We start from the raw sequence: 72,089 nt of genomic DNA, 5'->3' as shown, positions 1-72,089 counted from the left end.
CAGTGGAGAGAAGCAAGAGTTCATTGTATTTCCAGTTTATCCTGAACATTCAGGTCTAATTTATTCTACACATTAATTTTGATTGTATATTGAATTTTCATGTTTTTTAAATGCCTTGGAAATTCCCTAGCTCCCATGTTACTAGATAGGTTGCATCCAAATAGATGGATCAAAATAGACTGTATTCCTCGTAAATTTATCTGTAAAAGAAATTTCTCCTGCAGATACACTTTGTACATAAACCTAGTAAGATGAACACATTCTTTTCCATATAGTCAAAGAATTTGTTCCCTTCACCAATATTTGTTACTTATTGATTATTTTCATATACCATGAACAATAAAAAAATGTGATAATTGATTTTCTATTAAATTAATAAAAATAGAAAATTTACAAACAAAAGGTAAGTTTCATGGTTAAATAATATTCTAAATTCTATCCTCCATACAAATGTTATATAAGTTAACCAATTATTATAATAATGAAATTAGCATAGTGCAAATGCAAAATATATCTACAAATGTGAGAACACATGTAGTCTACAATTGGATATCAAAATAGTTGAAAACACCATAAGGTTTTAAAAAAGAGCCAAGATATTAATGGTTTTGAAAATGAGTAATTTTTTTTTTTTTTGAATTTTTCTCTTTAATTAGAATAAAGGAAAGCTTGTCACTGATATGATTTAAATTGCATTTTAAAATATATAAATAAATTTAACTTAAACAAAAATAAAAAAATATTGTACACAATTAACCATTTAAAACTATTTTTTTCTTTCTAATTTCTATTTGAAAAAACAAAAAGAAAAAAGAAAAAACCTAATTAGACTGTTTTTTTTTAACAAATCAGACTGGAAAAAACCACCTAGTTACATCGGGCTTGTTTAACAAACCAAACCGAAAAATACACCAAGTTAGATTGGGCTTGTTTAAGACGCCGTAATGCAATGGATAAAACACCTTTTGCAATAATGTGGGGAAATGGATAAGGTGCCTTTTGTAATAGTGTAGGGAACAAAGTGCATAGAAATCTTTTTTGAAAATTTATATTTAGGGTTTTTAATAAAAATAATAATACATGGGAAGAAAAATTTAGGAAAATTTAGAGTGAGCGGGACAAGGGACCAAACCACAAAAGGAAAATGAACAGTTCACAAGATCACATAAATAAATTTTATGATACTCTGGATAAAAATTGTAGAGTAAAAAGAAAAAATGAATATGGTAATTGCGTGTAACCGTGAATGTTGACCGGAGGATGTGAGTCTTGGGGAATCAATAATGTGTTAAGGTAAATAATATATAAAATAGGCTTAGCAATGTGGAAAAATTCGAATCACCAGCCATTAATATAATGTTATAACACATATGTTATGCTAGGGTGGTGTAGGTTATGTTATGTTAATGTAGTGTAGGTTGTGTGGTGGGAAGAAATTGTTTTTTTCCTCTTCACTCAGGCTTGATTTTTATACTATGACATGTCTTTTTGTAGTCCAATTATCTATTTTGGCTCTACAAAGTAGCTAATACCGAATTGGAAAATTTGTTATTACACTTGGCAAGTAGTTGAGTGGGTTGAGCGTTTAATCTCCTTCGAGGAGTTGTAAAGAATCCCACCCTATTTTCTTTTCTTTTCTTTTCCTAAGCTTATAATCACCCTTCACTGTTTTTGATAATAACTTTGTTCAGACTTCGAATACAGTTGCAGAGAGTAGTAATCAATCATTACATGAAGAAACTAGGATTGCCATTACAATTCAGTGAATATGCAAACATTATCATTGGCAGACTCACAGAAAAATGCAAGAAAAAATCATTGTTTTCATCCTCATTCCACAATAGTCGTAGAGGAACATTTCCTAGTGAGCTCACTCTGCTGAAACCAAGAATATTAAAGTTCAAATCTTAAATCTTTCCAGAGAATTTGCCAAAGAGTTTCATTATTTATAGAAATATCTATCTATATACCTATAAAATATAATGAAAGAATTTTTTTCCAAAGAATTCTGAGTTGCCCAAAGCCGCATGTCCGCATGTGTAATCTAAACAGAAATCTAAAATGTACTAGAGATTCAAGTTTCCATATGGTAAAATACAAACACCTTTATGGAAATATAAGAACCAATGAAAATTATCATTGCCAGACTTCCACAAATAAATGCAAGAAAATAACACTATTTTTAACTTCATTCTGCCATAGTCGCAAAGGAACATTTCCTAGTGAGCTCACTTTACTAAAACCAAGAATATTAAAGTTCAAATCTTAAAACTTTCCAGAGAACCTACCTAGAAGTTTCATTATTTATGTAAATATCTATCTATCTACCCAAAAAACATAATGAAAGAATTTTTTTCCAAAGAGTTTTGAGTTTCCCAAAGCCGCATGTGTGATATGAACATAAACATAAAATTTACCAAAGATCCAAGCTTCCATATGGTAAAACACAAACACCTTTAGGGAAACATAAGAACCAGTGAAAATTATCATCGCCATACTTCCATAAAGTGAGGCAAGAAAACAACATTATTTTCAAATTTGTTCCACCATAGTCGCAGAGGAACATTTCCTAGCGATCTTAGTCTGCTAAAAAAAGAATATTAAATTAAAAATCTTAAAGATTTCCTGAGAATTTACCTAGGATTTTCATTATTTATGGAAATATCTCTCTGCTTACCTATAAAATATAACGAAAGGACTTTTTTCCAAAGAGTTTTGAGTTTCCCAAAGTTGCATGTGTGATCTAAAAAAAAATATAAAATATCCTAGAGATCCAAGATACCACATGGTCAAATCCACCACCATTGCCTAGTTTCTATATCATTCTCACACATGCATAATTTTCCACATCTTATAATCACCCATTGCAGTTTTCGATAACAACTCTTTTCATACTTTGAATACAGTTGCAGAGGGCGGGAGCTGCCCCATTTACAAGACTCGACCCAAAATCCAATCATTCCAGAACTGTTGCACAATGAGTGACTTGGCAACAACATAATGTCAAGGAAGTTGTTTGACAATTATGTTGTGGGATTTGATGACCGAAGACTTTTGAATTGTTTAACATTTGATCCAACGTGTAGACTGGTTCATTGTGGCAATTGGGGGAGTTTTTTTCAAAGGCGAACACCTTACAGTGTAATTATCTTGGTTCTTTTCAATAAATTCTAAAATAACTAAGATAATATAGAATGCAACTGAGTCGAGAAACCTAGTGGCAAAGAATGATTTTTTGTTCTCTTAGAGTTTAAATTGCCTAAATTGTTAGAGAATTGAACAATCAATAGACATAGGAACTCATGGAGAGATCCTCTACAAGGGTCTTTAGAACACTAATAATAGCCATGCTAATTTTAAGGCACACATGTATGACTAGGTAATCATAAATTCAGACTTTATATAAACTACCAACAAATTTATGATAATTAGGAGTAGCTAACACATTCCAACACTCCTACTTGTCTAAGTATTAGCTAGGATCTTCAACAGTATAGTGTAGGTTATTCTCACATCTATGCTATATAAAAAATTTCTTTCCTTTTTCTTCATTTTATTTTATCTTGTTATGAAACTAGATCACAAAATGGAAGAAAAGATAGATCAACAACTTAAAAATTAGCCTCTTCAAGGGGGAAACCTCATTTACATTATATAAATGAAAAATTAATTGATGATACAAATGATAAGACCTCCTTGGTATATATAAGAGTTTAAGGGGTCACAATATAACTAGATCCCACTTAACAATAATAATGTAAGGGCACAACAATAAGAGTAGTGGACTTCTATGGGGCACAACAATAACAACATGGGGGATACATGGGCACAACAATAAGAATAGGGGGCTACACTAACAATAAAAATAAGGGGGATACACTAGTATTATAGGCACCTAACATCCACCTCTCCTTAAAAAAAGTGTCATCCTCAACGATTGAGTACTTCATGATGCTTTTGTATAAAATTATCATCCTCCCATGTGGAATATTTAGTAGGTAAATTCTCCCACTTAATAAGATATTCTGAAATTAATCGATCCTATAAATATAGGGTTCTTGTTTCAGTTATTGCTTTAGGCTCAAATATGATTTTTCCTTCATCGTCAAGTTCTGGAAACACTATTTTATCTAGGATCTTGTCATTGATAACCTTCTTTAAGCATGAAACATGGAAAAGTGGGTGTACTCAGGAATATGCATGCACCTCCAATTTTTATGCCATAGTATCAATCTATTCCAACACCTTGTAAGGACCATATTACTTGGGTGATAATTTATTATCCTTCTTAGCTTGCTTGAGGGACATTTGTTTGTATGGTTGTAGCTATAAAAATATCTAGTCATCTACATCAAAACTTCCTTCATTGCGATGCTAATATTCCTATTATTTCATTTGATTCTGCGCTAGCGTGAGTTTATCCTTTAAGTGTTGAAGAACTTGTTCTTAATGCTCAATGTGATTTTCCACTTCTTGAAGCTTATAATTTTATCTTAAAGATGATGTGATGGACGGTGGATGATATCGATAAAGTGCCATAAATGGGGTCATTTTTGCTGCAGTATGGAAGGAAGCCTTATACCACCATTCAGCTAGAGGTAACCACTTGACCCATTGTGTTCGTTTATTAGAAACAAAGCAACGAAGATATCCTTCCAAACATTTTTTCACTATTTTAGTTTTCCCATCAGGTTGAGGATGATAAGAAGAGCTATGAGCTAACTGAGTAACCAAACAAGAAAATAATTCCATCCAAAAATTTCGAGTGAAAATGTGATCTCTGTCACTTACAATAATCTTTGGGTTTCCATGTAGCCTTCGAATTGTTTCCATAAATTGTTAGGTCCCTATACTACTAGTTTAACCCCTTATTGTTATTATTGCAACCTCGTTATTATATTTTTGTGCCCATGTAGTCCCCATATTGTTATTATTGTGCCCCATAGAAGCCCACTATTTTTATTATTGTGCCCTTACATTATTACTGTTATGTCAGCTCTAATTATATTATGACCCCATAGACTCCTATATATAGAAAGGAGGTCTTGTAATTTGTATCGTCGAAGAATTATTCATTTGTGTAATGTAAATGAGGTTTCCCCCTCGAAGAGGCTTATTTTGAAGGTGTTGATCTTTCTTTTCTATCTTTTTGTGAGCTGGCTTCATAACATTCAGTATCAAAGCTTTGGATTCTAGGGTTTCGCTACTCCAAACAGGTCACCATGGAATTTTCACTATAACTTTTTCTCTACAAAGTTTCCAAAGAGCAAACAAAAACCCATTGTGCCGAAGTCTTTCGGGAGATATGATCTGAGTAAGTTAGGGTTTTTTTCAACCTCCATAATTCCATCTCAAACAGCTCATCGTGGAATGTTCGCTATAACTTTGTTTCTACGAGGGTTTAGACTCTGAAATTAAAACACATTGAGCCAAAATTGTTCTGAAGCATGGGTCTGAATTTCAGATCTTGTCTCGCCATATTGTCGGAGATATGGTCCAAGGAAGTTAGGGTTTTTGAAAGCTCCTGAATTACATCCCAGAGAGGTGACCTTGCGAAAATCGTCATAACTTTCTCTCTTAGTATCAAATTGAAATTTCATAAGAAGTTACAGAAATCAGATGGCCTATAGTTTTTTGTATATCAGTTTCATGTCCTAAGGTTGAAACAATGACACGTGGAACTTCGCAGGAGTTCACTCTACTGAAAAAGTATATAATCCGGTCATCTTGGGAGATTGGGCATAAATCTTTCTTGGAGAATCCACTTTCAATCAGACTAGTGGAATTGGAAGGAGGACTCAGAGAGCTACCATAGGATGCAAATTTAGAAATGGAAGATCCGAAATTACAAAGTTACAGTCATTTCAAGATCAAGCTCCTAAAATCAAGAAAAACCAATATGAGGAAGTTTGATGGCAAGGATTCAGTAAATTGGATACTATAGATGGAGCAATATTTTGATCTAAATGATGTGCAATTATTACAAAAGGTACATATTGCATCTTTATATTTAGAACCGAATCAGATTGTATGGTATAGAGGGATTTGTTCTCATAAAGCACTTGTCACCTAGTCAATTTTCATGGAGGAAATGATAGCACATTATGAGGAGACAAAGAGCAACACCTTCTTTATCCAATTGATAAATCTCAAACAAAAGGGTTCAATGACAGAGCACATTGAGGAATTCCAAAAATTGAATATAAGGGTAAATGATATTCCAGAGAAGCAGAGGATTGATGTCTTCCTAGGGACTTTAAAAGATAAAATCCAACATGAGGTTCGCCTTTGGGAACCTTATTCATTGGAGAAGGCATACAGGTTGGAAAGAAAAATGGAAAGCAAAATTATGGAAACAAGGAAGTCTACCACTCACAACTATAAAGATGGAAGTGTTGTTTCTCCTAGCCTTCCACAATCTACAAGGTTGACACCACAACAACTAGAAGAAAAAAGAGAAAAAGGGCTTTGTTACAATTGTGATAGAAAATACATTAAGGGTCATAAGCGTGATGAGAAGAAATTATTTTACATAGATTGTGAAGAGGAGGAAGAAAAGGATCAAGAAATGTTAAAATAAGAGGATATACACTGGGAACCAACCCTAGATAAAGAAGAAATGAATCTGACCATATCTTGTACTGCATCGACAGGAATTACCACTCCTCAAACTCTTAAGATAGAAGGACATATCAACAAGAAGAAGGGTCAAGTAGTGAAATATGAGGAAGAAAAGGATCAAGAAATGTCAAAATAAGAGGATATGCACTAGGAACCACCCCTAGAGAAAGAAGAAATGAATCCGACCATATCTTGTAATACATTGGCAGGAATTACCACTCCTCAAGCTCTCAAGATAGAAGGACATATCAAGAAGAAAAAGTTAATAGTGTTGTCTGTTTTGGGTAGTACCCATAATTTTATTCATTGTAAGATAGCCAAGGAATTGAATTGCTTCCTATATCCAACACCAGAGTGTCAAGTAATGGTTACAAATGGAGGAACCATAAATTGCTCTAGAAAGTGCCATAATATTAAGTTATCCATGGGAGAATATGTATCGAATAATACAATTCTTTCCATTCAAATGGGTGGTACATATGTTGTACTAGGAGTCCAATCTTTGGGTATGACAACTTTTAATTTTCAAGAACTTTTCTTGAAATTTTTTTGGGATGGAAAGGAAGTTGAATTAAGGGTCATTGAAGAAAAAACTGGAAAGATAATCAACTCTAACAGAATGATAAAGATTCTAAAGAAAGAACAACGTGGTGTAATTGCACAATTATGTTCACTAGAGGTTCCCACATCGAAATCATCTATTTCTCTAGATCTCCAAAACTTTTTGGATAATAATTCCAAGGTATTTGAGACTCCCAAAGGCCTCCCACCTATTCATGATCATGATCATGCTATATATTTGTTTTCAGGAAGTGTTTCTCCAAACATCAAGCCTTACAGATATCCCTATGCCCAAAAGAGTGAAATTGAATGTATCGCTACATAAATGCTAGAGGCTGGTATAATTCAACCTACTCAAAGTTCTTTCTCTGCTCTAGTAGTATTGGTGCACAAGAAGGATGGTTCATGGCACATGTGTCTGGATTGTAGGGAGATCAACAAGATCATTATTAAAGATAAGTTTCCCATTCCTATCATTGATGAATTATTGGATGAATTGCATGGACTAATTTACTTCACCAAGTTGGATCTTTGTTAAGGATATCATCAAATCAGAATGAAGACTCAAGACATTCTGAAAACAACATTTTTGAAGAAAGATGCATTTTATCGACTCTAAAAGCAACAAAGGCCTTTGAACATCTTAAAGAGTCAATGTGCCAAGAACCGGTCTTAGCTATGCCAAATTTAATAAAAACATTTGTTCTGGAATGTGATTCCTCGGGAAATGGAATTGGTGATGGTTTAACGTGAGAAGAATGACCCATTTATTTTGACAGTCGTCCAATCAAAGGAAAATATTTACACAAAGCTATTTATGAGAAGGAAATGTTGGCAAGACTACATGCACTTGAGAAATGGCGACCTTGCCTAATGAAAAGATCCCAGTTCAAACAATATTTCCAGAACTTGACGAGGAAGGAAAAATCATATTGGAACCTAAAGAAGTCATAGAAACAAGAACCCGAAAGCTATGAAATCAATTAATTTCAGAGTATTCCATAAAGTGGAAGAACTTACGTGCTTAAGATTCCGCATGGGAGGATGATAATTTTATACAGAAGCATCCAAAACTACTCAAAAGTTGAGGATAACAATTTTTGAAGGAGAGGGGCATGTTAGGTCCCTATACTACTAGTTTAACCCCTTATTGTTATTAGTGAAACCCCCTTATTATATTGTTGTGCCCATGTAGTCCCCATATTGTTATTATTGTGCCCCATAAAAGCCCACTATTATTATTATTATGCCCTTACATTATTACTATTATGTCGGCTCTGATTATATTATAACCCCATAGACTCCTATATATTGAAAGGAGGTCTTGTCATTTGTATCATCAAAGAATTATTCATTTGTGTAATGTAAAGGAGGTTTCCCCCTCGAAGAGGCTTATTTTGAAGGTGTTGATCTCTCTTTTCTATCTTTTTGTGAGCTAGTTTCATAACATAAATGCAATAAAAACTATACTGGCATTAAAAGGATGAGATAATGCACAATTAGTGTGCATATTTGGTAAGTCTATCAACTACCACCATGATCACACTCCTTTATTTAGACATGGGCAAGCATGTGATAAAATACATTCAAGCCTCCTTGCAATGCTGACTTGGAATGGATAAAGGTTGTAATAGACTGGGGGTCTTAATTGTCTCAACTTTATTTTGTTGGAACACCAAACATTCTCCCACAAACTTCTGAATATCAGATTTAAGGCCGTCCCAAAAAAGAATATTTCTTGACTCTATGGTAAGTTTTTAAAAATCCCGAGTGTCCTCCTAAGGGTGAGGTGTGCAATTCCAAAAGAAGTTTTTTCTTGATTTTGGAATTCTTACAAATATATAAGCGATCTTTGTTACATAATGAATAACTTTTCTAGCTAAATGTATAAGATGTACTGGGTTCTTGCTGCAAATTTTGAATGAGTGTCCACACCGCTTCATCATTCTTCCATTTATCTATTTCTTCAGTTATCCAATTAAGTTGGATAATAGAAATGGAACAAATCAATGCTTCCATGTCCTCATTTTTTCTTAAGAGTGCATCTGCAACAACATTTTTCTTCCCTTTTTTGTAGATGATTTCAAAGTCATAAGCCAACATCTTTGTGACCCATTTTTGTTGTTCTTTTGAAGATAATCTTTGTTACAAAAAGTATTTAATACTATCATGATATGTTTTTACCTTGAAGTCTCTTCCCATTAGGTAAGGTCACCATTGCTTTAGTGCATGTAGTATCGCCAATATTTCCTTCTCATAAATAGGCTTATCTAAATACTTTCCTTTGATTAGATGGCTTTCAAAAGAAATGGGTCTTCCTTCTTGCATTAAGGAAACACCAATTCCATTTATTGAGGCATCACATTCCCTCTTTAAGATGTTCAAAGGCCTTAGTTGCTTCTGGAGTAAAAGAAAATGCATCTTTATTTAGTAGTGTTGTTAGAGGTGCTTCTATTATCTCATAATTCTTAACAAATTTGTGATAATACCCTGTAAACCCGAGAAATCCTCAAAGATGATTTATGTTTTTGGGGATTTTCCATTCCTTAATGGATTTAATTTTCTTAGGGTCTACCTTAATACCATCATGAGATACAATATCACCCAAATATTCGACCTCCTCTACTCCAAAGAAACATTTTAAGGTTTGTTCATAAAATAGTTTCTACTCCAATAGTTTGAGCACCCTATCAACATGTTGAACATGATCCTTACAAGACATACTGTAGATTAATATATCATCAAAAATTACTAACACAAAGTTTCTAAGGAAGGGTTTGAAAATGGAATTCATTAAACCTTGAGATGTGCATTAAGGGATTTTTGAGATCTAAAATGGACCTCCTAAGAAAAATGTACAACCAAAATAAACTTTATAAGAACCAATAGGATTCAAGATGATGAAATAAACCATGGGGGCTGATTCACAATTTTTGGAGTAAAAAAGTAAAAAGATTAAAAAATAATAAACTAAGAAAACTATTTTTTTCAACTTTTATTTTCGACTTATATCCCTAAGGTTTTACTCAAATTTCAAGCAGGAGTACTTATTAGATGAAAAATTTAATTCTTCATCCAAAAATTACCTATGTTGCATACTTTCAATGAACCCTGCTACACGAAAAATGAGAAATACATAAAAAAAAGTGGTTGCAATCACGTTTTTCATGTATTTCTCATTTTTCGTGTAGTAGGGTCAATTGAAAGTATGCAACATGGGTAATCATTAAATGAGGAATAAATTTTTTCATCCAACAAGTGTTTCCTCTCGAAATTTGAGTAAACCCATAGGGATATAAGTTGAAAGTATGAGTTTAAAAAATAGTTTTTTGTTTTTTCCCTCTAAAATTTGATGATCTATTCTAATATTATTTTATAATTTCCTTAGGAGGCCCATTTTAGACCTCAAAATTCCCCTAATGGAAGGTGCATTGGTAAGGCCAAAATAGATGACCAAAAATTCCCAATGCCCCTAATTAGTTTTGAATGTTGTTTTCATAATGTATGTAACCTTCATTCTAATTTAATGATATCCTGAATGAAGATCTGACTTGGTGAAGTAAATTGCTCCATGTAATTCATCCAAAAATTCATGAATGAGAGAAATGGGAAATTTATCTTTAATAATGATCTTGTTGAGCTCCCTATAGTCCAGACACATACGCCATGATTCATCCTTCTTGTGCACAAATACTACTGGAGAATAGAAAGAACTTTGACTAGGTTGAATTATACCGACCTCTAGCATTTCTGCGACCATACATTCAATTTCACTCTTTTGGGCATATTGACATATTTAATTTCTGATGTTTGGAGTAACACTTCCTATAATCAAATAAATAGCATGATCATGATCACAAATAGGTGGGGGGCCTTTGGGAGTCTCAAATACCTTGGAATGATTTTTAAGACTTTTTAGAGATCTGGAGAAATAGATGATTTCAATGTTTGAACCTCTAGTGAGCATAACTATGAAATTATGCCCCGTAGTTTTTTATTCAAATGCTTTGTCATGCCACTAGAGTTGATTATCTTTACTAGTTTCCCCATGATACTCCTTAATTCAACTTCCTTTCCTTTTGAAAAAAATTCAAGAAAATTTCTTGAAAATTAAAAGTTATCATCCACAAAGATGGTAACCATTGGACTCCTCCTACAAAACCAATGCCACCCATTGAATAGAAAGAATTTCAATATTCAATACATATTACCCAATGGTTAGATTGATATTATGGAACTTTCTAGAACAATTTATAGTTCCTCCATTTGAAACCATCACTTGACACTCTCGTGTTGGATATAGGAAGCAATTCAATTCCTTGGCTATCTTACAATGAATACAGTTATGGGTACTACCCAAATCAATCATAATTTTCACCTTTTTCTTCTTGATATATCCTTCTATATTGAGTGTTTGAGGAGTGGTAATTACTACCAACGCATTACAAGGTATGGTTGGACTCATTTATTCTTTCTATGTGGTTGCTTCCTAGTGTATATCCTCCTCTTTTGATGTTTCTTGTTCCTTTTCTTCCTCCTCTTCACAATCACAACTACAAAAAATCCCTTTTTCTCTTTTTTTCTCCAATTTTTGTGGTATCGACCTTGTAGGTTGTGGAAGACTAGGATCAACAACACTTCCATCTTTATAGTTGTGAGTAATATACTTCCTTGTTGCCATAATTTTTCTTTCAATTTTTCTTGCCACCCTAAATTCCTTCTCTAATGAATTAGGTTCCCAAAGGAGAACCACATGTTGGATGTTATCCTTTAAAATCCATATGAATACATCAATCATATGCTCCTCTAGAATATTAGTTACCGTGATATTCAATTTTAGGAAATCCTCAATGTGCTCCGACATTGAACCCTTTTATTTGAGATTTATCAATTAGCTAAAGAAGGTGTTTCTCTTTGTATCCTCATAATTGTTGGAAACAATGATAATATTGAGAGGTGGGGTGAATCAATATTAGGCTAATTTTAAACTTCTATGCCTATTTACTTTTCTTATTGAAGCTTTGAACCCATCTATATAATCATCAACAATATGTAATATGGTAGCAACATGAAATCAACATACAAGCATACACACCATGAGTATCATACACATGAGACACAAAGTTTATATGTGGAAACCCTATTGGGAAAAAACCACCAAAGCTTATTGTTGTTGTTGATGTAAACATGAGCACCTACTTTATTACATAAATTTGTTTTGTGAGTACCCACTCATAAGAACCACCAATTCCTTTTGATTTTTTTCTAGAACTGACTAGCAAGAAGCACCAACTCCCTCTTTTTGTAGACACTTGTCCAACTTACTAGAAGCATCATGTGAGGCATCGACCTCATAGATTTTTTGAAAGTACCAACTTACAGCTCCTTAGATTTTTGCAAGCGAAGTTGCATAAGGCACAAACCCCCAAGCCTTCTCAAGCACCCACTATAGATGGAAGCACCAACTTCCTGTATGTAGGCACCAACCAACACTCAAATAAGAATTGTATGTTTTCTGTAATTTGCAGCCACTCTCCTTGATATCAACTTTGTACTCTGCTCACTTTGCTCACTCTTCACACTTTGCACACTCTATAGCAGCCCACTAATTTACTCAACAATAGTTACTCATCGCAGTCCATGCAACTCGGTTCTTTGATCTTCATAAGCAGTCACTCATCTCTTAGCCTTTTTCTCTCCACAACACACACACACACACAAATCTCAACCTTCTTTCCCTACACAAGCACCTTCGACCTTTCTTGCCACATAGACACTTCGGCCTTGCTCAAAGAGCATAGGAAACTACCGCCTTTCTCACACAACATAGGAAACTAAATGTTTTCTCACAGTAGCGCACAAGAAATTTCGCCTCACTCATAGAGAACAAACAACTTTCGCCTTTCACAGAGCACGCATGCAACTTTCACCTTTCACATAGCGCAAAGGAAACTTCCATCCTTACACATAGTAGCACAACTCTCGGGGTCTCTTACCTCTGTAAAGGCACTCTCAGCCTTTCCTTGTGGAATTAGCTCTCACGAAACCTTACACAACACTGCACATACTCAGATCTTTTCCAATAAACTCTTTGGCAAGTATGTTGCTTCCCCCCACTTTTCTCATTTGAGATCTTGGGTTTTGTTTTGAACCTACCTCTCGATTGATGTTGCCACTCTGTCCTTCATTCAAACTATGTGAGTGTACCTTGGTATGGTTCTTCCATTATGTTTTCGCATCTAACTTGGTCTCTGCCACTACATTAACCATGAGAGTGGGCACTTAACATTTTCTCCATATCGAGAATGAATTCTTAGTCCACCTGCACACTCCACCAGAAACAATCCTCTTTGTGAACAAATCTCCTATCATTGAGACTCTCCATGCTTATTCATGGTTTCGCATGGCTTGGCTATCCTTCGTCATGGCTTCTCAACTGTACTCAAGCATGACCTTCCTTGTCATTGTTGTGTCTCTTGTCTATTTCTTGTCATAGTGTAGAAACAATAATTGACCTTGCATTCCTTCATCGCCTGACTGCATGGAGCTCCATGCTGAGAAATTAATTCTCATATGACCTCAAGGTAGACCCAACACTCCTTCCCAAAGATCATGGTCCTTTCTTCCTTGACCCAGTGATCTCTGATAGTCGCCATTACTCCTGAGACCAACTCCTTTGTTTATGAATTCAACTCGCATCTTCCGACCCATATGCCTTTAACTCTCTGTAGTACGTTATTAGAGAAATTCCACATCGCAACTTCACAGTTGTGTAATGTTCCTGTTGGGGGCTAATCTTCCTTTCCTACGCTCTACATGCTTGGCTCTATAGATTTACATGATGAAGAGTCTACCTAATATTGGAAGCTCCCTCCATCAGAAATTTTCAATAACCAACTATTATAAAGTTCTGATATCCTAATCCTCTAATTTTTGAGCTCCTTCTGTTTAGCCCTTACTATTCTTCTCATCATAGAACCACTTCCTATGACCTGCCACATAGCATTAAGGTGTTAATCCTTCAGACTTTGCTAGGAGTAGTTCTCCCTTTGTTAGTATCTCTCTGCCCTTGGTCTGTTAAGCTCTTATGACCATGTGTCGGCCCATATCAAAAGCCCTCTATATCAGATCTTTTCAACACTTGATGTGTTATAAAGTTCTGACATCTTCAATCCTCTGATTTTATACTTTTGATATGATGTCATCACTGCCACGATGAAACTCCTTAGAGGTGACACATGTCACCCAGTTATGGCTCATTACACCACCCAATACGGTAGAATATACCTGCCACATGTCTTATCATACTGCCACATCATGTTGATGTCAACTTCCATTCTACCTTATCAGATCCAATCATATCCTGCCATGTGTCATTATCGAAGACAATCACATGCTGGCATGTGCCCTTATCGGAGCCAATCATATTCTGCCATGTGCCCTATTAGAGGAGAGAGAGGAGGACCTGTCAACCTTGGTTTTGCACCAAAATCCTTTATTAATTCTATTTTGGCATTCCTCAATGCTTTTAAAGGCTTATTGGCACGTATCAATATCACAAATTTTTAATGGTTCTTCACTTGAAAAAGTTCAAATTTTACGATATTCGATATGCCAGTGTTCCAATACGCTGATCTCCAGGATTTCGATATCCTCTAACTGCTGATACAACCTACTCCAATGTATCACACCTCCGATATCTGATATTTTCGATATGCCGAACTCCGACATTCCAATACACTAATACACCGATCTCTGGAGTTTCGATCTCCTGACGTGCTGATACGTTGACCTCTGCTTGCCGATGTGCCAATATGATGGCCTCTGATCACCAATGCACTGATATGATGATGTGTCAATCTTTCGATATCTGATATGATGGACCTTCAATATTCCAACCTTCTTAGGACATCAAGTCCCTAATCATTGGCAGACAATAACGTTTGAACCAGGAATCCATTTATGGACTTTTGCATATTGTTGGAAAGATCTTCTAGAGAAATTTCCAATGGATAGGGTCTGATGTAGTATTTGAGCCCATTTTCTACCTTTAAGATGGCAACAAACTCTCCTCCATTGTTCTATTCCTTGACTCTCCAAATAAATGAAATCACAACCACCAAGGTGATCCTTCACATGAATCCTACAACTAACATGTACTTACTCTTGGTCCATCACTGTAATCATCAGTGGGTTGAGGTAGGATTTGAGCCCATATTCTACCTCTAAGATGACTCCAAACTCTCTGCCACTATTCTGCACCTCGACTCTCCCGACAACTGAAATCAAAACCACCAAGGTGATCCTCTATATGAATCCAGAAACTACCATGGACTTCCTCCTGGTCGATCACTGTAATCATCAGTTTATGGATTCTCCAATAAGACTGCTACTATGATGATGATTTGCATGAAGCCTGGAGCTATCATGAGATTCCTCCTAGGCCGTCACTGCCAATATCTGTTCTGCCAAGCATCCGAGCTAGTCTGATTGACATCAAGGGCAACACTCCTACCAATAGTTAGGAAATGCCAAATTTCTAACACATCTCCCAAACATGATTTTTTACATCAATGCCAACACAGTTTTAGATGCATTCACTAAGCCATTAGCAATCTAGACAATTCAAACTGTCCAACAATCTACACCTTTGGCATTGATGGAAACACTCCATCCTTCTCTTCATGTGATTGCCAAACCTCATGCTGGTTCTACACATCTCATTGCATGAGACACCAATGGCCTATTTTCTTCTGCACAGGCCATCACAACGTCTCCAAAAATTCTCTCCCCCTTTTAAATCAATGGAAAGGGGCTACAAGGTACCTTTCTCTCCCCATGCAATCATTTGGTTATGAAGACCAGAGTCTAGCTATTGAGATGTGCAATATGCTTCACAAACATCTATTCCATGAATGTCGTTGCTACTGCTCCATAAAATGGGCATATTTGATATGCTCCCCATGAACATATACTGCCTCATATTTCTCCTTCCAGTCCCAGACAACTTATGGCTGCTTGCTGAGAAATATCTCCACTAATGCATCTTTTTTATCAAACATAATGATACCCATTAAACTGCTCACGGTATTTTTGTTGCTGTAAATACCAATTAATGATCATGCATTTCGGCTCACACTTCTTCACTGCTGCTTTTGCTTCCGAGATGATGCTCACATTATTTGAACATCTCCTCTTCTCCCTTTGGGATCATACTCATACAATAGGGATTCTTTTTCAACTAATACCAATTTCTCCAAAGGAAATGATACAACTGGAACAATGTACCAGACAAACTTTAATATTTATTTCTGAAAAAGAAATGTCCATTTGCATGCAAGGTTACTCAACATGAGCCCAACACAACTAAATGACATAGTCATACCAATTGAGGGTTAAGGGACATGAAAATCTTGCGCCAATTATGTTTCATGAACACAAGACTGCTAGGCATTATCAAGCTTACAACTTAAATGAAATAATGATATTTCACCAAAGATGCAAACCTTTAATTTGCTCAACAATCTTCCTTTTTGAGGCTTCCAATTGTTGCATGCTACTGCTTATCAAAGCAACCCCCCCTGAGCCAATTATCTTTTATCTCCTACAACAATTTTCTTCCCTCTGCGTGGGGAATGATCTTGTGGACCTAACTTTACTGTGAGCTTCCAGTCATTCCACTACACCCCATCTACTTCCTAGAACATAAGATATTGTTATGTACTCTTCATGTTGGCTGCACTCCTCCATTTCAATACTGATACATTCAAAATAAACTAATTCATTCTTGTAATCAACAAGAAAACACAACCATACCTTCATCAATCAGATGCACCTTTCTGTTCATTCTTATTGGCTTCCTACATTTGACTTATTTGGCCCCTCTTGAGGCCCTTCTCTTCCTCTACTGAAGAGAAACAGAGGATCTAATCCCCCTGATAAGATCATCCCCCTTCTTCCTCCAGACCTTCAATGGACGAGTCATGACAAAATAATTATCATATTGCTTCTTTTTTACCCATGCCTGGGTCTTTTCTTGACTACACAAGACTAGAGGAAACTTCTCTTTCACCTCCTCTTTATTTACCCAAATCCACTTGAAACCTCTCTACCTTGAAAAGGGATCCATTACATGGGTAGGAGGATCATTCTTCTAATTTCTTCCTCCTCTTTTCATCTTTCTCTTTTGACACAAAACAATGAAGACAAATTTGTATCTTTCAACTCTATTCTTTCTCCTTGTCTTCAAATCCCAAGTTGCTGCATTCACATGCATATGATGAGAATCATTCTGTTTCTTCTCATTTTTGCAGCCAACTCTCTTGTGCCCTAGATCACCACATTTGTAGCATTCAACATGGCTTAAGACTGGGTCAGAGGAGTTACTCTTTTTGACAACTCTTTTGTCAAAACTCCTGTCATGGCCAACATGCCTTCTCCTAGCGTTTTTATGCATTCTTGGGTTGCTGCTACCTAGAACATCTTGTTTCTTTTCATGCCATCTATAGTCTATGGCTTTATTTCCAAAATTATTGCAAGAAAAAAAACCCATAAAAAGGCTTTTGATGACATAGGTTACCTTTTTTTTGAAGGCTTTGTCCTTAAGTAGGAAAGGACCTCTGCTGGCTCTTCATGTACCTTCAATTACAACTTGCATTGATATCATGCACTCTCTCTTGCAACTACCTTTCCCTCTTCTGTTGCACTTCCTGTTGCTGCTTCTTAGCCTTTTGTTGCACTATCAGTTGTTGCTTCCTGGCCTTTTGTTACTACCTTTCCTTTTTTCGTTATTGTTTCTTTCCTTTTTATTGCTGCTATCCAACAACCTTTATTTCTTTGTAGTTGTTGGAATCTTGGTTTCCCTTTACATGGGAAGTTTACCCTTTAGCCTTCACAATATTGGATCTTGGTTTTTCCTCGAAACCCAAACCAACCTAGATGATCATGGATCTTTTCTCAACAAGAATCTCCTCCAAGGATTTTGTGCTCCCCTAAAGTTTCTGATATTGAGACAAATCTATTTTTGACTTTTCTAAGTCATGTCTCAATGAGACTACCTCATTTTGTAGTATCCCATAGCAAGATTCCTTTTCACTCAGCTGATTGGTTAACATCCCAATCAGTCTGCTAGCCTCTACTTGTTGATCATTTAGTTCAACTATTGTTTTTCTCAACTTCTCATTCTCAAGCTCATAGTTTTTCAGTTTCTCCTCTTGGTTGAGATATTCCTCTGATAGGCCCTTGACCTCCTTTAGAGCAGAGGTCAACCTATTTTTAGAAAATACACTTTCATCTAGATCCTTTTCTTCACTACTAGAGGTGTTACCTTCTGAGTAGCATGGTCTCTCTTCTGACACTTCTTCCTCATCAACAGAGTGTGATGAGCAACAACTTATTCATGTTATGGTTCATTACTAGAGCAAAAAAGCTTCTCAACCTCTTCCTGAGCCATATGGCTATCTATACCATAAATGCATTGCATTCTATTAAGAAATTCCAATGCTAATAGACAATGCATCACTTTATCGACATCCTACTTAGATATCCCTCTCATGATGAACTCCTCGGCTTTTACATTAAGATCATTGTTTTCTCTATGTATTACGAAGCACCACATGTCAACATTAAAGGCTAGTAAATATTCCAACATTAAGACCTCCTAGACTTCATAGTCGAGCCCACAATCTGATTCATTTAAGAATGGAACTTTGTCTGTTGTTAGCCAAACTTTACTAGCCATTGTTTCCCTTTGATCTACCTTCTAGCGATTAAGCTATTCCTGAAGGAACTTGGCTCTCATACCAATTATTGGAAACAATGATAATACTGAGAGGGGGCAGGGAATTAGTATTAGGCTAATTTTAAACTTTTGTGCCTATTTACTTTTCTTATTCAAGCTTGGCACCCATCCATATAATCAACAACAATATGTAATATGGAAGCAACATGAAATCAACATACAAGCATACACACCATGAGTATCATACACATGAGACACAAGGTTTTTACGTGGAAACCTTTTTGGGAAAAACCACCAAATGTTGTTGTTGTTATTGATGTAAATAAGAGAATCTACTATATTACATCAATGTGTTTTGTGTGCACCCACTTAGAGGAAGCACCAAATCCCTTTGATTGTTTACTAGCACTAACTAGCATAAAGCACAAACTCCCTCATTTTGTAGACACCTGTCTAGCTTACTAGAAGCACCATGTGAGGCATCGAACTCACGGATTTTTTGCAAGCATGAACTTGTAGCTGCTTGTATTTTTTGCAAGCCAACTTGTAGGAGGCACCAACCCCCAAGCCTTCTCAAGCACCCACTAGAGATGGAAGCACCAACTTCCTGTATGCAGGCACTAACCCACACTCAAATAGGAATTGTATGTTCTTTGTAATTAGCAGCCACTTTGCATGATATTAGCTTTGTTCTCTCCTCACTCTGCTCACTCTACACATTCTACAACGACCTACTAATCTTCTCAACAATAATCACTCATTGCAGTCCATGCATCTATGTTCTATGCTCTTCATCATCACTCACTCAACTCTCAACCTTTTTTTCTCCACAGGAAACACACAACACCAAGCCTTATTTCTCTCCACAAGCACCTTCAACTTTTCTTGCAGCACAGGCACTTCGGCCTTGCTCACAGAGCACTAATAACTATGACCTTGATCACACAACATAGAAAGCTACAACCTTTCTCACAACATCGCATAGGAAACTTTCGCCTTACTCACAGAGCATAGGCAACTTCTGCCTTTTACACAATTCACAAGAAACTTTCACCTTTCACACAACGCACATGAAAATTTCGGCCTTACACACAATAACACATCTCTTTGGGTGTCTTACCTCTGCATAGAGACTCTCAACCTTTCTCTTTAGAACAGACTCTAACTCAGCCTTACACGAAAATGCACACACTAAGGGATTTTCTACTTATCTCTTTGGAAACAATGTTTCTTTCCCCCACTTTGCCCTTCGAGGCTCTTGGGTTTTGTTCCTTTGCTGCCCCCCAATTGATGTTGCCACTGCATGAGTGTACCTTGGCATGGCTCTACCATTTTGTTGTCACACATGACTTGGTCTTTGCCACTGCATTAACCATGAGAGTGGGCACTTGATAGTTTCTCCATACTGAGAATGAATTCTCAGTCCACCTGCACACTCCACCAAGCACAGTCCTCTCTATGAACAAATCTCCTATCACTGAGGCTCTCCATGCTTATTCATGGTCTCACATTTCTTTGCTGCCCTTCGACATGGCTACTCAACTATACTCAAGTATGTCCTTCCTTGTTGTTGTTATGTCTCTTGTATGTTTCTTGTCATAGTGTAAAAATAGTGATCGACCTTGTAGTCCTTCATCGCATGACTGCATGGAGCTCCATGCTGAGAAATTAATTCTCAGATGACCTCAAGGTAGATTCAACACTCCTTCCTAAAGATTTTGGTCCTTGCTACTTTGAAGCAATGATATTTGACAGTCGCCATTAATCCTAATACCAACTCCTTTGTTTCTTCATTCAACTCATAGTTTCTAAACCATATGCCTTTAACTCTTTGTGTTGCGCTATCATAGAAATTCCACATCGCAACTTCATAGTACTGCAATGTTCCTACCAGGGGCCAATATTTCTTTGCCACGCTCTACGCGCTTGGCTCTATGGATTTACATGACCAAGAGCCAACCTAATATCAGAAGCTCCCTCCATCAGAAATTTTTAATAAACAACTAATATAAAGTTTTCATATCCTAATCCTCCGATTTTCAAGCTCCTTCTACTTAGCCTTTACCGTGCTTCTCATCATAGAACCCCTACTTGTGACCTACCACTTAACATTAAGGTGTTAAGCCTTCAAAATTTGTCAGGGTTTTTTCTCCCTTTGTTAGCAGCTCTCTGCCCTTGCTCTATTGAGCTCTTATGACCTTGTGGTAGCCCTCTATATCAAAGCTTTTAAACACTTGATCTATTATAGATTTCTGAAATTTTCAATCCTCTGATCACCTGCTTCCGATATGACATCATCACTTACGCGTGACGACTCCTTAGAGGTGGCACATGTCACCTAGTTATGGCCAATTAGACGACCCAATATGGTTGAATATGCCTGCCACATGTCCTATCATACTGCTACGTCATGCTGACATTAGATGCCACTGTACCTTATCAGTGCTAATCATATCCTACCATGTGTCCTTATCAGAGCTAATCACATGTTTCCATGTGTGCTTATCAGAGTCAATAATATTCTACCATCTGTCCTACTAGAGGAAAGAGAGGAGGACCTCTCAACCTTGGTTTTGCACTAAAATCCTTTGTTAATTCTCTTTTGGCATTCCTCAGTTATTTTAAAGGCTTATCGACACTTATCGATATCACAATTTTTTAAAGGATCTTCACTTGATGAAGTTCCAATTTTGCAATCTTCGATATGCTGATGTTCCAACATGCCAATCTCAAAGATTTCGATATCCTCCAACCTCCGATAAAACCTGATCTGATGTATCGCACTTTTGATATCGGATATCATCGATATCCCGACCTCCAACATTCCAATGCATCAATATGCTAATCTCTGGGGTTCCGATCCCCTGACGTGTAGATACCCTAACCTACGATCACCGATATGTTGATGTGTCGATCTTTCGATATCTAATATGTTGGACCTCTGATATTCAAACTTTCTTAGGACTTCAAGTCCATGATCATCAAAAAACCATAACTTTTGAACTAGGAATCCATTTCTGGACTTCCACATATCGTTGGAAAGATCTTCTAGAGGGTCTAATGTAGGATTTGACCCTCTCTTCTACCTCTAAGATGGCTGCAAACTCTCTGCCACTATTCTATGCCTTGATTCTCCAGATAGCTAAAATCATAACTGCCATGGTGATCATCTGCATGAAGCCTACAGCTACCATGGGTTTCCTCTTTGTCCATCACTGTAATCATTAGTGAGTTTGATGTAGGCTTTGAGCCCATCTTCTACCTCTAAGATGGCTCCAAATTCTCTACCACTGTTATGCACCTTGACTCTCATGAAAACTAAAATCACGACCACCAAGGTGATCCTCTACATGAAACCTGTAGGTACCATGGACATCCTCCTAGTCCATCACTATAATCTTCAGTTTATGGATTTTCCAATAAGCCTGCTACTATGATGATTCTCTACATGAAACCTATAGCTACCATGAGATTCCTCCTAGGTCATCACTGCCAAAATCTGTTGCACCAAGCATCCGAGCTAGTCTGGTTGACATCAACTACCCAACACATCTCCCAACCATGAATATTGACATTAATACCAACACACTTGCAGATGTCTTCATTAGGCCACTGGCCATCTAGACAATTCCAACTGTCTATCATTTCGTCCATAAAAATTGACCAAGTAAAAAGTGTTTTATGAGAACAGAGTGATCCGGATTTAAACAGGAACGCAACAAATTACAGAGATAACCATATACACAAAGATGCAGTGGAAATAATACTTCATTTCATTAATGGAAAATACTGAAATATGCTTACAAACAGAAATGGAAATAAACTAGCTAGGGCGATGGTAGCTTATCTCTGAGAAGAGATGTGATGGCTACATGCCTCTGAACTGTGTTACAATGAGGCTCGAAGGCCTATTTATTATTGAGAAACAATGGAAAAAAACCCTTATCATTCCAAAACCTAACCCTAGGAGATGTAACGCCAAACTGTGGGCCCCGTTTGGGGGTAAGTTGGTACATCAACTTCCCGGGGTCGTAACTTTGGCATATGATCTCCGTTTGACGCGTACAATAGCTCATTAGAAAGATCTATCCGAGCACTATCATTGTTGGAACAGGCAACACCAGTCCAGTGTTGCCCCCGGATTCCCCAAAAAACGTCGTTTAGGGCCTCAAAACGGCTCCGGAAGTTCAGGACCCGAAAAACTGCTAAAAATAGTAAGTTGTGCTACAATTAAGGAAACTGAAAATGCTGAGAAAGACAATGGTGGGGGTCCAGGTGGACTTGGCAGGTGGCCACCAATATCCACCTGGATCATTCCTCCCCCCTTAGGAAGCAATGGTCCCCATTGCGTTGAGCTCCTCCATGAGATGAGGAAACTTCTGCTGAACTTGTTCCCTGGTGAGCCACTTGCCCTGCTGAAGGAGTTGGCCCGCTTTGACAACTCGATACAGTTGGATATTCTGTTGGCGAGTGTTCTTGATCTGTGTGTCCATGATCCGATCAGTTGCAGCTTGTTCCATGAAATTTGGATTTAATTCTGTGGGTTTGAGCTGTTCTGCAATGTCGGATGTGTCTAGCAATGGTGGAAAGTATGGCCGAAGGCGGTCCACATTGAATACTGGGTGCAGGCCAAGGAATGGGGGAATGCTGAGCTCAAATGCATTGTCTCCCATAGCCTTAGTAATGGTGTAAGGACCATATCGGAGTGGTCTCAATTTCCGATAGGCTCCAGTAAGGTGTTCCTTTTGCAAATGCAACCAGACTTTGTCGCCCACCTGAAACTTGTGTGGCACCCGATGTTGATCATGTCGCTACTTGTACTTGGCATTTTATTTCTCAAGAATGTCATGGACCTGCTGGCGAATATGTTGGATGTGCTCAATGAAGCTGGTGGCCTTATCTGTTTCGGACTGGACATGAGCTGAATTCATGTGAGTAGTTGCAAGTGGCATGGCCACATCAATGGGGCATAGTGGCTGGAATCCCAAACCCACCTGAAAAGGGCTATGGCCAGTGGAGCTGTGAAGAGCTCGGTTGTAGCTGTGCTGAACGTAGGGGAGGCTCTCGTCCCATGTGCGTGGATGCTTTGAGTTATACATGCGCAGAATGTGCGCAATCATCCTATTGACAACCTCTGTCTGGCCATCAGTTTGAGGATGGAAGGCTGTGGACTTCGTGAGTTTGGTGTCCAGCATTGACCAGAGACTGGACCAAAAGGTGCTGAGAAACCGACTGTCCCGATCTGAGATGATAGACTGTGGGATCCCAAAGTGCACCCACACTCGTTCAAAGAAGAGTTTAGCAGTGGCTTCTGCTATGATATTCTTCTTGTAGGCCATCATAATGGCCGTCTTTGAGAACCTGTCGACGACCACAAAAACACAGTCATTTCCATGCTTAGTGGATGGAAGGCCTGACATGTAATCCATGGAGATGGATTCCCAAGGTCGACTAGGGGTCGGCAACGGGGTATAGAGGCCTTGCTTCTTAATGGTCGGTTTGGAAATGGCACAGGCAGTACATGATCGGATGTACTTCCCAACATCCTGTCGAAGATTCGGCCAATAGAAATAGTTTTGCAGTACTGCCACTGTTTTCTCGACCTCGAAATGCCCAGCAGCCCGACTGTAGTGTGCTTCCCAAATCATCTTGGCATGCTCGCTTGAAGGAACACAAAGGTGACCGAGGTGGCATAACAGGGCATCCTGGAGGTGAAAATCTGCAACCTGCCGACCCTCCAAGAGTGTCTGGTATGTGTGGCCGAATTCTGGGTCGCTTTTGTAGAGAAGTGGCCAATCAGAAGTCTCATGCCCGCAAGAGTTGAGCACGGTGGTTAGCGCCATGATCGGTGGTCGACTGAGGCAATCTGCAACATTATTGGTGCTGCCCTTTTTATACTTGATATTCAAGTGAAACTGTTGCAGGTATGTAGACCACTTCTGATGGCGATCATTCTGCAATTTCCCTTGGGTTTGTACGAACTGCAGAGGTCGGTGGTCTGTGTGGATGACCGTTTCCTTCCCCAAAATGTAATGCTTCCATTGTCGGCAGGCCTGTACAATGGAATACATCTCTTTATCATAAGTGGGGTACTTCCGGACTGTGTCTGAAAGTGTTTCACTGTGATATGCCACTGGATGTCCATGTTGAGTAAGGACTGCCCCAATAGCATAGTCAGAGGCATCTGTCTCGACCTCAAATGGTTGTTGTAAATCTGGTAATGCGAGCACTGGTGCCATGCAGAGGCGATCCTTCAACTCCCTGAATGCCTTCTGTTGAGATTCAGACCAAAAGAATTTTGCTTTCGCCCCGCCCTTGGTGACTTGACTCAAGGGCCAAGAAATATGAGAAAATCCCAACACAAACCTGCGGTAGAAGTTGGCAAGACCTAGAAAGCTGCGGAGCTCTTTTAGAGTGGTTGGAGAGGGCCAATCCCGAATGACTTGGACCTTGGCTGGATCAACATGCACCCCCTGTTCATCAATGATGTATCCTAGATACTAAACCTCGGTCATGCCAAAAGTGCATTTCTCCAAATTGGCACATAGCTTGTGTTGCCGCAGTGTTTGGAGAACCTGTCGGATGTGGTGGAGGTGCTCTTCCCAACTCTGGCTGAAGATCAGAATGTCATCCAAGTATACTACTACAAAGGAGTTGGTGAATGGCCGCAAGATGTCATCCATTAGCCTCATAAAGGTTGCAGGAGCATTCGTCAATCCGAAAGGCATGACCAACCATTCGAAGAGGCCCTCCTTGGATTTGAAGGCAGTCTTCCACACATCTGAGGGTTCAATTGGTACCTGGTGATATCCTGACTTCAGATCGATCTTGCTGAAATATTTCGCCCCCTTTAGTTGGTCTAGGAGGTCATCAATCCGCGGGATCGGGTACCTATTACGGACAATGATCTTGTTCAGCGCCCGATAGTCAATACAGAGTCTCCACGTCCCATCCTTCTTCTGTACCAACACTATCGGGCTCCCACAGGGCGAAGAACTCGGACGGATGTGACCTTTCTGCAGGAGCTCCTGAATCTGCCTCTTGATTTCATTGTTCTCCAGAACGGAGCGCCGATAAATTGGTCCATTGGGTAGCGGCGCACCTGGGGTCAGATCGATGGAGTGCTTGACTTGACAGTGCAGAGGAACGCCTACCGAGGAGGTGAAGATGTCTTCGTACTCCTCCACAATCTTGTCCATCTGTAGCTGCCATGCAGAGGGACCCCGTTTGGAGGCCGCGACCACTGTCTTCTTCTTCCCTTGAGGGCGTATCATCAGGAAAACAAATTTCCTGGTTTTGGAAATGATCTTACTGCATTGTTTTGCAGTAATCAAAGAGATGGCGGCAGGTGGTGCTACCTCTGGTATCCTGAACAACTTATTTCCCAATGTAATAATAACAGCACGGGGCCTTGATTCATACACAGCATGTCGCTTACACAAGTATGGTTGTCCTAGTAATACATCACAAACTTCAAGGGGAGCAATGTCACACAATACCTCATCCGTGAAGGGCTTGATGTTGTATGGAAGGCGACACTGCTGGCTCACGCGAAGATCTCGCCCTTGGTGAAGCCACCCAATGGTGTATGGTTGTGGATGTGCTGTGGTCGGTAAGCCCAACCGCTTCACGACCTCTGCCGAAATGAGGTTCTTTTGACTCCCGCTATTAACAATGAACTGTATCGGGGAGCCCTTTACCCACATCTGGGAGTAGAAGAGATGCTCCTCCTCCTCTGGATCTTCGGGTTCATTTTTCTGGATCTTTGCGGTAGCAATAGTGGCGCTGGGATCCGCATCAATGATCTGCTTCCCTTTTTCATACCCCTTATCGGGTTCTGACTCAGAGTCGGAACATGCATCTGATTCTGAAACCTTTAGCTCAGCCACCAGTGACTGCTTGGCCCGACACTCACTTGTGCTGTGAGTGGAGCTCTTATGGAACTCGCACCATTTTCCAGTGTCCTTTCTCGGCTTCGCGGCATTGCTCTTTGCTTGCAGCTTCGGCTGGTTGTCTTGGGCTGTCCCGCCTTGGCTTTGTCCTTTGTTCTGTGGTTTAGGGGCACCTTTCCCCTGCTTTGGATTCGCAGATCCAAAGTCTCACTTCTTTTGTTTAAACTTCTGCTCGACCTTGACGGCATACCGGTATGCTGCACCGAGCGAGGGGATGTTTAGGAACTGTATTTCTTCCTGGATGTACTTGTGCAGGCAGCCACGGTATTTGAGTATCAAATGTTGCTCCGAATCCTTGATACCCAACTTTGTGTGAAGGGTATGGAAAAGATTGGTGAACTCCGGCACGTCTTGGTCCCTTCCCTGCCGTAGCGTGGTCCACTTTATGTATTCATCCTCATAGCTTCCGACAGGGTAGTACTGCTCCTTGATGGCATCCCAGAACGAATCCCAGGTGGGTGCGGCTGAAAATAGTGAGCCAGTACTTTCATCCTTCTGCTCGTAGTAGGTTTCCCACCAGTCCTTGACGTGGGGGGCTGCTTTGAGAAGAGCAAAAACAATCTTTTCCCGACTCGAAAATTCATGAACAGAAAAGTAACCCTCTAGTAGATTTAACCATTTATCTACGGCATTAGCATCTATCTGACCCTCGAATATGGGGATTTCAAAATTAACTTGTACCTTAAAGGGTGTGGCGTTTCCAGAGGAGCTGCTGGAAGCCGATGCGCCGCTTCTGGGTAGCTGCTGAAGGATCTGCGCAAAGTTGTCCATCATCGCGTTCCGTTGTCGCTCGAGCGCTTCTTCAAGCAAGATTTTGATGGGATCTCCTGCCCCCTCGTCTTTCTTCTCGTCCGCCATGGGAGGCCGTCGGGATTTGCGAGGCTGGCCTTGCAAAGGTTCAACCAGTTCAAGCCCTAACTCCTTATATCCCGACCTTGTTGGGGACATGCAAAGAAAAACAGAGAAAAAGCAGACCGCTCTGATACCACTGATCCGGATTTAAACAGGAACGCAACAAATTACAGAGATAACCATATACACAAAGATGCAGCAGAAATAATACTTCATTTCATTAATGGAAAATACTGAAATATGCTTACAAACAGAAATGGAAATAAACTAGCTAGGGCGATGGTAGCTTATCTCTGAGAAGAGATGTGATGGCTACATGCCTCTGAACTGTGTTACAATGAGGCTCGAAGGCCTATTTATTGTTGAGAAACAATGGAAAAAAAACCCTTATCATTCCAAAACCTAACCCTAGGAGATGAAACGCCAAACTGTGGGCCTCGTTTGGGGGTAAGTTGGTACATCAACTTCCCGGGGTCGTAACTTTGGCATATGATCTCCGTTTGACATGTACAATAGCTCATTAGAAAGATCTATCCGAGCACTATCATTGTTGGAACGGGCAACACCAGTCCATTCCATGGACTCGTGTTGCCCCCGGATTCCCCAAAAAACGTCGTTTAGGGCCTCAAAACGGCTCCGGAAGTTCAGGGCCCGAAAAACTGCTAAAAATAGTAAGTTGTGCTACAATTAAGGAAACTGAAAATGCTGAGAAAGACAATGGTGGGGGTCCAGGTGGACTTGGCAGGTGGCCACCAATATCCACCTGGATCACAGAGCCCTCGATACCAGATAAACTGATTTGGTTCTAAATTTAAAGATGCATTACATAACTTTTCTGAGGGTTACAAATCTGGTAGATTGAAATATTGCTTCATCTTTAGTATCCATGTTACCAGATCCTTGCCATCAAAATTCCTCATATCGATATTTGGAATTCCGTTGGTATTCAACCCAAAGTTAGAGTCTCTAAAATCATGATTAACATTCCTTTTGTTCTCATCATGAGTTTCAAGGAATAGCTTGTCACCATTTGGAAGCATTTCTTGTAGAAACTTTGTCAAACCATCCTTCAAACCTTCCATTTCTGCTTTTAAACCATCCTTCAAGCCTTCCACGTCCCTTTTAATTTTTTATTCTAAACCATCCATGTTAACATTAATCATCGCATCCAATTCATTTTTTATTACTCTTTGTGAGAGCGAATTTGTTGTACTTGATCTTGTAATTTTGATATATCACGTTGCATTTTTTCCTCTTCTTCATGCATCATAGAAGAGCTTTCTGGTTAATTACTAGGTGTGTCTATTTTTTTTAATGCATTTTGGAATCAAACAATGATATCTATTCTTTACTATGCCCTTTGAATCACTTCAAACTGATTTTCCAAACAAAAGTAATGCAAAATTTAAAAAAAAATAACACACATTTTTCTTGTTTTTTAGGAGCTTTGTTGGACCCTGATTTTGTCTCTGCTCATACACTTTTCGTACTACTTTTCACCCTTTTTTAACCTACATTTGAACTCTTTTCATGTCATTTTGACCTCCTTGTGCCTAGACTATACGAAATTCCCATCCAAGGTAAAAGCATTACAAATGGTGTTGTTTTAGCTATTTTGATGATTGATATTAGGTAGTTGAATGTGTGCTTGTTTGTTTACTAATCATTATGGGTGATAGATGTGAAGATTCTCTCATAGGGACCCAAGACTTTTGCATCAAAAGAGAATTTTTCACTCAAAGAAGGAACTGTACTCAAGGCAGCAACCCAGAATTGCACTCTAGGAAATTACACTTGAAGATTTTCAGTTAAGGATGAGCACGATAGTCAATGTGACTCATAGAATTAAATGAGGAAGATCGATGCTTCCTATGTGTAGCCATCTTTCAGCTTCCAAAACAGAATTGGGTCTTATCATTTAGATCTTGTATGGCAAATTGTTGGTTGCTAAGCTTGGATTAGAATGGAAGTCCGATTGGCATCTCCATGATTTGATTTTTACTAAATTGTAATATGTAAACTAGATTATAAATCTTGTAGAAACAATGTAGAAGGGATATATACATGCATACAAACTGAGGAATCAAAAATCTATTGTTTTATTATTGTTCTACTGAGATTTATCAATGGAAATGATCCTTGCCTTGGTTTTTTGTTAACAAAGAAACCGTGATTGCAAGAGCTGTAAATTTTTTATATAGTTATCTGATCCTCTTCATTTTACTATAATTTTCATACTCGGTAGTGGCAAGGGCCCACCACAACTGGGAAATTTAATGTCGTAGCTAGTAGTCGGTTTGATTGCTTTAAGTTTTAATTCACTTCTCTGAATTGTTTTGAAAAGAATTTAAATCTAGTTTCCAGTGTTTTATTGATTGTGTTAATTTGTTTCCAGAGCTTCTGAATTCATTTTGTTTACATAACAACGTTCTGGCATTCTAGCATATCTTGCTTTGGTCTCTGAGTGAGCTAGTTTTCATAAGGTTGGATTTGGTTATATGGCAAATGAGTAGATTAATTAGAATTTACAATTGATTGGATTGCACATTCACTACAAGTTGATCTCAAAAAAATGCATTCCTTTGATTTCTTCTTTGGCACTCTCTATTTTCAAAATGAATTAATGGTAACCTCTATTCACTTCGTCTTCAACCCAACATGTTGATAGCTTTGATCCTTTTCTTCTAATCTAAAACGCCTTTCATAGCCTCTGCGTGATTGTTCCATCTCTTGTTGCACAACAACATTGCCCAATCGTAGGCATAACCCAAATCACAAGCCTGTACGCATGCCTTTTTGAGTGAATTACACAAAGATCATCTCAATCCCTCCATAAAAGTCCAATTACAAATACTTACCCGAACTTGAGAAATACTGAATGAATGTTGTGTGTGAGGTTTATGCAGCAAAAGAATTAGAATTCACAATGTGGTGTATCGACTGATCGATCTCATAAGATCATTGAAAATTAACATAAAAGTCCCATAACTATCAATTGAACTTGGTTTTATAATGATTGTTATAATTGATTTGTTGAGATAGTTAACTCCACTGTCTCTTTTCCATTCATAACTTGCAAACAAGCAGAACATGTATTAAGCATTAAAAACCAATTTCCAGAACAGAGTTGAAGAATTGCTAGTTACTAAAGGATCGCATCTCTCTTTGATTAATTGGATTAGGCAGAAGATTACTTTTAACTCAAATTCCTATTGTTTTGAAATAGCATATAGGTTTGGAGTGACATAGGTTTATCAGTTTGAAGACAAGCTTTCATTGGTTTGATAAGAAGAGTTGGTATTTCATTTAGTTAAGTTTTCCTTTCATGATGGTTGAATGCTAGAAGATTGTATTTTGTTAAGTGAGGGTTTGATAACATATTGAAAGTTATTGTGTCCTCTTAATTTCAAGAATATAATTTAGATTTGTTATTGTGTCCTCTTAATTTCAGGCATAGAATTTAGATTTGTACTTAGTTAAACAAGCAAGATGATTGAAATAGGTTTTTAGTTGGAAATTATTCTGAGTTGCGCCCAAGAGTGAAGCTTATCACAAAGTCCTAAAGATTTAAAGTTACCTTTGAAAAGTTTAGTTTCAAATATACTCACCTTTCGAACATGCTTGAAGAAGATTATAATTTGCAACTTTTCATTCAAGAGTAGCATAGGTAACAAAATTAGGGTTTCTTAAGGTTTTCATGGGATTTGACTTATTTGATGAAGTATTTGGATCATAATTTTTTGCTTAGCATATATCCCATGATTCAGAGTGGGATTTCATTTAAGTATAATATTTTTAAAATACAGATTCATTAAGAGTTTCAAAGTTAAAATTTGATTATTGATTCTGCTTGCTATAATTTGATGAATTGTGTGCTAGATTCAGCTAAATCATTTTATAAAGGAAACCATTAGAACTCTGACCAAGAATTGAATTTAGAAAGCACAGTATAACTCGCATTTATGAGCCCAGATTGACATATAGATGCATGAGAATTAATACACCCATTAAATCTCTCAACATTTTGGCATCGTTGCTGGGGAGGTTGTAATTTCTTATTCAGGTAACTATTATTATCAGAGTTTCAGGATCTTGTAGGATTTTGAAGAGCCACGTATCCACTTTTGTGGGGTTTCTCTAAAGCCTGACTGATTACTGCTTGTTCTTGAGTTTCTTCTTCCTTTATCTTTATGCGTAGGAGTACAGGTAGACCTAGAGATAGTAAGGGTAGATTTATTTCTAGTTCTAAATTTCCTGCAACCTTTGGATCAGTTAATATAACTCTTATTAATGCTGCTAATCGATATGAAAGACTGAGACAAGAAGGAGGAAGTGTTGATACCAACTTGGTTTCAGATCGAGAATTCTTAGATCAAGGAGAAAAGACCACTCAACATGTTGTCATTAACAACACCAAAGGGATCGAGGTAGAAGAACCAGTAGAGTTGCAAGATAACATGGGCGTTTAAACAAACACCATCAACTGTGTTCCAGTACCTCCTGTTCACACTATAATTAGCAAACTTCTTCGAGTGGTCATCACAGATATGGACCACCAACAAAGGGAGAACAAAAACAATGAAGAACACCATGGAGAGGGAGAAGGCCCTCGACACAATGTTAACTTCTTTGGAGGAAACAACCTGGAAGGACCAAGGGGAGGACCGGAGGAAGATGAAGAGGAGACTACCTTCGGATTCCCTATCCTAAATGTGACTCACAACATCAACATGAAAAACATCCCAATGGCATCTCTTCCGTTATTCTATGGTAAATCATCTGAAGATCCCAATGCATTTCTTTTTTAATTCAATATTTTATGTCACAGTTATAATTATTATGAGGATGCACATAAACTTAAATTTTTTCCCGCCACTTTAAAAGATGCAACCCTTAGATGGTTCATGAGTCTAGGGGAACACACTATATACTTGTGGGATGACATGAAATCAGTCTTCCTTAAAAAGTATCAATATTTTTGTAAGAGTAAGGACATCAACAATATCCTTAGGATGCAAAAAACAGAAGACAAAAACCTAGAGGAGTATCTTGAGCGATTCCTATATAATTTTCACAAATCTCGTGGGTCAAACTTAGACAAAAAGACTATCAAAACTCTATTCCTAAAAGGGATGAGGGATGACTACATTAAAACATTAAACATTCTTAGCAGTGGGGACATCTATAAGAAGCCATTTGCTGAAGTAGTTGAGCTTTGTCGTACCTATTCTAGGTGCCAAGCTAAAGTAGGAAAAAAGCTTCACGAACTTAAAGATAATTCCAGAGACTATGTGCTAAAGAAGACTGTGGCTAACGCTGTTATGAGAGTTGAACTCGGAAAATTATTAGAAAACTTTAAAACTAATATACTCAACACAATCAGTGACCAGCTAGACACTGTGAAAATAAAACAGAAACAAGAAGCCAAAAAAGCAGCCATGGCAGTCTTTTTTTCTAAGTGTGGGCATAAACATCTAGATAGGGAATGTCCTTTAAATGCCATTAAGATTTGTGGAATATGTACTCTTGAACACCCAACTAAGAAGTTCCCATCACTTCTTGGTTTACAGGTTATCTACAAAGGGAACACTGAAACCATTAACCAATCTAAAGCCACTAAAAGGCCCATCTTGAGAGGCCAGAGTTAGAATTTGTTTCCAGATCCAAATTCCCAAGGTTATAGTCAGACTTAGGCTTGGACCTTCCAAACATCTTACCCTCCTTCAGCTACTCTATAACCACAAAACACTCCCTGGAACTAGAATTGGAGGGCAAGCCCTTATACCAATGCCTATCAACCCCAACCCCAATTCTATGCACCTTACCCAAACATGCCAAGTATCTCATATAATCTGATCATGCAACCTTATCAGCAAGGGCATAACCCTAACAAGTATCAATAACCTACGTTGCCACCACCTCCTTTGCATTAGTTGTTACCTACACCTGCTACCTTGAACCCACCCAGACCTACATTGTTCCCTCCACAACCCATACCTAACCCAAGTCATAATAGGCTACCTTGATCCGTGCAAAACATTGATATTTAGCCTTTTCTTACATATATGATCACCGCCATTACAATGAATGAAATCTAATTATGATCAGGAAAGACAGTTAAAAAAATGAAAATCAGTTGTTGTTATCGAGGAAGAGGTGCCCTCCACATCATTCGAAAACCATTTGCAAAATGAAAAACAACAACAACCACAAAAAGAAGAATCAAATGAACCAACATACTCAGAAAGACTGATTGTAAAGAAAGAATAGAACCCGCTTGAATATGATTTGAAAAACGAACTAAGGAATGTCTGCATTAAAACTCCACTTTTACAAGCAATTAGAGACATTCCTATTTACATGAAAATTGTCAAAGATCTCTGCATTAAGAAACCAGGGAGAAAGGGGCATAAAAACTAGAACGTCAAAATCATAAGCCAAATGTCCACTATGATTTCCGAATTGTCTGCAAAGTACAATGACCCTGGAAATCCCATTGTCACCATTGAGATAAACGAATTACTTCTTCCAAATACCCGCATGGATTTAGGATCAACAATAAATGCAACGAACTATGATATAATGACATCTTTATAGTTACCTGGACTTAAATCCACCCCTATCCTTCTAGAAATGGTAGACAAATCCATCATCAAACCAATGGGAACCGTAGAGGACATAGTGGTCACTATTGCCTCTTGGAAATATCCCATAGATTTCGTTGTCATTTCTCCAAAAACCTCTAGGCCCGAACACCCTGTGGTTCTTGGATCACCATGGATGGCATCTACTAATGCTCTAATAGGATGTAGAAACGGAGAAATGATTATTTCTAAGGGTCCCCACAACCAAAGTTTGTCTATTTTTCCCCCTCCTTAGACAGTTGCTAAAGTACCATTATGGCTTGAAAACCCATGTGGAGACAAAGATTGTATGTTTCCTTTGTTGTCATTAGATTAGTCTATAGGTTTCCAGGAGCATTCTAATGAACATGTTTTGCAACATTTTTTAGCTGATAGCTCTTGTATCGATTATCTTATCTCTTTTAATGGTTATCAACATGTATTTAGTGATGAGTTTCAGGAAACTTTCCATCCAACTATCTTCGCCTCTTTTGCAGCAATGGAGGAAAGCCATGAACCCACCACAAAACCTATAGAAATTTTTGAAGGAAAAATCTTACATATCGGTGGAGGATTGATTGCAGAACAAAGGCAGTAGTTGATGAGTATGAGTCGTGAACAAATTGGAGCTTTTGCTTGCGATTATTTGGACATGAGGGACATACATCCAGACACCTACATCCACCATATCTATACAAATGAAGAAATGAGACCTATTTGGCAACTGCAAAAGCGTATGAACCCAACATTAAAGGACATTGTCAAAGATGAGCTTCAGAAACTTTTGGTTGCATATTTCATTTACCCCATTTCTGATAGTAGGTGGGTGTCACCTATGGTAGTGGTTCCAAAGAAGAATGGCAAGTGGCATATCTACATTGACTACATAGAATTAAACAAGGCCACATTGCATGACTATTTTCCACTGCCCTTCATTGATCAATTCCTCGACATGCTTTTAGGTAAGAAGAATTTTTCTTTTCTAGATGGGTACATCTATTACAATCAAATAAAAATAGCCGAAGAAGACCAAGAGAAGACTACTTTTACATGCCCTTGGGGTACTTATTCATATAAAGTCCTCCCCTTTGGTATTTGTAATGCCTCCACCACGTTTCAGAGAGCTGTACTTGCCATTTTCTCTGATTTGATCCATGAATGTGTGGAGGTCTATATGGACGACTTCACAGTCTATGGAGATAACTTTTCACATGATTTGGGAAATCTTGAGAAAGTATTGATTCATTGTCAAGAATCTAATCTAGCCCTTAGTAGTGATAAATGTAAGATGATGCAAACTAAGGGATTTTTTTTAGGTCACCGTGTGTCATTAGAAGGAATTCAAGTTGATCCATCAAAAATTGAGGTAATCTCGCGTATCCCTATTCCTAGTTCGCAAAAAGAGGTAATAAGTTTTTTAGGGAATGCAGGTTATTATCGACAATTTATTGATAATTTCACTAGAATTGTAGCACCATTATTTAAATTGTTAACTAAAGATGATGACTTTGTATGGAATGTTGATTGTCAATAGGATTTTCAGGTACTAAAGGAAAAGTTGTCCACTGCTCCGGTATTGAGAGGGCCAAATTGGTCCTTACCTTTTCATATTTGTACAGATGCTTCAGATACTGCATTGGGAGTGGTCTTGGGACAAAGGGAGGATTACTTTCCCTATGATATTTATTTTGTCAACAAAAATCTTTCTCCTGCTAAATTAAATTATACGATTACTAAAAAAGAGTTGTTAGTAGTTGTGCATGCTGTAGGAAAGTTTAGGCATTATATTACTGGTTATGAGACATTTGTCCATACCAATCATTCTGCTGTTAGAATTTTAATGAATAAACCTATTACTAACAGTAGGATAACAAGATGGTTGTTGCTTTTACAAGAATTCAATATAACTGTAATTGATAAGCTTGGAAGGGATAACTTAACAGCTGACTTCTTATCTCGTTTGAACATTGTGGAGGGAAGCATGCCAACACCAGTGCCTAATGAATTTCTAGATGAAGCATTATTTTCCATTTCCACTATTACTCCTTGGTTCGTTGATGTCACCAATTATCTGGTATCAGGGAAACTACCTCAAAACATGTCGGCCCGATAAAAACATAATATAGTGTAGTGTAGTGCTAATTTCTCTTGGATCGAAGGGGATCTATTTTATACCAGGCTAGAATTGATTATGAGAGGGTGTGTGCGCGAAGATGAAATGTATGATGATTGAGATCCAGTCACAATGAGACTTGTGGTGGCTATTTTTCCTATGAAATGACTTCATACAAAGTTCTTCGTACTGGATACTATTGGCCTACACTTTTTAAAGACACCAAGAAGTTTGTTTTGAGTTGTGACGGTTGCTAACGGATGGGGAGACTAGTTACCTTCGATGAAATGCCTCTTCAACCACAAATCGCCATTGAACCTTTTGAGAAGTGGGCACTAGAATTTGTAGGGCCCATCTCCCCAATGTCAAAGAAGAAAAAATATATCTTTGTGTGCACTAACTACGTCACCAAGTGGGTGGAGGCTAAAGAATTATATGCTACCACTGAAAAGGCAGTAGTATAATTTCTGTTCAAGGACATATTTACGAGATACAGTGCGCCTCATGAAATTGTCACTGACCAGGGTACACAATATACATCAAAGTTGGTCAATACACTCACGAAGAAGTATCAAATTAAACATCACAAATTGACTCCTTACCACCCCCAGGCTAACGGGTAAGTGGAGTCCATGAACAAAGTTTTGGAATCTATCCTCACAAAAACTATTCAATTGAATCATATGGATTAGGTGGATAAGTTACTGGAGGCACTATGGGCTTACTGGATCACTTGGAGAAATGTGACAGGACACACACCATATGAGTTAGTCTATTGTAAACAAGTTCTCTTGCCCATTGAGTTCCAAGTAAAAACATTCAGGACTGCCACCTAGTTGGGCATGAATTTAATGAAGCTCAAGAGTAGAGGCTGATGCAATTGAATGAACTTGACGAAATTTGATAATATGCCTACCATAGAACCGCATTGGTGCAAAGCCACTCGATGGCATGACAAATTTATCAAGAATAAATTCTTTCGCCCAAGTGACTGGGCCTTGTTATATGATAGTAAGTTTAAGCATTTTAAAGGTAAATTTTCTACCAGATGGTTAGGACAGTATGAAGTAAATGAAGTTTTTGATAACGGTTCAGTTTGTATTTGTACTATCGATGATGATAAGACTTCTTTTATAGTAAATGGTCATCGGCTTAAATTTTATCACAAACCACTTTCACGTGATCAATTTTTGCAAGAAGTACGAAAGGATCCAGGGTTGGAGTTGATTCATGCAAATAACCATCCCCTTGCTAGTTGAGTTGATTAATTTCTTTATATTTACTTATGCACATATATATATAAACCAATGGGCTGTTATTTTTTTATATTTACAGGTGGTTCTCCCCATAGCCCATGTTGAATAAAGGAGGAATTCACCAGGAGCAAGTTTATTCCTTTATCCATGCCTAGTGGATTACTTATGGAAAAGGAACCTGTGGAGTCTTCTTTGGAGGTCTTCAGACTCTCTAAACATGAATCTCCCAAGCATTGACTGATCTAGGCTTGCAAAATGATATGGAACAATATTAGTCTAGGGATTCCTTGAGTATAGAATTGTTCTTTTCTGGGCTCAAGGAAATGTTTATGGAAAGGAAACCCCCTGGAGTCTACTATGGGCAATTCAGACTCTCTAAACATGAATGCCTCGAGCACAAACTACTTTAGGCTCGCTAAAATAATAAAGTAGTGGTAGTTTAGGGATCCTTTGGGCATTGAATTATTCTTTTCCAGGCCCAAGGGAATAATTACAGAAAAGAAGCCCCCTTGGAGCTCTCTTTCTGGACATTTCCATCTCCCTAAATAAGAAATTCCCCAGGAAGTTGTCATCTCAGGCCTGGTCAAGAAAACCATGAGATGATAAAAAGGGTTCTAGTGCCATTCCATAGCAGATTTGATGCCATTTTGTCAATTGAATTATAGATCTATGTTCTATTTCCTATGTTTAACTAGTTTTGTTCTCAAGTACTTAATGTTGGGCTAGAGTTTTCCTCAGAATTAGTTTGTTTCAAGATTCTACAATATTTTTAATGATATGAATGCACCATCAATCTCTTAAAAAATATCGGTCTCTCAAAAATATGTAAACTTTGTTGCTAAAGCATCAAGAAGTCTTCTAAGAAGATTGGATCTGTCAGTTCATTGCAGAAATCATTGTTCTCTGCACAATGAGGGAACATGTTCAACTGATGGATCTAGAATGTGTTCACACTATCTTCTATACCCAAGATCGTTACAGTGACATAGGTATTTAACTTAACTTACTTAATTTGGTCTCGTATAGTTCTAATTCTCACCAAACGTAATTGTATTTTAACTAATTTCCTAAAAGCTCGGGTTCTATTCCTATTTCCACCCCCACATTCTAACGTATTCTTGGATTTGATTGAGCCAATTCTCATTTTGGCTTCCTCTTGATTATGATTCCTATCCCTTCCTCATGTATAGTCATAATTCGGGTATGATTTCCCTTGATGGGCATGACATACACCGATCCATGGGCTAGATGCAGGGTATTATTCCTTAGAGTACGCATAGGTGTTAGTATGACGAGTAGTCTTTGCTTGAGGTCGATGTTGAGTCTATTCCATATCAGTGGTCCTTTGCCAGCTTTGTTCACATGTGAGATGTTGTAATGATGAACAATTGTCACCTCTCGCTCCAGAAGGCGGCCAGCTCATTATTGCTTTCGATGCCCATGACTCCAACATGAAATACACGTTCCTTTCTAAGTGCATTACCTTAAGTTCCATTCCTAAATTTTTAATCGTTGCATCATTTCTATTTATTCATGATTACTTTAGATGAATTGTTCTCACCGCAGAGGTGTCTCGTAATTCTACAAGTGTGCTCAGAATTTGACCATGGGAGTGGATAAGAAAGAGCCCATATTTGGCCAGTTTTCGCAGACCCTTGAATATCAGTCTTGTAATGTAGTCATCGAAGAGAAGGGATGGTCAATTAAGTTTCATGGGTACAATGATGTAGTTGCTTTGGCCTTTTCCCAAATGTTTGACAAGAAGAGAGCCAAAGTTGGAAAATTGAAACTCAAGATCACAGAGTAGTCTCTTAGCGAAGCAATATGGCTACCTTCAAGTAGGGAGCATTTATTCAAGGGTGGCCAATTACACATTCCCAATTGTGCAGCATTTCTAAAACTGGCTTATCAGTCACTAAGTTGGGCCAAAGGAGTCTTGCATACCTACATTCAGGATCAATGACATCCCCTATTAACTATGATCCAATGTTTCTTAAACTACGAAGGAAGGTACAACATCATTTTTCTATATCATATCAGGCTCTTGATGCATTTAACAGATGCCTGCTCCATAAATATTCCCCATTTATTGAAATATAGCCTCCACAAGATGGCCAGGGGAGTACAATCTGAGGGTAAGAAACTAGAGACTTCCCTCTACCATCATAGTTTGATTAAAATTTTGATTGTGGCTGAACTGAGTAAGAGAAACAAGTATTGGGAAGACTTTCTCATAGAGAAATTTCCAGGGGAAGAGACACAGGTCAAGTGGAGATAGAGCCCTGTTGGTAGAACCTTGAATTCTAGGAGAGAAACTCCTGCACCTACCTCACAAAGTACCCGTAATTCCCCCACTTCTCTTGCCCATTCTATGTCACCTCCTCCCAGGAATTTTAAAATTGTTGATCCCTCTTCTAGCCAAGCAGCTGAGCCTTCAAAGATACAATTAGGAAAGAAGCAAAAAGAGAAAAGGAGAAGGGAGGCCTTAACCTCCACAGATGAGCCACCTGAAATTCCCTCAACAGGTCAATAAAAGTAGCCAACCCTAGAACAAGGTTAGGAGAACCTTGTTTCCTGCTCACAAAACATCAGCTCCTAATATAGAAACTCTTATACAAGGTGGAAGAAGGACTCGAAGAATGAACAAAACTCCTCACACCCCATTTTCGTTTCGAGCTGCTAGACTGTCCTCAACAAGTGTTCGTAACCTCCTCTCTAGAGTTTGTTGCTCAATCTCCATTATCTCTCCCTCAGTCTCCTTCACCTCCATTGTAGTCCCAAATTCCTAATGACATTGCCGAGGATTTGCATACTTCCGCTCAGCCTTCAGCCAATCAACAACATCAATTCTCTTCACCTAAAAATAGTGTAAGTCAGATGCCTGGAGGAATTCCTTCCCAACAATCCACAACTCCAACAACTCCAGCAAGGACACTTGTTTTTGAAGAAGAGGAGAACCTAAGAATTAAGTTGATCAGACTCTAGAAAAGGATTGGTAAACTCAAAGATCAGGCTGATAAATTTAAGCTATTGTTTCACTATGTCTGAGGAGTGAATGATCAGTTGCATGATAGTAACGTGAGACTCTTCGCTCAAAGTGATGCTTTGAAGAGAAAGAATAGACAACTTTTAACATGGAAAGTAACCAGGACTTGTCTTGCAAAAAGAATCAACACTCAAAAGTTAGCCAGGTAGTTCACTAAATGTTCAGTGCCAGTGAAAAGAGGACTTGAATTCTTGGTCAAGGCAACTGGCCTTTGACCAAACACTTAGGTTATTCAATCTCTTTTTGGTTTGAGATGCATGAGGACATGCATCACCTCAAGTGTGGGGGAGATGTTGGACCCTGCTTTTGTCTCTGCTCATACACTTTTCATACTAATTTTTTCCCTGTTTTAACCTACAATTGAACTCTTTTCATGTCATTTTGACCTCCATGTGCCTGGACTATACCAAATTCCTATCCAAGGTAAAAGCAGTACAAATGGTGTTGTTTTAGCTATTTTGATGATCAATATTAGGTAGTTGAATATGTGCTTCTTTGTTTAATAATCATTATGGATGATAGATGTGAAGATTGCTCTCACAGGGACCCAAGAATTCTGCATCAAAAGAGAATTTTGCACTCAAAGAAGGAACTATACTCAAGGTAGAAATCTAGAATTTCACTCTAGGAAATTACACTTAAAGATGTTCACTTAAGGATGAGCACAATAGTCAAAGTGACCTCATCAAATTAAACAAGGAAGATCGATGCTTCTTATGCATAGCCAGATTTCAGCTTCCATAACATAATTCGGTCTTATCATTTAGATATTGTATGGCAAACTGTTGGTTGCTAAGCCTGGATTAGAATGGAAATCCGATTGGAATCTCCATGATTTGATTTTTACTAAATTGTAATATGTAAACTCGATTATAAATCCTATAGAAACAATGTAGAAGGGATAGATACATGCATACAGACTGAGGAATCAAAACTTTGCTATTTTACTATTGTTCTACTGAGATTTATCAATGGAAATGATCTTTGCCTTGGTTTTGTGTTGAAGAAGAAATTGTGATTGCAAGAGCTATAAATGTTTGATATAGTTATCTGATCCTCTTCATTTTACTGTAAGTTTCATACCTAGTAGTGGCAAGGGCCCACCACCACTGGGCAATTTAATTCCGTAGCTAGTAGTCAATTTGATTTCTTTAAGTTTTAATTCACTTCTCTAAATTGTTCTGAAAAGAATTTAAATCTAGTTTCTAGTGTTTGATTGATTGTGTTAATTTGTTTCCAGAGCTTCTGAATTCATTTTGTTTACATAACATCGTTTTGGAATTCTGGCATATCTTTCTTTGGTCTCTGAGTGAGCTAGTTTTCATAAGGTTGGATTTGGTTATATGGTGAATGAGTAGATTAATTAGAATTTATAGTTGATTGGATTGTGCATTCACTACAAGTTGATCTCAATAAAAGCACATTCCTTTGATTTCTTCTTAGGCACTCTCTATTTTCAAAACGAATTAATGGTAACCTCTGTTCACTTCGTCTTCAACCCATCATGTTGATAGCTTCGATCCTTTGCTTCTAATTTTCATAGCCTCTGCGTGATTGTTCCATCTCTTGTTGCACAACAACGTTCACCGATCATAGGCATAACCCAAATCACAAGCATGTACTCAATGATCATCTCAATCCCTCCATAAAATCCTAATTACAAATACTTATCTGAACTCGAGAAACACTGAATGAATGTTGTATGTGAGGTTTATGCAACAAAAGAAATAGAATTCACAGTGTGGAGTATCGATTGATCGATCTCATAAGATCATTGAAACTTAACATAAAAATCCCAGAACTGTCAATTAAACTTGGTTTTATAATGATTGGGATAATTGAGTTGCTGAGATAGTTAACTCCGCTCTCTCTTTTCCATTCGTAACTTGCAAACAAGCAGATCATGTATTAAGCATTAAAAACCGATTTCCAGAACAGAGTTGAAGAATAGTTAGTTATTGAAGGATCACTTCTCTCTTTGATTGATTGGATCAGGCAAAGATTACTTTTAATTCAAATTTCTATTGTTTTGAAATAGAGTATAGGTTTGGAGTGACATAGGCTTATCAGTTTGAAGAGAAGCTTTCATGGGTTTGATAACAAGAGTTAGTATTTCATTTAGTTATGTTTTCCTTTCATGATGGTTGAATTCTAGAAGATTGTATTTTGTTAAGTGAGGGTTTGATAGCAGATTGAAAGTTATTGTGTCCTCTTAATTTCAGGCATAGATTTGAGATTTGTACTTAGTCATACAAGTAAGATGATTGAAATAGGTTTTTAGTTGGAAATTATTCTGAGTTGCGCTCAAGAGTGAAGCTTATCAGAGAGTCCTAAAGATTTGAAGTTACCTTTAAAAATTTTAGTTTCAAATCTACTTGCCTTTCAAACATGCTTGAAGAAGATTAGAATTTACAACTTTTCATTCAAGAGTAGCATAGGTAATAGAATTAGGGTTTCTTAGAGTTTTCATGGGATTTGAGTTATTTGATGAAGTATTTGGATCAAAAGTTTTTTCTTAGCATATATCACGTGATTCAGAGTGGGATTTCATTTAAGTATAATAATTTTAAAATACAGATTCATTAAGAGTTTCAAAGTTAAAATTTGATTATTGATTATGCTTGCTAGAATTTGATGAATTGTCTGCTAGATTCAGCTAAATCATTTTATAAAGGAAACTATTAGAACTCTGACCAAGAACTGAATTTAGAAAGCGCAATAAAACTCATGTTTACGAGACCGGATTGACATATAGATGCACGAGAATTAATACACCCATTAAATCTTTCAACAAGCTCGATATTGAAATCGTTGTATCTCTGTAATTTCATATCTCCAAAGTCTGAAATTTCATTTTGTGGTAGCCTTTTGAGTCTTATTTCCAACCCCATAAGTTAGACTGAAATTGGATTTTTCAGAAAGAGTTATCCCGAGTCTTCCATAATGACCTGATTATAGAATCATTTAGTAGATCAAACTTGTACATAGTGCCACGGGTCACTGTTTTGACCTTGAACTTGAAATTGATACTATAGTCCGTAAAATTTCAGTCACTTTTTACAAAATTCAAATTTGATGCTCAAAGAGAAAATTATGACGATTTCCGTAGGTTATGTGTTTGAGATAGAATTTTGGATCCTGCAAAAACCTTAACTTATATCATATCTCTGAAAATATAGTGAACCTATATCTAAAATTAGTATACTAAGTTCACTAATATTTTGGCTCCACGTAGTTGCAATTTTAGCTTTTGAAGCCTCATAAAAAACTATTATAGCTAAAATTCCAAGATGACCTATTTGAAGAATTGAAACTGTAGAATCCAAAGTTCTAATACCAAATGTTATGCAACTAGCTCACAAAATAGAAGAAAATATAGATTAACGACTTAAAAATTAGCCTTTTTGAGGGGGAAACCTCCTTTACATTACATAAATAAACAATTATTTGATGATACAAATGATAAGACCTCCTTGGTATATATAGGAGTTTAAGGTGTCACAATATAATCAGAGTCTACATAACAATAATAATGTAAGGGCACAACAATGACAATAGTGGGCTTCTATGGGGCACAACAATAACAACATGGGGGATACATGGGCACAACAACAACAATAGGGGGCTACACTAACAATAACAATCAGTGGGATACACTAGTATTAGAGGGACCTAACATATCCCCTCTTCTACTATCACAAAATATTTCTAACTTCTACACACAAACACACACACATACACACACAAGAGGAATCAACAACTAGGTCTCATACCCACATGACACTGGGTTGATTCTAACTGCCACCACTATAACCCCTAGGTGAACCATGTCTCCCCAAACACATGCCCCATAGGTAAACTTGGGGTATTTGAATATGGAATATCGTGGTATATAATACTTCATTTTTACAGCCATCTCCAATTGAGCTACTTGTGAGTGTCTTTAACATGTACACATATTAAATTAAGTTTGTAACTCTCTTTTATGGAGTAAAATTTTGTAGTTCCTTCTAAACAAGAAATTACATGAAAGTACTAAAATGGTTGGCCACTTGAAAATCCCGACCATATCCAAAAATTCACCCTTCTTAGAGAGGCAAAAGATGTCAACATGCCTAGAAATTCAAAATTTACCATAGAGAGACTAAAATATGGGCCTTGATAGCCATGGAAAAAATATAAATAAACTCGAAAAGAACAAACCAAAGACATAGAAAGATACTAAATAGAGGGGTATGAATCAGTAATTGCGAGTTGGATAGGATCCTTGTTGTCTCATAGCATGCCTCCAACTGAGGGGGGGATGAAAAGGTGATAATTCACTCTAGTCATCGATCTACGTCCTTCATTGTTAGTGCAGGTGTTTCATAGAGTGGAGAAGATTTACTCTATGCTCATATTGGACCAAGAGAACCATTCCTAAGAAAAAATTCAAATTCCAATATACATCCACCATGTGCATGTATTTTTTAAAGTTCCCACGTGTATGCGCAATGTCTCACACCCAATCATCAAAATCAAATAGAACCTTGGTATTTGAGGGGTGGTGCCTTTGGGAGGTCCTGTCTCTCTTAACATGATGGACCTCATCCTAAATAGGGCTTGGGGTAATCTCTCTAAACCAAGCAATAGTTTCATCCAATTGGTGATGAGTACATGTAATTTTCCACTCTTGGGTAGACATGGGCACACTGGCAATGCATGATGGGAGCACAAGGAAGGGGAAACACCAAATACCTTGAAGATGGGTGTCTGGAGGCAAAGAGAGGCCCATAATCAAGAGAGTTAGGTGTGAAGGATAGAGCTGCAAATGTGGCTCTAAAAAAATAATAAGGTTAATGGAAAATAAGAGAGATGCGAGGAGAGCCTGTGAGGAAAAGTGTCGAGTAGGGGAAGCACTACTAGAGAAGGAGAGGTGCAAGTGGGGTATAGGAGCCCAAAGATGAAATTCAGATGGAATCATCCAAAGCGACAACAAAGAACATCCATAAGGGATGGAAAACCAAGCAATAACACCATGAGTAGAAACCAAATAAGGAATCAGAAAGGAAGAGGAATACTTATGCACAAGATAAAGACTCCTTGACAAGTACAAATCTAATCCATGGTGGTTGGATTTTTTTTACAACATGCTTGACACTTGAAGAAAGCGAATTTCCTGACACGCCTGTAAGAAAGGAATGTTGGCTATACGAAGCAAAATCTCAAGTGAACTCGAAATAATTCTCTTTAGAGTTGTTAAAATTGGAAGTGGGAGAACTTCACTCACTCGACTTATGGGAATGAACAAAAATATGTTGATCCTTCCTAGCAAGCTCTCTTGATTGATAGGGAGATGAACTAGTAAAGCATCCCAATTATTATTTGCAAACATTGTTGTTGGCTAATTCCTGGGGCAAGATTCTCTAACGATCGACGTTATTAAAGCTGTGGAGTGTTAGAAGTGAGGCTGAAGTTGCCATGGTTAGAGATTGCAAAGAATGATTATTCACAAAGGAAAAACTTTGGCATACATAGTGAGAGATCACGTTGAGAGATCAAATTGCAATCGAGGAAAATGTGACTAGTGTGGGAGATATAAATAATTTTAGTAACCATAGTGTGTATTTACAAAATGGCAAAGAAAATGTGACTAAGGTAAAAGATATAAATAATTTTAATAACCATGATGTATATTTACAAAATGGCATCACCTTTTGTCAAAGCAAACCTTGAACATCCACTATGGGGTGTGATATCAAACCCCGCAATCGCATGCTCAGGTAAAATAGTGGCAGCACGCCCCCCACCCTTTCGCTTAATAACACCCCATCTAAAGGAACTAAGTCTCCAACACATTAGTTTCCATGTCAACTTGTAGACATCATTTGTCAATATCATGATTGGTAAATACCACCATTTTTATAACGTTGAAAAGTATGTAATATTCAACCTTGCTTGTAAAAACCAAAACACCGTCGTAATCATGTTTGTCGATGCCCTGACTATACGTGACATGTCCGACTCTGTATACGTGACATGTTGAAACAACTTTTTCTTCAGGATTATCGACGGACTTCTTCTCCCTCGGTTTCCAATCCACCTCTTTCTGGGATGTACCTGTTTCAGGGGCTCTAAGTAATGCATCTGGCCTTTCTTCGTTATCCTTATTTTTGGGTAAGTTTTGGGATATTTCAACATTTTGAAAAAGATGGCTTAATCTTTTGTAAATTTTGGAATATTTGAACGCTTGAACAGAGATGAGCGAAGCCAAATATTTAACTTTACTGATGTTCCTGAACTATTTTGGTAACAATCGAGGCCTCTATTTAGAGTAGTCCTGTAATTGATAACGCTAATCAACAAGAGGACCTGGGATTCTCCTCCGTTGGTTGATTGTCAAGGGGCTTCTCCTTATATTAGTCTGTAATTCGTAACCCTAGTCAACAACACGACTTGGGATTCTCCTTTCGTTGGTTTTCAAGATGCAGAGAATGCAGTTTTTTCTTCTCTCAATCTTTTTGGCCGCAGCGGTTGTTCCGTGTCATCAGCTCACCTCTCAAGGTGACAAACTGCAGTCGTGGCGCAAAGCTTTAAGATCCAGAAGCCGTACCATTAAAACTACAAAGTGGGAGAGTGAAAGCGCCACGATCAGCTTCAAGAATGACTCTGAATTTTTGACCGACGGGCCCTCGCAAGAAGCCGATTATCTCCCACACGGGCTCCCCGGGCAGCCAACCGGCTTCAAATTCCGGCAGTACTCTGGATATGTAACCGTCGATGCCAAGGCAGGCAGAGCGCTTTTCTACTATTTCGCGGAGGCCACTCGAAATCCCTCCAAGAAGCCGCTGGTTCTCTGGCTTAACGGCGGTAAATTCCCTTGAATATTCCTATAATAATTGTATTTCTTAGCTCTCCTGGTTCTCACAAACGGATGTTGTCGCAGGGCCTGGATGTTCCTCGGTAGGAATCGGAGCAATGGCGGAATTAGGGCCTTTCCGCGTTAACCGAGACGGAAGAACTCTGAGCCATAATCGCTACGCATGGAACCGAGGCCAGTATTGCCCTTTTTTATATGCGGGAATTGTAGAGAAATATATGCATATTTATTCATTCAGATCTATAGACCTTAAGTTTTTACTGGATTCAATTCACGTTTTTGCAACATAAATTAGTTCCATCTGGCATAGCTCTCACATTACAGATCTTGAATAGATTTCAAAATTTCAGAGTAGATCTTGAATAGTTTTCAACATTTCACAGTATGAGCTGAGATGGCTTCACTTTTCATGGTAGTAATTATGACGGCATTAGCTTAGTTTTATTAGTGGTCAAGTTTTAAAATATTATATGTAATTTTTTTATTTATTTTTAATTTAAATATATTATTATTATTATTTAATTTTAAAGTTACTGTTAAGTTAGATAATATCTTGGCTTGGAGTATGCCGTAAAACTGCTTCTGCTTGACTAAGAGCTCGTCTTCCTCGGACGTAAGGAAACAGGTTAACCGCCCAAGACCCAGAGGCATCTGGCAGGAGTGAAAGCCTGCTCCCTTACGGACCACCAGCGGGTTATTACAGGTGGCGTGGTTTTCCTTGATAACGGTGATGAGTCAAATCGACATTCGCGGATAGCAGCCAGAGATGGTTGTCCTCACTGTTGGTTTTGCCACCTTCGAAAAAAAAAAAAACTACATCAACTCAATTTAGTGATTTGATGGTTAAATCTAAAAAATATACATATTTTTGCTAAATATACAAAAACATACCTATTTTATCTCTATAGTTTTGAACCTATAACCTCTTAAAATTAAACACATCTTAAAAAACATATGCTACTAACCATTAAACCTACTCAATCTATATTACTAAATTTGAAAATTTATTATTATTTAATTATATTTTTAAATTTTATGTATTTTGTGCTCTAATTTTAATTTTAAATTATGATCTCAATTTTATAATTTCACTTAATACGTAATTGTTTTATTAATTTTAATAATAATAATTAAATTTTAAAGTAATAATATAATAAAATTATTTATATCACCAAAAAAATTATAATTATTAATTTACTATTTGATTACTTAATGTATATTAATATATGTTGAATTGAGAGACAAATAATTTTGTGACACTACATTATGTGGACACAAACCTACTCTATGTTCTTCTTTATCTTATCTTCTTTTATAAAGTCCAATATTAGAAACGACAATTTTTTTAACCAATATACACACTTAATATTCTATTTTTTTAAAAGAAATCCATATACTCAACGAATAAATGCATATAATATGTACTGAAATCTGGACCATAGAAAAATATTTTCCTACTCAATAGGACTACAAACTCTTTCAGGATAATGACTCTTTTTGGATACATTTTTAACTCGATGTTATGTTAGGTTAAATTACTAAAAGGTCCATGCTTCCCGCAGCGGCGAACGTACTGTTTTTGGAGTCTCCAGCAGGCGTCGGATTCTCCTACACGAACACAACCTCTGATTATACGCAAACTGGCGACAAACTTACGGGTACCTTAGTAAATTATTTTGTCGTTTTTCTCGAAAAGAAAGAGCGTTTAAGCGATGCTAGGAAATCTAAACTTTTTAATGTGCTTTTTCTATATTCCAGCCGAACAATCGTATGCATTCCTGGTAAACTGGTTCAACAGGTTTCCTCAGTATAAATCCCGAAGGTTTTACATTGCAGGCGAAAGTTATGCAGGTAGTATCGTTTGCAATACCTGGGGTGCCTTAACCGTTTTGTTATTTTCAATTTAGTTGTGATTAAAACTTTGATGAGAGTAATTGCAAGTTGCTACACAATAAGTAATGCACGAGTCTCATTTTTCAGAGATACAATACTTTTGACAGACATTGTACTAGAACTTGTTAACAACTGTGATACTGTTGGTGATTGTAAGACGAACTATTTCAGCGAAGATCGAGAAGGAAATATTTATTTTTCAGTGACGGTGTTAACGTTGGTTGTTGATTGTAGGATATTACGTTCCCGAGTTAGCTTCAAAAATTTTACAGCACCAAAATTTGTCGCAGGCATCGTTTATTAATTTCAGAGGAATATTGGTGAGACGTTCAACTCACACTTGTGATTTATAAAAAACTTCATCGGTCTCAAAACAAAATGCATACAAAGAGAATTCTATATACGAATATTTTTTTTATTATTACCTATGCGAAGATTTCGGGTATAAAACTTGCACACAGTATAGAAAGCCATCATGCTAAATTCTTTAATGTAGAAACTTATGTACACAATCAATCTGAGGCGCCCACATTCAATTTATGCAGGTGGGAAATGGCGTAATGAATAGTGAAACAGATTTTATTGGAACATTTCAGTACGCATGGAATCATGCATTGATATCAGATCAACTTTATGAGCGAGTAATTGGCAGCTGTAATGTTTCAAAAGTGGATGTAGACTTGTGCAATGATTTGGAAGAACAAGTTTATAAAGAAATGGGAAATATCGATATTTACAGTATCTATGCTCCCATATGCATAGATAATTCATCCCAACTGGCGAGGGTAAGAACAAATTATATTTATTCTTTTATGGTTGACATCTCAAATGCATCAATGCTTTTGCTAAAGATTGACTGTACTTATGATTGATGTGTAAATAGCAAGAAGAAGCAGAAATTCCAGGATATGATCCTTGCATCGACAACTACGTATCCGCGTATCTTAATAGGCCCGAAGTTCAGAAAGCCATACATGCAAATTTAACAAGCATAACTTATAACTGGACCGAATGCAGGTATCAGTCTTTAGAACTAGTTACTAATATGATTTATTGCGATAATTTATTTTTCCAATCTCATTATGCTCACAACTTAATGTGCTAAAATATGGTTTCACGTGAATCCGTATCAGTGATGTTCTGCATTGGGCGGATTCTCCATCAACTGTATTACCAATTTATCGTCAACTAATTGCAAGTGGGTTGCAAATATTTGTTCTCAGGTATAAGTACATAAAACAATTTTAATAACCGTTGGAGTGTATTATGAATTTTTTTTTTTCAGATTGGTTTGTTGAAAGTTTGAATTAGATCCATTTCTAAACAACTACTTCAATTAATTCCTAGAGCGTAACGAAATTCCCTGTTCATTCATGTATTTTAACAACAGCTTTTTCTTGCTTGGTTTTCAGTGGAGACACGGATGCCAGAGTTCCTGTGACCGCGACAAGACTCTCCATCAATGAGCTCAAGCTTCCAATTGAGACTCCATGGTACCCCTGGGTTAACGGCCACGAGGTATACACAATAAAACCAGTGTCATTAATTTGACGGATAAACTCTTGATGATAATATTGATTTTATCTCACCATGCGCTCTCGCCGGTGGTGCAGGTCGGTGGATATAGTGTGATTTACAAGGGTTTGACATTTGCCACCGTGAGGGGGGCGGGGCATGAAGTTCCAGAATATCAACCGTCCAGGGTTTTAACGTTGTTCAAATATTTTTTGAAAGAAAAAGCCTTACCAAGATAATCTGATTTGATCGAAATTGGTTGTAATTAACGGAAGGCCTTGCCAACAGATTTTATCGAAATTGCCCGCAATTAAGGGAAGGCCCCGCAAAAATAAAGAGATCTTTATTGAAATTGCTTTCATTTGAGTCTGCAAAAGCAGTCCTGATAATGGTTATCGTCCGCATATTCTCTTGGTAGGAAAGGTTGTTGGAGCAATATCTTTATCCCTGGGGTTGGCATTTGCTGCCCGTAGGCATTTATTCGAATGCCAATTCTATGATTACAAGGATATAATCAGTGGGGATATTTCCTTCCTGATTTTAATATTTTTCTTGGCCTTCATGTCATTTCTATCAAATTTGATTATGAGTGATTTTTTGGTCCATTTGGATAATGATTTAGCGGTGACTGAGATGGAGATATATATCTATATTTTTTATTTTTAGGTGCGTTAGAGATAAATGAGAGGTAATTGTGGTGGAGAATTTTTTATTTTTATTTTTTCGTTCATTGGGATATTTTAGTAGCGATTGTGGTGGAGATTTATTTAATGTGCCGGCGGCGATAAGTCAGCCGTGATTGAGATGGAGACGCTTTTTTTTTCTTTCTCGTGGGTCCGTTGGAGACAAGTCAATAATATTTTTGGCTGGGTCCGTCGGAGATAATTCAGTGGTGTGATTGAGATAGACATTTTTTGTGGTCCGTTTGAGATTATTCAGTTGTCATCGAGACGTAGATTTTTTTATATTTTGTTTTATTAGTTAAGTATTCCAAATTCATTGAATGATTCTTTCGAATATGATTTAGTTTGTTTTTAATCGAAGAATTTTGTATAAAGTAGCTTTCAGTCCAGCCATAAATACATAGTCTTATTTGGAATTGGATTATCTTATCAAATCTTCTCACTTAACCACTAATCATTGTATTTAGACTTTCAAATATGATTTGATATTTATTTATATGGTTTTAAGATTTTTAATTAATTAGTTTTATTAACTTGACCACTAATCACTGTACCCACTAATCATTGTACCAGATTTTTTAGACTTTCAAATATGATTTGATATTTATTTATATGGTTTTAAGATTTACTTATATGGTTTTAATATTTGTAATTAACTAATTGTATCAGTGTAACTAGATAGTGCCTAGCACTTTCATTTATTTTTTTTATTCATTTATTTTTTTTAAGTAAATCATGCAGAGTTTTTTGTTTTGTTTTGTTTTTTTTTTTTTTTTTTTAATATTTTGAAAATATTATGTAACAATTAAATTTTATGAATTAAATCATTGTACCCACTAATCATTGTACCAGATTTTTTAGACTTTCAAATATGATTTGATATTTATTTATATGGTTTTAAGATTTTAAGATTTTTAATTAATTAATTTTATTAACTTAACCACTAATTACTACACTACTAATCATTGTACTAGATTTTTTAGACTTTCAAATATGATTTGATATTTATTTATATGGTTTTAAGATTTTTAATTAACCACTAATCACTGTACCCACTAATCATTGTACTACATTTTTTAGACTTTCAAATATGATTTGATATTTATTTATATGGTTTTAAGATTTACTTATATGGTTTTAAGATTTTTAATTAACTAATTTTATTAGTTTAATTAGATAAAGCGTAGCACTTCCATTTATTTTTTTAAGTAAATTATGCAGAGTTGTTTTTTTTGTTTTATTTTTTTTTTAATTTGATATTTTGAAAATATTATGTAACAATTAAATTTTATGAATCAATTTATAGCTATAATTTTTTAAATAAATTTTTTATATTATAAAAATCAGGCACACAACTATCTATTTTCACGTCATTTATTTTTAATTTGTTGGAAATAATAATCCCAACCATCGGCTTAACACAGTGACAATACCATGCTTGCACAATCAACCAATGCATGGTTGCAATTTTGTTTGCAAGGCAGAAGGACAAAAGTCAGAATAAAGAACAGAGAGCGGACCATTCCACCAACACATCATAGAGGTTAAAGAATTTAATGAAGTTTATTAATTAGATATGGGAAAACATTCATTAGGCGAATGTTGCCCACACTCCACAACATAAAATCGCCCATGTTGGGGAAGTTAGGGAGCGAGAGTCTGTGAGGAGAAAATCATGGAGGAAATTTTGGTGAGTGCATGAAAACCAATTTTTCGGAGTTTTACAGAAGTTTACTCCGTAACCCAGTGAGTGTTTTAGTTGGAGTACCAGCCTCCAATTTATCACCCCCAATGTATTTTCCAATGTTTTATATTATAATCAAAAGTATGTTATGTTTCCATGTGGTCTTAAGCCTTCACAAGTAAATTTCCGCAACCCTCTTTCATTTTACTCTATTTTGCAGTGAGTGAACTCTGTGTTTTAATAAATAAAAGTCCATGTGTGGTTGGTTGCTTGCGGAAACCAAAGCAGCAACCAAAGATTTACCTTTCCCCAATTGAATTTGACCTTGCCTACCATTCTGCAACCGGTAGAAAGTCTTTTTTACGCTAAGAAATGGAAACATCAAGCAAAGCTTGACTAATCCTCAAATACCTCAGTTTAATGGAAAAATTTATGATTATTGGGCTATTACAATGAAGGCCCTATTTTATTCTCAAGACATTTGGGTTTTGGTGGAGAATGGTTTTCAAGAACCAGTAGATGCAGCAACATACAATGCCTTGTCTCAAGCAGAAAGAGATTTGTTAAGTGACAATAGGAAGAAGGATTCAAAAGCCATGTTCTATATTTTCCAAGCAGTTCATGAAAGTATTTTCCCAAGGGTTGCAGTAGCAACGAAGTCCAAGCAAGCACGGGACACCCTCCAGACAGCCTACTAAGGCATGAAAAAAGTCAAGACAACAAAATTGCAAATGCTGAGGAGAGATTTTGAAACACTTTGTATGAAAGAGTCTGATAATATAGACTCATTTTTTACACATGTAAGTGGGGTGGTTACTGAAATAAGGTCTCATGGTGAGACACTTAGGAAATAAGAATAGTTGAGAAAGTTTTGAGAAGTTTGCCAACAAGGTTTGAGGCCATTGTTGTGGCCACAGAAGAGACAAAGGATCTCTCATAGTTCTCAGTTGATGAGCTTCATGCATCATTGATTTCTCATGAACATAGACTGAATAGAGCGACAAGCTCCTCATTGGAGTATGCCTTCAAGACACAAGTTTCCTTTGGTCAAGGTCGAGGCAGAGGACGTTCATATTCTAGAGGAAGAGGAAGAAGCCCACATAGAGGTAGAAGGAGCAACCCTTCAAGCTCTAGTGGAAGGGAAAAAAATCAAAATCCAAGTCAAGGCCCAAACCAAAATCAAGAACAAGGTCAGAGGTATGTTAAATCTCAAGTTCAATGTCATTACTGTAAGAAGTATGGTCATTATGCAAATGAATGTAGAAAGAAGCAATATGGCATTAGTAACAAACCAAGTGTAAATTTCACAAAAGAAAATCAGAACCATGATAACATGTTTTTAGCTTGTAATGTAGCACAAAAAAAACAAAGTGATATATGGTATCTAGATTCAGGGTGTAGCAATCACATGTCATGGAACGTAGAAATGTTTTCCAACCTAGATGTAACTATGAAATCTGAAGTGACATTAGGGACTGATAGCAAAGTCTTTGTCATGGGAAAAGGAAGAGTTAATATCCTAACAAAGAAGGGGGAGAATAAGTACATCTCAAATGTTTACTTTGTCCCCGGTTTGAAGCATAACCTCATAAGCATTGGACAACTCATGCAAAAGGGCTACAATGTCTTTTTCAAAAATGATGAGTGCACAATTTTGGATAGGCCTCCAAGTAGACAATTGATTGCAAAGGTTCAAATGACAAACAATAGAATGTTTCCCCTAAAGATAAGATCAGATTTGAAAGAAGGTGCACAAGCACAAATATCAATGAACTCACAAGAGGATGGAAGAAAAGAGACAACTTCACACAAGTGAGCTATCAAGCAGAAGTCAAAGATGAAAATTGGTTATGGCATTTGAGATTTGGACATCTCAACTTTGGGGGTTTGAATTTTCTGCATAGAAAAAGCATGGTGAAAGCTTTTCCACTCATAGAAAAACCGAACAGCATATGTGAAGGATGCATCTTGGGCAAGCAGCATAGAGAGACATTTCCAGCAGGAAAGTTAGTAAGGGGAAAGGCACCTTTGGAGATTGTCCTCTTAGATTTATGTGGACGAATGCAGACACCATCAATTGGTGGGAGCCACTATGTATTGACCTTCATAGATGAGTACACAAGGAATACATGGGTCTATCTATTAAAACATAAAAGTGAAGTGTTTGAGCACTTTCGCCAGTACAAGGCTCTTGTTGAGAAGAAAAGTGGACACTACATCAAAGTCCTTAGGACTGACAGAGGTGGAGAATACATCTCAAATGATTTCCTTCGATTTTGCAGGGAACATGGAATTCACAAGCAATTTACAACAAGATATACACCTCAGCAAAATGGTGTGGTGGAAAGGAAGAATAAGACCATTATGGAAATGGCAAGGAGTATGTTGAAGGAAAGGCATTTGCCAAATGATTATTGGGTTGAAGCTATCACTTGTGCAACATATATCTTGAATAGATGTCCAACCAAAAGCATCCAGAACGTGGTTCCTGAAGAGGCATGGAGTGGAAGAAAGCATAGTGTCACTCACATGAGAGTTTTTCGATGTGTGGCTTATGCACATGTCTCGGATGAGTTAAGGAAGAAGTTGAATAGCAAGGGGGAGAAATGTATATTTGTTGGATATAGTGATGAATCCAAGGCATACAAACTCTACAATCCTTTAACCAGGAAGATCATAATCAACAGAGATGTGCAGTTCATAGAAGAGGAAGCATGCCATGGAAGTTTAGAGAAGACAATCAATGTGAAATCATGTATACCGCATGAGGACAAAGAGGAATCAATAGCAGTAAGTAATTCCTCAATAATGACTCCCTCTACACCTATTAAAGCACAACAAAGTAGGCAACAAGGAACACCATCAACAAATAATAGGACATCGTCATGCAGTAAAGAAAGTGCTTCTCCAAGCATGCCACAAAGCGCAAAACCAAGTGACATATCAAGCCCATCTTCAGTAAGCATAAGAAGACCAAAATTCATAAATTTAAATGAAATTTATGAGCAAGAAGAAGTTGATAGCAGCGCTGGTCTGAATTCCTTATTTGCTTTGTTTTGTCATGTAAATGATCCAACCCATTTTGAAGATGCAGTCAAAGAATAAAAATGGGTTGTGGCAATGGAGGAAGAAATAGAAGCAATAGAAAGGAGTGACACATGGGAGTCAGTGAACCTTCCGCAAGGAAAACAAGTCATTGTAGTGAAGTGGGTCTATAAGACCAAGAGCAATGTCTATGGGAATATTGAAAGGCATAACGCAAGGCCAGTTGTCCAAGGATGCAAGCAGCAACATGGAAGAGATTATGAGGAGACGTTCACACCAGTCATGAGGATGGAGAGGGTGCATACAGTTGTGGCAATTTCTGTGCAACATAAATAGAAAGCGTAACAAATGGATGTAAAGTCAGCGTTCTTGAATGGAGTGCTGAAAGAGGAAGTGTATGTTGTGCAACTGCCTGGTTATGAGGTAGAAGGCTAAGAAGACAAAGTTTATTGGTTGAGGAAAGCTCTTTATGGGCTGAAGCAAGCACCGTGTGCATGGTACAGTGGGATAGATGCCTACTTGTTGGACAATGGTTTCAACAAATGTGACGGTGAGCCTACTCTCTACATCAAAGAGAATGATGGTAAGATTCTCATTGTTGTCTTATATGTAGATGATTTAATTTTTACGGGCAATGATGATTTTCTCATCGCTAATTTCAAACAAGTCATGAAGAATGAATTTGAAATGATTGAATTGGGCTTGTTAAGATATTTTTTGGGCATAGAAGTGAAGGAAACAGAAAATGGAACTTTTATTTCTCAAGCAAAGTATGTAGCAGGCATTTTGGAGAGGTTTAAGATGTAGAACATCAACCCCGGACCAACTCCAACTGTCATGAGGTTGAAGTTGAGCAAAGAATATTGTAGCAGCAATTTCATTCTGACATTATATAAAAGTATGATAGCCAGCCTAATATATTTGACTGCCACTAGGCTGGATATAATGTATGCAGTGAGCCTGGTGTCGAGGTTTATGGAGACACCCAAGGAGACACATTGGTAAGCAATGAAAAGAATTCTAAGGTATGTCAATGGGACAAAACAATATGGCATTTTGTACACTGCAACACATGATTTTAGGCTAGTTAGTTACACTGACAGTGATTGGGCAGGAAGTGTTGATTACAGATTGAGCACGTCGGGTTATATTTCTCATTTGGGCTCTCGAGCGATTTCATGGGCCTCCAAGAAGCAGCCAATAGTGTCACTGTCAATAGCAGAAGCTGAATCTGTCACTGCAACAACAACAACATGTCAGGCACTTTGGACGAGACAAATATTAAGGGATCTTCGCCACGACCAAGAGGGAACGACAACTATTTTCTGTGACAACACATCCGTAATTAAATTATCAAAGAATTCCATTTTTCACAAGAGGACCAAGCATATTGATGCTAAATATCATTTTATCAGAGAGTTGATTAATAATGATGAAATTGTGTTGCAGCACTGTAGGTCACAGGAACAATTTGTTGATATTTTCACAAAGGCATCGGCACGTGAAAGTTTTTTTTCATCTCAGAGATTGTTTGCGAATTATCAATGGTGACAATTTTTATTAAGGGGGAGTTTTGGAAATAATAATCTCAACCACCGCCTTAACACACTGGCAAACACCATGCTTACACAGTCAACCACTTCACGGTTTTGATTTTGTTTGCATGCAGAAGGATAGAAGTCAAAACAGAAGTTTAGAGTGGACCATTTTGCCAACACATCACAGAGGTTAAAGAATTTAATGAAGTTTATTGATTAGATATGGGCAAACATGTCAAAACAGAAGTTGAGAGTGGACCATTCTGCCAACACATCACAGAGGTTAAAGAATTTAATGAAGTTTATTAATTAGATATGTGCAAACATTCATTCCGCAACTGTTGCCCACACTCCACAACACCTGCAAGTCGAGAAAATCATTTACTATGTAAAATCACCTATGTTGCATATTAAATATTTTCTCCGTCATGTAATTAATATCAAATTTGAATGTTGCAATAAATATGGATGAAAATTTCATTTGTAATGTTGTGCATGTTGGGGAAGTTAGGGAGCGAGAGTCTGTGAGGTAGTGAGGAGAAAATTGTGGAGGAAAGTTTGGTGGGCGCATGAAAACCAGTTTTATGGAGTTTTATAGAAGTTTACTCCACAACCCAGTGAAGCGTAAATGGTATTAAGTCTTTTGTGTTTTCCTTGGAGCAGCAGCCTCTAATTTATCACCCCAATGTAATTTCCTATGTTTTATATTATAATCAAAAGTATGTTATGTTGCCATGTGGTCTTAAGCCTTCACAAGTAAATTTCCTCAACCCTCTTTTATTTTACTCTGTTTTGCCATGAGTAAACTCTGTGTTTTAATTAAAGTCCCTGTGTGGTTGCGATATCCTCGCCGCAACCAAAGATTTACCTTTCCGCAATTGAAGTTGACCTTGCCTACCATTCCACAACTGATTTATGAGTTCCTCTGCCCCATAAAATTATTTTTCTAACATAATTCTCATTTAAAATATTAGAATAACAGTAAAACTTTTTAACATTTCCATAAAATTGATATCTTTAAATCAAATCAAAACTAATATTACTACTAATAATAAAACATTTTAACGTTTCCATAAAATTAATATCTTTAATTCAAATCAAAACTAACGTTGTTACTAATAGAGTGAGTACATAAATCACATTTTAATTTTTTATATTATATAATGTTTATAAAATCTCTTTAAAATTCATTAAAAATAATATTTCTTTGTTCTAATTAAACATGGTTATGGATAACGTACCTCCTTTGGATTCTGGATTTGTTAATATTTTTTAGAAGGAAAAACATATTTTTGATGTTTCATAAAAAAAAATTAAAAAGTATAATCTCTTGGCTACACGTAATAATTTTAAAAAGCATGTTGAGAATAAAATTCTAGATATATTTTAGACCTTAAAAATATTTTTAAACTTAACTATATCTTATCAAACAAATTGAAGGACAAAATAGACAACACATTACCATTAGATACATCCCATCAAACAAATTGAATGACAAAACAGACATGTTACCATTGGATACTATTGATGTGGCATTATTACTTTTGTACGTATTAAGAACCTGCACATCATCATATTGTTCCTTGTGCATTTTTTTTAAGAACTTGCACATCATCATAATGTTCCTATAGCTCGTGGATTTTTGTTTGCCATGATTCGAAATGAAGGACCCTTAACTAAGCTCTTCCATTGAACCCATCCACAAGGAGTTTTTAATCTCCATACAATTTGAATATATTTTTGTGCTTTCAAAGGGAAATCCTGATGGCACGCCACATAGCAATGAGTTAAGCTACAAAAATTGTGCCTTGGCCAATACCTCACTTACATTTAATCACTAGATTCTGTGAGAAGAAAATGACTATACCTGGACTACAAACATTCCTCTGACTGGATCCATCACAGAATCTACATATTCTACTAGAGGACATGTCCATGTCTCTGATAAGCATGTTCACTTTTAGTGGTTTCACTTGCTCAAAATAAGACAATCCTACATTACGTGCAATAACTTCAAAGAAAAGCACAAAGTCTTAAAACAGACAATGCTTTCTCCCTAGCCAAATTCTCCACAACAAAAAGATCAAAAGGAATTTAAGGGAAGAGAAAATAAACCTTTGGTTCCAAGATCAACAAAACTCTTCAACCAAGCTATGGTCATTCCACAAAGCATTAATGTTAAAACAAGATAAAACCACATTCCAAATAAATATTAAAAAAGTATAGTGAATAATTAAATGAATAATAGACTCCTCATTCATATGGCATAGGACACAAAATGTAGTACCTACCCATCCTCACTTAACAAGAATATCCTAAGTCAATGTTTTTCATCCAACAACAATCAAAGGAACAACTATGTTTAAGGGGGCCTTCTCCCTTCCATACTAATCTATGCCACCATTTTGAAGAAGCAATAATATTGTCTTGAATCGACGCATCATATCCAAATCTAGTTGTTATAATATTGCTTTATTTATTCTTAAAACACCTAATGATGTCTTCCTCCTCCTAGTTAATTACAGTACCAACTTTACCTAAATGCAATATAAAGGACCTCTATTCATCTACATAAACATGAGAAATTCCTAAATATTGAGATGAAATCCACTCTTGAATATTTTTAAAGGTGCATCTACTTGCTTAGCAACAACACTGATAGTAATATAACCTGAATGATTTAAAAACTCCACTATCCTATTAGAGAGTTTATGGCGACCATGGCATCCTCTCCATGGGTCACGACTAAGAATAAATTTAGCCCTATTCTTTGGTAGGGGCATTAGTGAAAGCGACATGTTTTTTTCTAGAAAAGTCGATATTTTTTCGTTGCAAGTTTGTTCCCGTAGAATTAGTTAGTTTTCTTATAATTTAGGGATTAACTTTTATGGATTTAAATAAATAAAACTACAATTGTTTGTATTTTGGTAATTGTGTAAAAAAGAAGGAAAAGAACATGTTTATTTTAGAATAAAACTTTGAGTGAGAAAATAATAGAGAAAAACAATGGATAAAAGTTAAAAAGCTACTAATTTTTGGTTCACCAAAAATATGGGGTAATTAATGTAATTTTCTAGTCACAAAAAGGATTTCTTTTTGGTTTTCTCTCCACATACTCTGTCCTAAAGAAAATGAATTTATATTTTTGAAGTAGAAGAATATGAATAAAAGATTGCCTCTACGTCTTTTGGATTGATGGTGAATTTATGTTATTATAGTTATTTCTTGTGTGTTATTTTAACAGAGAATTGAATTTTTGGAGTCTGCCTATTTTTCTTTATGAACCAATGTCCTTGGATCTGTAAACGGAACAAAATCCTACACTAGAGTGGTATTAGAGCTGCATAATTCTTATGTAACTAGGTGATACTATGTGCTAATCATGGCTTATAGAGATGGAAAAGGAGGTTGAAGTGGTTTAAAAGGAATACCAACAATGAATGAAACATTAGAGGAGGATAGGAATACTGAAAGCTGGGATGGAGTCAATTGAAAATGATAGACAAATAAATACTAATGTTGCAGATGTCAATGAATCAAAGGAGGAATCTATAGAAGAAGAGAGGGAATTTTCTAAGGAAAATGCATAGATCAAGATGTTTAGATCAGTTCTTGGATCCAATACAAGGCTAAAGTCAATGGTATCTACCTACCAAGGTATTTTGAATGCTAAGGAGCTCATTGATTAGATCAATGGCATGGAAAATTTCTTCGAGTGTGAAGAGACATAAGATGAGGAAAAGGTTTTGTTGTTACCATATTAAAGAGATATGATGCTTTGTGGTGGGATATTATGCAGGATGAAAGTAAGAGACAAATAAAATATAACATTATTAGATGGAATAGAATGGTGGCTAAGCGAAGCGGTAAGTTTTTGCCTAAAGATTATCAAATTTCATTACATAGATAAATGAAAAATCTTAGAAAGAGATTAATGATCGTTAAAGAATACACATGGGAAATATACTAGATTAATATGAGAGTAGTGAATTTGGAAGAGACTGCAAATATCAAAACAAGGTATGTGAATGGCCTTAAACTAGAAATTCATGATGAAATTGAAATGTTATCCCCTAAGGCTGATGATGAGGCTTAACAATTTTCCTTAAAGGAAGAAGAGAAATTGACGGGGAAAGAAAAGTTGAACAAGAAGGAATGTTGCTAGAGGGAGAGGAAAAAAAATGGGTGACAGAAGTAAGTTCAAAATATAGGAGGATGGAGTTGGTACTGCAAGTTAGCAGGGTTACAAAGAAGGTGACTAGATAGAGGAAGAAAACCTCCTTCCAGAAGAGGTAGAGGAAGAGGTAAAGGGATTGCATATAGGTGTTTTAAATGTGGAAACGTGGACCACAAGTAATTTGAATGTACTAAAAAAAAATATTCACACCATAAAAGTGCTTATGTTTCTTATGTAAAAGAAGGGAATGTAATTGCACCTGTAGTTGAAAATCACCCTAAAACAAGAGAGTCCTTGTTGCTAAAGAAGGTGTTGCTAAAATCACCAAAGGAGGTTAATGAACCAACTGAAAGGAAGACTTTGTATAGAATGTTATGTAAAGTGAAAGGTAAATGATGCAAGGTAGTCATTTATAGTGGGAGCACCGATAATTTATTGTTTACATAGGTATTATATAAATTCGAATTGAAGAATATGAGACACCTAGTGACATATAAGGTCTCTTGGCTACAAAAAGGCCATCAATTATTAGTGAATGAACAATGTGAGGTAGAGTTGTAGATTGGTAGCTATAAGGATAAGGTGATGTGTGATGTGATGCCTATGGATGTGTGTCATATTCTGCTTGGGATATCATGGCAATTTGATAGGAATTCCATGCATGATGGGAGAAAGAACCTACACAAGTGCAATAAATATGGTGTGAAACATACATTTGTACCATTGTAGGAAGAAAGCACATAAAAGGATGAAAGTTCAAAAACACTTCTTATGAGTGGAAAGGAGTTTATGAAAAAAATGGAGGAATATGAGGCGAGGCTTGTTGTAATTTCCGAACCCAAGAAAATTATTACAAATATCATTGTTTTAGATTTTCTAATCAAGATTGAGGACCTATTGAATGAGCACAATGATATCATAATTTCAATGATTTTCTTAATGAGTTTTCACTTATGAGAAGTATAAGTCACTATATTGACTTAATTTCCACAACAACTCTACCAAAGAAAGCTTCCTATAGAATAATTCCTCAAGGGGACCAATAAATAAAGAATCAAGTGCAAGAGATGTTGAATAAAAGTTCTATCAAAGAGAGTTTGAGCCCATGTGCAGTCTCTACACCATTGACTCCAAAGAAGTATGTGGGATGGAGGATGTGCACAAACACCAAAGCTATTAACAAGATCACAATTAGGTACATGTTTTATTTACCTTAGATATAAGATTTATTACATTGTTTAAGTGGTGCTTATTATTTCTCCAAAATCGATTTCAAAGGTGGATACCATCATATGAGAATCTGAGAAGGAGATTAGTGGAAGACAACTTTAAAAATCAATGAAGGACTATATGAGTGGTTGGTTATTCCATTTGTTCTATCTAATGCACCTAGTAATTTTATGAGATTAATGAATGAGGTTTTAAAAGAATTTATAGGAAAGTTTGTGATTGTGTATCTAGATGATATCTTGGTGTTCAGCCAATCCAAAGAGGAGCATTTAATACATTTGAAGTATGTCTTGAAGAAGTTGCAGTAGGAGAAGCTAATCATAAATATGAAAAAGTGTTCATTCATGAAAGACGATATTATGTACCTAAGGTTTGTTGTATCTAGATATGGTTTCAACATGGATCTAGATAAGCTAATGTAAATAACAAAATGACCTTCTCACAAAACGTTTTATGAGGTAAGAAGTTTCCTAAGATTGACTAGCTTTTATAGGAAATTTATAAAAAATTTCAATGGAATAAATACACCAATTATAGACACTATTAGGAAGGACATGAAACCATGCAAGTGGACTGAAGAAGCAGAAAAAGGATTTCAACTATTGAAGAAAAAGAGAAGCTAATGTTGGTGTTTCTTGACTTAAACAAAGCATTTCAGGTAAGGTGTGGTGCGAGTGGTGTAGCCATAGTAGTTGTACTAAGTTAGGAAGAGGAACCCATTGCTTATTTTAGTGAGAAATTGAATGAATCCAAGCAAAAATATTCAACATATGATAAATAATTTTATGCTATAGTGCAAGAACTTAAGAAGTGGAGACATTATTTAATGTCTAGAGAATTTGTGTTGTACTCTGACAATCATGCCTTACAGTATATTATGCAGCAGCAAAAGTTGAACCAGAAGCATGCCAAGTTAGTATAATATCTGAAAAGTTTCACTTTTTTCATAAAATATATTAGTGGCCATGTAAACCAAAATTTAAATGCTCTCAATATAAGGAGTCTGATTCTACAAGAAGGTCAAATTCAGGTCATGGGATTTGAATTTTTTAAGGAGATGTATGAACAAGATATAGATTTCAAGGAAGCATATGAAGCATGCACAAATCCAACAATTGGGGATAGGAATAAATGGACAAAATACATGCTACAAGAAGGTTTATTATTAAAAAACAATCAACTTTGTAATCCTAAATGTTCCATGAGGGAAAATTTTATTAAAGAGAAGCATAGTGGAGGACTAGTTGGACATTTTGGGCATGATAAAACCTATGAACAACTAAAGCATTTTTATTTTTGGCCAAAGATGAGGATTAATGTTTAGAAATTTGTAAGGAAGTGCATGATATATCATAATACAAAAGGAAGGAGGCAAAACATAGGTTTTTGTACTCCATTACCAGTTCCAAATAGATCACGAGATTTGGTAAGCCTAGATTTTATGTTAGGCTTTTCAAAGACACAAAAAGGTAATTATTCTATATTTGTAGTAATTGATCGATTTTCAAAAATGGTTAATTCTATTACTTATTTTAAAACTATTGATGCTACACATCTTGCTAATTTGTTTTTCAAAGAAGTGGTAAGACAACATAGCTTATCCAAGAGCATCATCAAAAGCAGAGACACCAGATTATTATTACACTTTTAAAGGACTTTATGGAATAATTTGGACATAGCTTTGAGTTATAGATCAAATTATCATCTAGATATGGATGGGAAAATTGAGGTAGTCAACCAAAGTTTGGGGAGTATTTTGAGAATTTTGGTTGGAGAGCATCCTAAACGGTGGGATCAAGTACTAGCTTAGGTGAATTTTACCTACAATGATTCTCCAAATAGAAGTACCAGGATGAGCCCATTCCAAATATTTTATGGTATGCATCCAAGGGGAGTTCATGAAGTTATGGATTTGGCTGTAGTAGATATGAACTACAAATATATAACAATGGAAAATATGCCTAAGAAATATCAATATCGATCCAAAAGTATAAAATATAAATGATTATCTCTATTAATAAAACCCTTGAGGTAGGGAAACACCATACAATCACTCCTTAAGGAAGGAGAACACTCCGTAAGCCATATTCTTGTCAATACAATAATGAGACCATACATCCAATACTGTGAGCTTATCACATTATTCCTAAATACTTGTTGTCCCTTGTATAATGCAAGTTAACTACTTTATTTATAAATTATGGCCCATTTATTTATCATCCTTAATCATTACATCATATTATTCCCCTCCCTCTGTACCCCATATTACCCTCCTAGGTATACTACATCTTCTCACAAGATATTTTCTTTACCTTTAAGACTGAATGTAGCTATTATGGCCTTCATGTTAGTTGAGAAATCATGCACCCTGAAGAACATATTCATCCCAATTAACCGTTCTTTGAAATCATGTGACTTCTTCATTTCCCAATCAAATGTACGTGGCTTTGATTTATTGAACCCATCCAAGAAATATCCCCTGTCACTCGTCCTGTAAGGATGATAACAACGATGATCGTGACACCTGTTAGAATCAAAACTAGAATAGAACCTGTGTCCATTTCCTCTCCTTTCCGGAGTGTCAAAAAACCTATCATCTCTAATTGTGTCATCTTTATCTGACCTATGCCCACTATGATATCTACTACCATATGCCCCATTCATCCTATCCTCCTATCCATGGCTGATATGGAGTGGTCCTTGTGTTTGCAATTATGACAAACTTTAAAGAATTACTGCATTGACTTCTACTTATTTCTCATGTGCCTGAATGATTCTTTCATTATCCGCCTTGCAACTCCTTATTTCTTCCTTCAAACTTCTTAATGTATCTGCTAAGTTAGAAGTGTTCCCAACACCACACTACTCATTTGATCCATAGGGAGAGTCTCATGAAATGTAGTCTACCATATTCCTAGTCATCTTTGTTCTCTTCTTCCTCTAAGGTATATTATGTTACCTAAACCAAATCATAAACAAACCAACGTAACATAGTATAGTCTTAGAAGGATATGTCATCTGCAAGATCATCCAAATTAGCGTAATACATGTGAAAAAATAATCATAACAACATATAGATATCATCCTAACCATAATCCAATTATAAATTCATGACTATACTCACCACATACCATGACTTCATGCATGACAACTACAACCATATCAATGTATGCATAACAACATATAAGCACTGACATGAATGACCATAGCCAGCAAAAATACCATCAACTTTCATATGGAGACACAACTGTGACCATGACCAACACCATGCATATGAAACAAACACATAGACCACAAGTATAAGGAATACACATGTAATTGACATGAATGTGTGATCAATACACTTCCCATCCAGTCTAAGGGGTGAACCATGTTGAAAAGTTTAAATAGGCTTGGTCTTCATAATGGCATGTGTGATTGTGATTTTATGTAATGGATGAAAAAAAGAAAAATAAAATTATTAGTGTAATGCTTGTCTCATGGGTTTCATGAGCAAGGAATTTTATTTTAGTGATGTCTCCCATTATGAGCCTTTAGGTTCTGTAATCTAGTCATAAAAGTCAATTTGAGTCAATGTCATGTATGAAGGACTCTTCTTAGGCATGTTGTGTGTGTGTGTGTATATATATATATATAAAGTCCTTAAATAAGTTAGTAAGCCCTCCAAGACCAAGACAAAGTCACCTCCTTCAAGTCAACATAAAAATAATAATGTAAAATCTCCAAAGGACATGTTGGCTCACATATACTCATGCCGACTCATTATGATGGGAAAAATCTATAAATAGGACAATGTGGATTTCATTTCAAAGCAGAAAATTTTAGAGAAGTAATTTGGTCTATATAGAGAGCTTGAAATAAATTTGGGGGTCATAAAAGGAGCCTAATAACTAGCGAGGAAGAAGGAAAGGAATAGTGAGGTCTCTAGTATTGTTTTGGGACTATTTTTTGGGCTAACGTACATCCACATGTATGAAATTGTAGACATGTATATTTCCAAAAGAAAGATGAGGTATAAAAATTATTGTTAGAAAGGATTTCAGGTGACAGATAAAGCCAAAGTGTCAAAGAAGAAATCTCCTTCAAGAGTGAAGAAAATATAAGTTCAAATTTGGTCAGGATCATGTGCTAAGGGTTTCTAAAATTGAATGAAGGAGTGAAGTATTGAACCAAGGGACCAAAATTCTGAAGAGTAGGCGTGAAGGAAGAAGAAGAAAATATTTGATCTTTACAGGAAGAATCTCATCAAGGAGGATTTACGTCTTGGTCTTGGAGTGGAAAATAGGTCAAGGGTCTTGGTCTTGGTATTCGTCAATTGGAATATCTATTAGAAGAAGAATTTGTTTAGGTTTTCCTCTCAAGAGTGAGAGGTTTTGGCCATGGATGATAACCTATATTTTGTGTCTCTTGTAGATGTTTGATTAAGAAGAACACTAATGACCTAAGTAAAAGAATATCATAATCTAAAGAAGCAAAAAGAACTCATAAGAAATTAATAATAGAAGAGAAATCACTTAATTGTTATGCCTTAGATTTATCAACATGGTATCAGATCTAAGGTGACTAAGTTAAGGAAGGTAATCTTATCAAGGGACACTCAAGGATCAAATATCGAGAAAGGAATCAAAGAAAAGATCATCTTTAAAGCAATATCTACAAAGGAAGCATTATAACTCTCGATCAAAGAAGGAGTCTACAAAGAAGTCTTAGGATCATCATCAATACTAGAAGGCCAAGTTGAAGAGATCTATGAATCAAGGTCCTCTCCATTTAATACATCACCAATAATTCATCATTTATATTCATAAAAGGATCCAAAGAGATATCACTCTCTATGGGATCAAGCATCACTCTTGAAGAAAACTACCTTCATCAAGGAGAAGTTTTATACTCTCTATATCATCATCAACATCAAGGAAGAAGCAAGGATAAGGAGCATCCTATAAAGTAAGTATATTTATGTCCACATCTAAATATATCAAAATGTCTTTTTACAATGAAAGCAACAAATTGGTTGCGGCTTCAAACTATCTTGCATGGAAGAAAATGTCAGATCTAAATCTTATGAAAAATGAGGTTATGGAGCATGTCAAAGGTTCTATCACTAAACCTATAAAGGAATATGCTCAAGCTCTTGCCAAGTATGTGAAAGGGGAATTTAGGGCAGAAAGATTTCTCATATAATCCATCAAGGATCTCCTGATCCCATATGTATACAAACTTGAAACTTCAAAATAAATCTATGACAATTTTGGTAGAGTTGTATTCCATAAGCACCACTGAAGAAGTCATTTCATTAAGGAAACAACTCTACAATCTGAACATATCAAGGGAAGATGGAGTATCCTCATACTTTATGAGGATATGTGAAATTCATAATCAACTACAAGATCCGGGAGAATTCATGTTTGATAGAGAAATGACTACAATTGTATTAAATGCACTAACAAAGGAGTGGGGTAACTTTACTTCAAGAATTTATGGGAAGAAAGAAGCTGCTTCCTTCTAGGATCTATGTTCATTTTTCAAGATTGAAGGATCTAGAATAAAGGAAAAATATGATGTGGGAGTAGGTGAGCAAAATCAAGCATATGCTGCAATGACAAAAAGAAAGAGAAAATTTGGAAATTTTGTTCCTTGGAAAAAGAAGAAAAACATGGCTAAAATACAATGCTATGGGTGTCAAGAATATGGTCACTAAAGGAGAGATTGTCATAACGTCAAGAAGGAAAATAAAAAAGAGGAACAAAAGAACTGAACATCACAGAGGAAGTGGAGGAAGTTGAAAAGAAGAAATCCAAGAAGGAAGAGTTAATAGATCTCCACTATTGATATAGTCTTCCTCACCTAATTTCTTTTCAAGTTCATAAGCATTATGTTGTAAGATATGGCTCTCACGATTCATTGAATGGGATGCATCAAGGCATCATAGAAGCATTGAAAGAAAGAGCTCAAGACATCATCATAGAGAAGCATGAAATATGGTTAGAATCTATGGAAGTAAAGGATATAGCTCTTGGGAATCTCATTGGAAACATAGTGGTAAGGTCATCAATTTTAAGTTTCATCATACATCTGTCAAAAGGAAACATGTGTTGATGGGGATACTTTATATCCTAAAGACTCTTTGATGGAATATTCATTGGAAGTTTGACCGATCACGAGGGGAAGAAAGTATTTCATCAATAATTCAAAACTTGTTGAATTCATGGGATGATGGCATGATGACATAAAAGTGAAGCAGATCAAGGGATTGAATCTCTTTCAATCAAGGAAGCTGCTACAGGAAGTCTGGATGACCCAAAGGAAAAATGAGGTATGTATGCTTACATTTGATATTATGGAAGCCATGTCATATGGTTGCAATGCTCTATCTTAAGAGAATGATCAAAGGAAAGGATATCCTAGAATGCGTAGGCCACACATTCACTATATGAAGTCAGCATAATATGTCCACATATGAAGTATAAGGTGGTTGACTACAATTGAGGAACTCTAATTGAAAGCTCTCGGGAATGAAATGTGTGGAGAAAGGAAGGAAGATATCATGGAATATGCAACCATGGTAAAGGAAATCAACATCCAAAATACTGAGAATACTTGACTAGGATATATCCATGGAAGATATGAAGACTCGGATGGAATCTGAAAATGTAAGAAATCATTGACAATATATATCTTTTGGAGATGTGTGAATATCTATGTAGGATGTTGATGAAAACTAGCAGATGTCATGATGAAAACCCATAACAAAGGTAATGTTGATTTTAATTTTCATTCCTTTATTTCTGAACAAATATCTAGATGAGTTTATGCAGGGCCATCGAGGGAAGATCTATGGATGTCTTCCACCACCGTAGATGTAGTAGGATGAAAGATCCTTAAGTAAACATGGCATGAACAAAGCAACATGGCTTGAAGGAAGGCCAGATATGGATTGATGGATCACTTTACGATGATGACATGGCCGACTCATGGATGAAAGTGATGGATGGTTGGTGCCCTAAGCAGAAGTCCCAAACATGAAGAATCCTAGATAACTAAAATAAGTTCATGACATCATGAGGATGAGTTCTTCAAGAAGTTGGTTTTCCGATCATCTCCACTTGAGTAGTTGTTGTAGGTCCCTAATTAAGAGAGAGACTGGAAACAAGTTTCTTACATGGAATAAACTTGGAAATTCCTAAGCCAAGAGGGATATTAGGTACATTCCTTCCGTAGAAATGAGTACATTCCTTTATTGGAATATATATTTCCTCCCTAATTTAGAGGGAGAGATAGATAGATCATTTTTTTCTTCACTTGGGAAGTTAGAATGGAGGATTGGGTAAACATCTCACATCCGATACTCTTTGAGGATGAGTTAGGGAATCCAAGATAAGAGTAGACGTAGAGGATTGACATTCTTTGAGGAATGGGAATCTAGTAAGAATAGTCCTGGTGGAATGCACCTTGAGAACCTAGGTGGGGAATGTTCCAAGAGACACAATGATGAGGGTGTCTATACATCACTGGTCTCACCAACATTGTTCTCAGATCCCATGGAGAGATAGATCTATTAGTTAAGGCCTTATTCTATGACAATGTTGGTTGATATGATGCTATACATATGGGTTACCAATTTGACTCTTCTTATGTGAAACTCTTTAGATTGAGAATGACCAAGTACCATTATGAATACCTCCCTAGTTAAGAGGGAATGTTGAAAAGTGTAACTAGGTTCAGTCTTCATAATGACATGTGTAATTGTGATTTTATGTATAATGAAAATTGGAAAAATAAAATTATTATTGTAATGCTTGTCTCATGGGTTTCATGAGAAAGGAATTTTATTTTAGTGATGACTCCCATTGTGAGCTTCTAGGATTTGTGAGCTAGTCATAAAAGTCAATTTGATTCTATTTCATTTATGAAGGACCATTCATGGGCATGTTATATCTTTATATAAGTCCTTAAATAAATTAGTAATACCTCCAAGACCAGGACAAAGTCACCTCCTTCAAGTCGGCTTCAAAATAATAATGTAAACTCTCCAAAGGACATATTGTATCACATATACTCATGTCGACTCATTATGGTTGGAAACAACTATAAATAGGGCATTTTAGATTTCATTTCAAAGAAGAAAATTTCAGATAAGTAATTTGGTCTAGATCTAAAACTTGAAAGAAGTGTGAGGGTCATCAAAGGAGCCTAATAACCAATGAGGAAGAAGTAAAGGTGCAACAAGGTCTCTAGTATTGTTTTGGGACTCTTTTTTGGGCCAACTTACCTCCACATGTGAAAAATTGTAGACCTATATATTACAAAAGGAAGGACAAGGTATACAAGTCATAGTGAGAGAGGATTTCAGGTGAAAGACAAAGCCAAAATGTCAAAGAAGAAGTCTTCTTCTAGAGCAAAGAATAGATAAGCTAAAAGGTGGTCAATCGCATCCACTAAGGGTTTCTAAACTAGAACCAAGAAGCGTAATATGAAACCAAGGGACCAAAATTTTGAAGAGTATCTGTGAAGGAAGAAGAAGCAGAGATTTGATAATTATAGGAAGAATCTCATCAAGGAGGATTTGTGTATTGGTCTTGGAGTGGACAATAGGTCAAGGATCTTTTTCTTGGTATTCATCAATTTCAATATCTATAAGAAGAAGAATTTTTTGGGTTTTCCTCTCAACAGTGAGAGGTTTTGGCCCTGGCTGATAGAT

The 72,089-nt window shown here is 36.7% G+C and overlaps 1 protein-coding gene across 1 annotated transcript; it reads left to right on the top strand.

Moving 5' to 3' along the window:
* The first annotated feature begins 46,888 nt into the window (after positions 1 to 46,888).
* LOC149194556 (putative serine carboxypeptidase-like 23) lies at positions 46,889 to 51,579 on the top strand. The gene is made up of 10 exons (XM_089405116.1): positions 46,889 to 47,613; positions 47,690 to 47,797; positions 49,186 to 49,281; positions 49,382 to 49,474; positions 49,751 to 49,836; positions 50,062 to 50,301; positions 50,400 to 50,533; positions 50,650 to 50,739; positions 50,929 to 51,034; positions 51,130 to 51,579. The coding sequence occupies exons 1-10, from the start codon at positions 47,229 to 47,231 to the stop codon at positions 51,268 to 51,270; spliced, it is 1,479 nt and encodes a 492-aa protein (XP_089261242.1). The 5' UTR covers positions 46,889 to 47,228; the 3' UTR covers positions 51,271 to 51,579.
* The last annotated feature ends 20,510 nt before the right edge of the window (positions 51,580 to 72,089 follow it).

The sequence above is a fragment of the Pinus tabuliformis genome, chromosome 2_2 (assembly GCF_031772625.1).
Source record: "Pinus tabuliformis cultivar Carrire ecotype Pingquan chromosome 2_2, CPIR1, whole genome shotgun sequence".
Classification (NCBI taxonomy): Eukaryota; Viridiplantae; Streptophyta; class Pinopsida; order Pinales; family Pinaceae; genus Pinus; species Pinus tabuliformis.
The sequence above is the reverse complement of the archived record's forward strand: the minus strand, read 5'-3'. Positions and strand labels throughout refer to the sequence as shown.

Coding starts and splice junctions, on each gene's coding strand:
- LOC149194556 (XM_089405116.1), top strand. CDS start 47,229: ATGCAGAGAATGCAGTTTTTTCTTCTCTCAATCTTTTTGGCCGCAGCG. Junction 50,740..50,928: donor TTGCAAATATTTGTTCTCAG/GTATAAGTACAT, acceptor CTTGGTTTTCAG/TGGAGACACGGATGCCAGAG. Junction 51,035..51,129: donor CCTGGGTTAACGGCCACGAG/GTATACACAATA, acceptor CCGGTGGTGCAG/GTCGGTGGATATAGTGTGAT.